This window comes from Pleurodeles waltl, chromosome 9 (genome assembly GCF_031143425.1).
Source record: "Pleurodeles waltl isolate 20211129_DDA chromosome 9, aPleWal1.hap1.20221129, whole genome shotgun sequence".
Classification (NCBI taxonomy): Eukaryota; Metazoa; Chordata; class Amphibia; order Caudata; family Salamandridae; genus Pleurodeles; species Pleurodeles waltl.
Genome location: NC_090448.1, coordinates 944,500,897 through 944,572,985, shown reverse-complemented (window position 1 = coordinate 944,572,985; position 72,089 = coordinate 944,500,897).

Sequence of the window (72,089 nt, the reverse complement as noted above, 5' to 3'; positions counted from 1 at the left end):
ACGCCCCGGGGTCTGTGCGTGGAATCCTGGGCTTATAGTCCAGCTGCGCGTCGTTCGGGTGGGCTGTGCGTGGAATCTTCTCCCTCACGGCAGGCGCTGCGTCGATTTCCTCTCTGGAAGTCAGGCGGCGTTGTCCAGGCGGGCTGTGCGTTGAAGTTCCGGTTGCACCGCAGGTGTCGCGTCGATCTTTTCCTTGCTGGGTCGAGCGGCGTCTTTCCGGGACGGCGTGCAGTGAATTTTTCACCGTGGAGCAAGCTGTGCGTCAAAGTTTTCGGCACACAAGGACTCCAGTTGAAAGATAGAAGTCTTTTTGGGCCTGAGACTTCAGGGAACAGGAGGCAAGCTCTCTCCAAGCCCTTGGAGAGCACTTCTGCAGCAGGGCAAGAGTTCAGTAAGGCAGCAGGGCAACAGCAAGGCAGCAGTCCTCTGTAGAAAGCAGTCAGGTGAGTCCTTTAGGCAGCCAGGCAGTTCTTCTTGTCAGGGTGCAGGTTCTGGTTCAGGTTTCTTCTCCAGCAAGTGTCTGAGGTGGTAGGCAGAGGCCCTGTTTTATACCCAAATGTGCCTTTGAAGTGGGGGAGACTTCAAAGAGTGGCTAAGAAGTGCCCCAGGTCCCCTTTCAGTTCAATCCTGTCTGCCAGGGTCCCAGTAGGGTGTGTGGCAGTCCTTTGTGTGAGAGCAGGCCCTCCACCCTCCCAGCCCAGGAAGACCCATTCAAAATGCAGATGTATGCAAGTGAGGCTGAGTACCCTGTGTTTGGGGTGTGTCTTAGTGAATGCACAAGGAGCTGTCAACTAAACCCAGCCAGACATGGATTGTAAGGCACAGGAAGATTTAAGTGCAAAGAAATGCTCACTTTCTAAAAGTGGCATTTCTAGAATAGTAATATTAAATCCAACTTCACCAGTCAGCAGGATTTTGTATTACCATTCTGGCCATACTAAACATGACCTTCCTACTCCTTTCAGATCAGCAGCTACTATTTCAATAATGTATGAGGGCAGCCCCAATGTCAGCCTATGAAGGGACCAGGCCTCACAGTAGTGTAAAAATGAATTTAGAAGTTTTACACTACCAGGACATGTAAACTGCACAGGTACATGTCCTGCCTTTCACCCACACAGCACCCTGCTCTAGGGGTTACCTAGGGCACACATTAGAGGTGACTTATATGTAGAGAAAGGGGAGGTTTAGGCTTGGCAAGTACTTTTAAATGCCAAGTCGAGGTGACAGTGAAACTGCACACACAGGCCTTGCAATGGCAGGCCTGAGACAAGGAAAAAGGGGCTACTTAAGTGGGTGGCAGAACCAGTGCTGCAGGCCCACTAGTAGCATTTAATCTACAGGCCCTAGGCACATATAGTACACATTACTAGGGACTTATAAGTAAATTAAATAGTCCAATTGGGTATGATCCAAGGTTACCATGTTTAAAGGGAGAGAGCATATGCACTTTAGCACTGGTTAGCAGTGTCCCCCCCAGCTGAAAGTGGGGAGAGCTACCCAACCTCCTGGGAGCTCTCATTGCTAAGGCGGACGTTTCTGGAGAGACCATCAGCATTGGCGTGGTCAACCCCTGGGCGATGCTCCACCGTAAAGTCCATCCCCTGTAGGGAAATGGACCACCTCAAGAGTTTTGGATTTTCACCCCTCATCTGCATGAGCCATCTGAGGGGCCAGTGGTCTGTCTGAACCCGAAAGTGAGACCCAAACAGATACGGTCTCAGCTTCTTCAGTGCCCAGAGCACAGCAAAAGCTTCTCTCTCAATAGCACTCCACCTCTGTTCCCATTATAATAGTCTTCTGCAAATAAAGACTACTGGTTTGTCTAGGCCCTCCTCATTTAGCTGTGCTAGGACCGCCCCTATGCCATACTCTGAAGCGTCTGTCTGCACAATAAATTCCTTGGAGTAGTCAGGGGCCTTGAGCACGGGGCCGTGCACATGGCTTCCTTCAGGGAGTCAAAGGGTTTCTGACAAGCCTCTGTCCAATTCACCAACCTAGGTTATTTCTTGGAAGTGAGTTCTGTCAAGGGTGACACAATGGTACCATAGCCCTTGACGAATCTGCGGTAGTATCCGGTGAGGCCTAAAAAGGCTCTCACCTCAGTCTGTGTTCTAGGTGGTTGCCTGGCCTTGATAGTTTCAATCTTGGCCTGGAGTGGCTGCACCTTGCCACCACCTACTAGGTGTCCCAAGTACACCAGGGAACCCTGCCCAATCTGGCAGTTACTAGCCTTGATGGTCAGGCCTGCCTGTCGCAGAGCCTGGAGCACCTCCTTGAGGTGGAGAAGGTGTTCCTCCCAGCTGGAACTGTAGACAGCTATGTCATCCAGGTAGGCTGCACAGTAGGCATCCTTGCCAGCTAGGACCCCATTAACCAACTGTTGGAAGGTAGCGGGGCATTTTTCAACCTAAATGGCATCACCCGGAACTGGTAATGGCCATCAGGTGTGGAAAATGCTGATCTCTCTTTAGCCCCCTCAGTCAGGGCGATCTGCCAGTACCCTGAAGTAAGATCAAACATACTCAGGAACTTGGCAGCGCCTAGTCTGTCAACTAGCTCATCAGCTCGGGGGATGGGGTGAGCATCAGTCCGTGTGACTGAGTTGAGACCCCGGTAGTCCACACAGAACCTGAGTTCTGGCTTCGCACCTGGGGCAGTAGCCTCAGGAACGAACACCACAGGGCTGGCCCAGGGACTACTGGATTTCTCAATAACCCCTAAAGCTAACATCTTGGAGACCTCCTCCTTGATGCTGGCCTTCACCTTATCCGATAACCTGTAAATTTTGTTCTTTACAGGGGGAATGTCACCTGTGTCAATGTCATGAAAACAGAGGTGGGTCAGTCCAGGAGTAAGGGAGAACAGGGTGGAGAACTGCTCCCACAGCTCATAGCAGCCTCCTCTCTGGTTTAGAGTCAGGGAGTCAGTGAGAATGACACACCTCACTGACCCATCACCTTCTTGGGCAGAGAGTAGGTCGGGGAGAGGTTCACTCTCCTCTTCCATGCCCTCATCTGTGACCAGAAGCATGTTGACTTCAGACCTCTCAAAATGAGGCTTTAGTCAGTTGACATGGAGCACCCTTAGGTGGTTCCTAGGGGATTGGAGGTCCACTAGGTAAGTGGCATCCGCTTTCCGCTCATTCACTTCAAATGGGCCAGACCAGCGGTCCTGGAGAGCTCTAAGCCCTACTGGCTCCATTACCCACACTTTGTCTCCAGGTTGAAACTCTACCAGGGTGGCCTTCTGGTCATACCAGCGTTTCATTACCTCTTCACTGGCCTCAAGGTTACTTTTGGCCTCTTTCCAAAAGTGGTTCATCTGGTTGCGGAGGGCCAGCATGTAGCAGACCACATCCTGAGGGGGTGTCTTTGGAGCTTTCTCCAATCCCTCCTTGACAATCCTTAAGGGCCCCCTGACAGGGTACACATAGAGGAGCTCAAAGGGACTGAACCCTACCCCCCTTCTGGGGTACCTCTCTGTAAGCAAAGAGAAGGCATGGTAAGAGGACGTCCCACTTACACCTCAGGGCCTCAAGGAGGCCAACGATCATGCCTTTCAAGGTCTTGTTGAATCTCTCCACAAGACCATTAGATTGGGGGTGATAGGGTGTGGTGAACTTGTAGGTTACACCACACGCATCCCACATAGACTTCATGTATGCAGACATGAAGTTAGTGCCTCTGTCAGACACTATCTCCTTTGGGAATCCCACATGGGTAAATATCCCCATCAGAGTTCTGGTCACCACTGGTACAGTTACGGTCCTCAGAGGGATTGCCTCTGGGTAACGGGTGGCATGGTCTGCCAAAACCAGGATGAACCTGTTGCCTAGGGTAGTTTTGGGGTCCAAGGGACCAACAATGTCGATGCCCACCCTTTCAAAGGGGGTGCCAACGACAGGAAATGGAATCAGCGGGGCCTTAACCCTTTTTCCTGTTTTACCACTGGCCTGGCAGGTAAGACAGGATCTACAGAACGTATCTGAGTTTGTCCTCATTCTGGGCCAATAGAAGTGGGTGACAAGCCTGGCAAAGGTCTTGTCTTGCCCCAAATGTCCTGCCAGGGGAATGTCGTGAGCCGTCCCAGTAAGAAGGTTCGGTAACACTGGGGGACCACCAGCGCACGCGCTGCCCCAATGGCTGGAACCTTAGGCTCACTGTAGAGGAGATCATTCTCCCAATATATGTGGTGATCGCCAGAGGCTTCACCTGCTGCCTGGGCTGAGGCTTTCTGCCTCATGCCCTCTAGAGTGGGACATTCTTTCTGCGTCTTGCAGAATTCCTCCCTGGTGGGCCCACCCTCAACTTGCCAGCCAGCAAGCTCAGGTAGGTCACCTAGGGCGGCAATGTCTTCCCCAGTTGGCTCGGGGGCCTCCTCCTCAGGAACCCCGTCAACCACTGCAGGAACTTCTGGGACTGGTTTCCTGCGCCCCTTGCCCCTCCTCTTGGCAGTTGTCTGGGCCCTCGTTCCAGGCTCCAGGCGCCCTTGACTTTCCTCTCGGTCATACATGGACCGTGTGGTCATGCAGACCCATTCAGGCGATCCTAACATCTCCAAGTGAGACCTTAGCTCTACCTCCTTCGAGGTAGTGTGCTTAAGGTCATTGACTAACAGACAATCTACAGGCATGGCAGGACTCACAGCTACTTTTAGAGTACCAGAGACCCCCCCACACTCAAAGGGAACCAGAGCTACCGGTAGGTGGCTCTCACGATTGTCGGCGACTATGACTTGGTGGAATGTATTTGGGATGACCTACTCTGCTGACACCAGATGACCCTTGACAGAAGTCATGCTGGCTCCTGTGTCACGCAGAGCCTCCACCCTTTGCCCATTGATGGTGACCCACTGTCTATACTTGGAAGTATTGGTAGGCATGTGGGCTTTTGGCACCATCTCTACATCCCCCAGGGACACTAGGATTACCTCTGTCTGCTCCCCAAAACTGACTGGGACCATCTCCTCCCCGAGTGCTACGCTAGCTAACCGAGGTGTCTGCCCTCCTTTGGGGGGCAGTGCCCTCTTGGGACACTTGGAGTCGCCCTCAGAGTGCCCATACTTATTGCACTCTGCACAGTGGGGTACATACCTCCCTGTCTTATGGTCAGTAAAACCTTTCTTCTAAAAATCCGACCAGGACTGGTTACCACTACTCCCTTGGGAACTATTTTGGGGGCCTTTTGAGAACTCCTTGTTTTTAAGTTTTTCTCCCCCCTCTTTCTTCTGATGGGAACCCTGACCACCTTTGTGGGTGTCCCCCCCAGATACCTTTTTGGACACTCTGGTACTAGTCCAGAGGTCCGCCTCCTCAGCAAGCTTCCTGGGATCAGTCAGCGTACTGTCTACTAGGTGGTGGCGCAACTCTGTAAAACAAATACTAAGTATATGCTCTCTCAGAATCAAATTATACAATCCTGTGTAATCATCTACTTTGCTGCCCCGCACCCATCCATTCAGTGCCTTACTGGAAAAGTCAAATAAATCTACCCATGTTTGTGTGGATAGTTTGGTGCTGTCCCTAAACCTCTGACGGTATTTCTCAGGGGTCAGTACAAACTTGGCAAGTAAAATGGCTTTCTGACATGGGTATGTGTTTTGATCTGGTTTGTCCAATGTGAGAAGTGTGTCCCTCCCCAAAGGTGGCACATAACTCCAGATAGCTGTATCCCATTGCCCTTCAGGAACCTTATGAGCCCTTAGTGCAACTTCATAAGCAGCTAACCATTTATCTATGTCATCTCCCACCACAAAACTGGGCACCACATTTTTGGGTATACAAACCTTCTTTTCTCCAGCAGGTCCTGTCTGTATGCTGCCACCATTACTGCTGGATTCAGACTGTCTTGCCTTAAGATCCAGCTCCTTGAGACTCAGTTCATGAGCCAACAAAAGTTTCTTTTCAGCCAAGGCTCTCTCAGCTTCAATCTGTTTGGCTGCTCTTTCAGCCTCAGCTTGCTTGGCTTCTCTCTCTACCCTTCTTTCCTCCTGTTGAGCCTCAATTTTCAGTCTTGCCATTTGCAATTGGAACTCCCTCTCTTCTCTCCTTTCCTCTGCGGTCATGCCTTGCTCAGAGACACTGCTCCCTGATCTAGAAGGGGGCACAATTGCAGTGGTAACATCACCCACTGGTGGCAAGAAATTCTCTGAAGGGCCATTTTCTGGCTCCTCTTCCTCATCATCCTCCTCTAAATGGGCTTCTGCCCAGGCCCTCAGCGCCACTTGAAAGTCCTCCTTTCTGGAGGCCCCTTGGATGGGTACACTCATCTCACTGCAGAACCTTTTTAGCTGTTTGACAGTATAAGTCTCCACCAGGGCTAGGTCAAACTCTCCTGCTTGAGACCCAGCCAAAGACATGTTGAGTGAGGATTTAGGTTTTGAAAATTGTCAGGAAAAACGAATTTGCAAAAAGAGATAAAAATCAAGTTGACCGTCAACTGTGGGTAGGTAGTGAAATACTTAGCTACTGTATGTCACTGCACAAATACAAGCCATATCCTCACCGCTGATCACCAGTGTTAGAAATGGGGTCTTTGGTTGGCAGTCAGGTTACCCCCTGTCCAAGCAAGGACCCTCACTCTAGTCAGGGTAAGTCACACACAATCCAAAATATCCTGTGCCCACCCTCTGGTAGCTTGGCACTGAGCAGTAAGGCTTAGCTTAGAAGGCAATGTGTAAAGTATTTGTGCAATAAATCATACACTAACACAATATAGCACCACAAAAATACACCACACTGTGTTTAGAAAAATATATATTATTTATCTGGATATTTGCAGGTCAAAATGATAAAAGATGCAATAAGAAATTGTAGAGATATCACTGAAAAGTGATATGAAGTGTCTTAAGTCTTTAAAAAGCAAACAAAGTCTCTTTCAAGCACAAAGTACCTGGTTTGGAGTGAAAAATCTCTGCAAAGGGCCACAGAGGAGAAGATGCGTGGAAAAATGGTGTGTGCGTCGGTTTCGCTCCTTCACACACGGACTTGCGTCATTATTTTCCACATGGGGAAGACGTTGCATCGATTTCCAGCACGCGGAGAGTCTCCTCTGTGGGTCGCGGGGTTTTCGGACGCCCCGGGGTCTGTGCGTGGAATCCTGGGCTTGTAGTACAGCTGCGCGTCGTTCCGGTGGGCTGTGCGTGGAATCTTCTCCCTCACGGCAGGCTCTGAGTCGATTTCCTCTCTGGAAGTCGGCCAGCGTTGTCCAGGCGGGCCGTGCGTTGAAGTTCCGGTCGCACCGCAGGCGTCGCGTCGATCTTTTCCTTGCGGGGTCGAGCGGCGTCTTTCCGGTTCGGCGCGCAGTGAATTTTTCAACGCGGAGCAAGCTGTGCGTCAAATTTTTCGGCGCACAAGGAGTCCAGTTGAAAGATTGAAGTCTTTTTGGTCCTGAGACTTCAGGGCACAGGAGGCAAGCTCTCTCCAAGCCCTTGGAGAGCACTTCTGCAGCAGGGCAAGAGTTCAGCAAGGCAGCAGGGCAACAGCAAGGCAGCAGTCCTCTGTAGAAAGCAGTCAGGTGAGTCCTTTAGGCAGCCAGGCAGTTCTTCTTGTCAGGGTGCAGGTTCTGGCTCAGGTTTCTTCTCCAGCAAGTGTCCGAGGTGGTAGGCAGAGGCCCTGTTTTATACCCAAATGTGCCTTTGAAGTGGGGGAGCCTTCAAAGAGTGGCTAAGAAGTGCACCAGGTCCCCTTTCAGTTCAATCCTGTCTGCCAGGGTCCCAGTAGGGGGTGTGGCAGTCCTTTGTGTGAGAGCAGGCCCTCCACCCTCCCAGCCCAGGAAGACCCATTCAAAATGCAGAGGTATGCAAGTGAGGCTGAGTACCCTGTGTTTGGGGTGTGTCTTAGTGAATGCACAAGGAGCTGTCAACTAAACCCAGCCAGACGTGGATTGTAAGGCACAGGAAGATTTAAGTGCAAAGAAATGCTCACTTTCTAAAAGTGGCATTTCTAGAATAGTAATATTAAATCCAGCTTCACCAGTCAGCAGGATTTTGTATTACCATTCTGGCCATACTAAATATGACCTTCCTAGTCCTTTCAGATCAGCAGCTACCACTTCAATAATGTATGAGGGCAGCCCCAATGTTAGCCTAAGAAGGGAGCAGGCCTCACAGTAGTGTAAAAACAAATTTAGGAGTTTTACACTACCAGGACATGTAAACTACACAGGTACATGTCCTGCCTTTCACCCACACAGTACCCTGCTCTGCGGGTTACCTAGGGCACACATTAGAGGTGACTTATATGTAGAGAAAGGGGAGGTTTAGGCTTGGCAAGTACTTTGAAATGCCAAGTCAAGGTCACAGTGAAACTGCACACACAGGCCTTGCAATGGCAGGCCTGAGACAAGGTAAAAGGGGCTACTTAAGTGGGTGGCAGAACCAGTGCTGCAGGCCCACTAGTAGCATTTAATCTACAGGCCCTAGGCACATATAGTGCACATTACTAGGGACTTATAAGTAAATTAAATAGTCCAATTGGGTATGATCCAAGGTTACCATGTTTAAAGGGAGAGAGCATAAGCACTTTAGCACTGGTTAGCAGTGGTAAAGTGCGCAGAGTCTAAAAGCCAGCAAAAACAGTGTCCAAAAAGTGGAGGGAGGCAGGCAAAAAGTTAGGGGTGACCACCCTTAGGCTGTCAGGTTTAACACTTCACCCTAACATAACTTTTTGATTTCATCCAGCCATGCTTAGCATGGAGGGGCGATACATCTTGTTGAGCATGGACAGCAAGGCCTATCTTTATACTCTGTCTGCGCTGGATTTGCATAACTTTTTTTACCTAAATCCAGCACAAACTTTATTCCATATTTATATTTTGACGCTATACACATCTAGCGTAAACAATCTGGAGTTTGCGTCATTTTAACGATGCGTGAAACCACCTTGTGTCAATGAGATGCAAGGTAGGTGTTCCCGTAAAAAAACTGACTCAAACTCCTTAGCGCCATATTTATCCAACAGGGCAAAAATGACGCACGTGTGGGAGGTGGACCTGAAAAATGATGCTAAGCCCGATTTGCATAAAATTTTAACGCCTGGGTCAAGGCAGGTGTTAAAATGAGGCAAACACACCACCACTTAAGGAAAACACACACAAGCAACATCATTGCTCAATAAGGACAACATGAAGGTGCTACTGATGCAGCATTATAGATGATGCAGAACACAAGACCAACAGCAGCAGCCACCACCCCCCTATCGTGGCCCCCAAAGGCAACGCAGAAGGCAGGAGAGGGTCTTCAGGACCAAGACAACCCTCCAGGGCCTTAGGTAACAGGACATCATCCCGAGGTATAGATTCAACTGGCAAGCCATCCACCAGCTGCTGCGCCAAATTTAGCCACATATAACAGCCAGCCTGCAGACACCACACAATATACCACCAGTGACCAACCTGCTAGCTGTCATGCACATGTTGGCAAGTGGCTCCTTCCAAACAACGGGTGCCCTGGTCGCTGGGGTATCACAGCTCTCATTCTCCGTCTTCCTTCCCAAGGTCCCCCACCACATCAACTTCCCCAAAACACATCAGAAGCAGCAGGAGATCAAAAAGGGGTTTTATCAAATACATGGCTTCCCGCATGTGCTTGGTGCAATTGACTTCACCCATGTCCGGATTGTACCACCTGCAGCAACAGAGCATCTATACCGGAACAGAAAGCACACCCATTCCATAAATGTGCAGGCCATAGTTGACCACCAGGGATTGTTTACCAAAATCTTGGCCAAGTATCCTGGAAGTGTACATGATTCCTTCATCTTTCGCCACAGCACCATCAATCAGCACTTCCAGGACGGACGATATGGCAATGGCCTTCTTGTCGGGAAGTCCATAAACCTAGCAATATACACACGGCACAGCAGTGCCTGTAGGACACACAATACATACACCACTACATTGACACGTGGGCAGGAAGACACTGAGGTGTGACACAGGTAGTTATGTTGTACACCCTGACACAATGGGATACACACCTATGGACAAATGATGGCTGCCAATAACATTAGCTGCCACTCTAGAGCTACAAGGGGCCAATGTCAAAGCACACAGTGACAATGACATGGCCTGCACTGGAAGTACAAATTCGAAGATGAATGATTTACTATTACATTAGGCCATATTCAATCCCACACCCTCCCAAGCAACATGCACTGTGGAAGGGGTGTGCAATGAGTGTTGCTGCTGGTCAAACACCATGAGACTCATAGCATGATGATGCAGACTCACCTGTAGGTGACACGGAAATACTGAGACAGTCCCAACATCATACATCACTCCTGTGGTGCCGTTGCCAGGTAGCAATAAGGAAGTGGACTGTGCTATGAATACATATTGATGTGCCACACATGCAAATTGCACATGGCTGCACACACTGAAAGAGCCAATTGTCCATCAAAATAACAAATGTACAGTGAGATGGCCCTTCCTGCACAGATACATCCACCTCCGCAAGGCAGTTAGCCAGGTTACCTGGAGCACGTTTGGTAGTGTAGGTGCATGGTTGCACATGAGCCACTGGCAGAGAGAACTACATAGGTTTGCATACTTCAAAGCAAAGTCTCTCTTTAATTTGAAATCCTGCCTTGCCCAGGCCAGGTCCCAGACACTAACCAGGGGGTTGGAGACTGCATTGTGTGAGGGCAAGCACAGCCCTTTCAGGTCTGCGTGACCACTCTTCCCCTCCCTCCTAGCACAGATGGCTCATCAGGAAATGCAGACTACACCCCAGCTCCCTTTGTGTCACTGTCTAATGAGACGTGCAACCAGCCCAACTGTCAAACTGACCCAGACAGGAAATACCCAAACAGGCAGAGTCACAGAAATGGTATAAGCAAGAAAATGCTCACTTTCTAAAAGTGGCATTTTCAAACACACAGGGGGTCATTCTGACCCTGGCGGTCATGGACCGCCAGGGCCAACGACCGCGGAAGCACCGCCAACAGGCTGGCGGTGCTTCTGTGGCCATTCTACCGCTGCGGTCAGAAAAGGGAAACCGCCGGTTTCCCGCCGGTTTCCCGCTGCCCCAGGCAATCCTCCATGGCGGCGCTGCAAGCAGCGCTGCCATGGGGATTCCGACCCCCTTCCCGCCATCCTGTTTCTGGCGGTTTTCACCGCCAGAAACAGGATGGTGGGAACGGGTGTCGTGGGGCCCCTGGGGGCCCCTGCAGTGCCCATGCCACTGGCATGGGCACTGCAGGGGCCCCTTAACAGGGCCCCATTAAGATTTTCAGTGTCTACTTGGCAGACACTGAAAATCGCGACAGGTGCAACTGCACCCGTCGCACACCAGCAACTCCGCCGGCTCCATTCGGAGCCGGTTTCCTCGTTGCTGGGGCTTTCCCGCTGGGCGGGCGGGCGGCCTTTTGGCGGTCGCCCGCCAGCCCAGCGGGAAAGTCAGAATGACCGCCGCGGTCTTTTGAACGCGGTACGGTCTTCTGGCAGTTCCCGCCAGGCGGGCGGCTTCCGCCGCCCGCGGGGGTCAGAATGACCCCCACAATCTTAAAATCAACATTACTAAAAGATGTATTTTTAAATTGTGAGCTCAGAGACCCCAAACTCCACATGTCGATCCGCTCCCAAAGGGAATCCACACTTTAATCAGATTTAAAGGTAGCCCTTATGTTAACCTATGAGAGGGACAGGCCTTGCAACAGTGAAAAACGAATTTAGCAATACTTCACTGTCAGGACATATAAAACACATTACTATATGTCCTACCTTAACCATACACTGCACCCTGCCCTACCCTACCCTACGATCAGAAACAAATGGCAACTCATTAGTTGAAATCAATGCACATTCTAATTATGTAAGAAGAAACTTATGGGTGCTCATACACTGAAATACATCGTTGCCCTGATGTGTAAAGAAGGGTTTATAGATAGACCCGTTCTAATACTACAAAAACAAACCAGTGGGGCACACCAAAACAAAACAATATCTCTACTTAAGAGATAATCAAATATCTTGAAAAGACCAAATAACGCATCACAATAAATTCCCCTAGAGTGCTTGTTTGGTCCTCTCTCTTCCTCGAATGAAATAAACTATCATAAATCTGACCAGAAAATACTGTACAAATATACAACTAACCAAAAGAAGAATATGTCTGTGCAAGTAGAAATTTTAATACAAAGAGAATAAATTTTCTTATATACATAAACATATACATATATATACAAAACATAAAGAAAACAAATGAATAGCCATCAGCCGACACGTGTTTCGTCCTGACTGGACTTCTTCAAGGCTGAGAAAATCACAACAAGCAACAATCAATACACGACAAACATATATATACAATTTTACACAAAAGTTAAAACATATATACATTTTATCCTATTATTTTCCAAGATAACCAAACAAAGGTATTCTTTTGGTCAGTTAGGTGTCCAAGATGTTATATACATATCATATTTATAATATTGATTTTAATCTAAACCAGAAACTATACAGGAAGAGAAAAGAACCACCACCACATAGTCTTAATGGCAAAGTGTTATTTAATGTCCAAAGATATAACATAGAATACTACCCATGTCTCCAAGAATTGGTATATCACAGCCATAGCCAAAGTTCAACATGCCACATGCACACCCAAGTGTGAAAAGACTTCTCTTTTGTTGGCATTATACCACTTCATGTCTAGAATTTATATTTTATTAATATTGGACCACTCTATGTCTAAAGTGACCCCTCCTTATATCATGGTGTAGAAAAATTATGTACCTTTGCTCACTTCTGTGTCCGTTATATTCATATCAAATCTATCACACTCTAGAACAAGAGGGGGGATAGAAAAACCAATCCATTAATCTCCTTTTGCTTTGTCCAAAATATTCCTCAAAAATGTGAGAGTTATTTATTATAATGCCATTACTGACCTGTTTCAAAACCACAGTTAATCACATCTTTTCCTTCTTCATAATCAATTTAAGTACTGGACATTGCCAGTTTCATCTATTGGTGAGTCAACTGAAACATAAACACATAAAATATCTCTAGTAACCTTTCTACAAAACCAAATAGCCTTTAGTTTCTATCACTGTCCATCCACCTTACAAAATTTATATCAGTGTCTCCATAGTTTCCAACAATGAAACAGACACATCAATATGGCTCCATTTTCCAATTACTTACACTAAATACCATTACCAAATTCGTGCTGTTAACTTACCTATCCAACCCTCTTTCTATTCTTTTATTTACTCTCCAATCCCGTTTGCTGATAAATCTCGGCAAAAAACGTCGTGGGAAGTCTGTGCCTCCTGTAAGTCTTTCGTGAGCCCGAAAATCAACGTGAGCCCTTCTCCGGCACTAATGCATGCCGTGTTTTTCTTAAGAACAAGATCATTTATAGCAATGGCGGAGAGAAGCGCGTAACCTCCGTCAGTCCTCCGGTTATTATGTCTTGCCTGCAGCCCCCACGCCGGCATTTAAAATGCCGCGTTTGTTTTCAAAGCCGGATAACAAACAGCAAAGACGGACTTCCGCCTGTCCAACAGGACTATGGCGGCCATCTTGAAGTGGTTCATTATTCAGAAAAGAATTACTAAACAGCAAGGACGGACTTGCCGTCTATTCATGTATATATATGGCGGCCATTTTGATGTGGCAATTCCAGTCTATGGACATATTAAGTCAAACGCATACAAATACGGCGGCCATTATTAAATGGCGATTATAATACATCATGTCATTCGACAAGTACACCAGCCAACTTGGCAGGAGCGATTTCGACGAACAGATCATATGTATCTCTAAAAAATCATCGTTGTAATTAAGCCGGCAATGTACTTAAAGTATATGGAAGAATGACAATTAGATCTATCTACCAACAAAAGAGATCAGTTTTCCCTTAGCTTTCAGCCATCAAGTTCCATGGTTGCAATATAATAAATGCCCCAGATGTATACAGAAATATCAACATAGAAGTTCATGCAGAGTGAGGAAGTAAAGAGTCCCCCCAGTATATAGGACAACTAGGGTGAGAGGAGGAGAGATCCCCCCAAAAAATATGGTATGCAATGTATAACACCAGAATAAATTGCTCATACATATGTATATTATTCTTCATCAATAGTATACCCAGTGAATACATTCAGAGGAAATGATACAATTCATCATCCAAATTCATGCCCATTTTGATCGTTCTTAATTTAATGATCCATTTTGCCTCATTTTTTCGCAAATCCAATGTTCTATTGCCACCCCTAACATTAGTCAGGATGTGATTTATACCCATGTATTTTACTAATGGGACCTCAGTTCCTGGATGTTTGTCATTGACATGCCGTACTAATGGTGATGCTGTATCATGATTTCTTAAAGCTCTGATATGTTCTTGGATTCGTTCCTTTAAGGGCCTGATTGTACTGCCCACGTATATCTGGCCACATATACATTGCAATATATATACCACAAATTTTGTATTGCAGTTAATAAAGGTGGATATTTTGTATTTGTCACTACCATTGTAACTGAATTCAGAAGTTTTATGCAGTGCCATGTTGCACATATTGCAAATCCCACACCTATAGAAACCCACAGTTTTTTTGGGAAGCCATGTTGCTTTGCTTTCCATAATAGGTAGTAGGAAACTTTTGCAGACTTCATTTCTAATAGTTTTGCCTCTTCTGTGGACCATTTTTGGTTTCTTAGGAAGTAGAGCAGCAAGTGTCTCATCTGTCTGTAGTACGTTCCAATGTTTACAGAGAATACGGTATATATTGTGACTATTCTGACTATACGCCGTACAAAAACGTATTGCTTTGTATGCCGAGTTGTCTTGCATTTTCATATTTTGACCCAAGAGGGTAGATTTACATGTTTGATCAATCTTTTTTCTTGATGTTTTAATGATATGCTTTGAATAGCCTCTCTGTATAAACCTATCTTCCAATTTATTTAATTCCATGTTACATACAATTGGATCACTACAATTTCTTTTTAATCTTGTCATTTCCCCAAAGGGAATGGCTGAAATTTGACTTTTGGGGTGCGCACTTTCTGCATGTAGTACAGAATTACAGGCTGTTGGTTTGCGATAGATTTTTGTATGGATCATATTGTCTGTGATGGATATCTCTAGATCCAAAAAGCAAACTTTATTTTTACTAAATTCATACGTCATTTAAATGTTAAAAATATTGCAGTTTATATATTCATAAAATTCCATTAATAGTTGTTCAGATCCAGTCCAAATCATTAAGACATCATCAATAAATCTTCCCCAGAAGAAAATGTTATCAGTGAATACAGGAAGGCCCTTCTTCCAAATATGTATTGCCTCAAAGAAACCCATATATATATTTGCATATGATGGAGAGAATCGTGAGCCCATAGCTACTCCTTGTGCTTGCTTAAACCATTGTCCCTCATGTAAAAATACATTATTTTCCAATGTAAATTCAATCATATACAGTATCATTTCAGTGTGTTCCATATGAGATGCCGATCTCCCAGACAAAAAGTGTCGCACTGCCTGTAAACCTTTGTCTTTGGGGATACATGTATATAAAGAAGATACATCTAGAGTGACCAACATCATGTCTGGAGTCCAATTCACATCTTCCAGTTTACGTAAAACATCCTTCGTATCCTGTAGATATGAAGGAATGTTTTTGACAATCGGCTGCAAATAGCTATCAATGAACTCAGAAAGTCTTTCCGTAGGTGATCCTATTCCTGATATTATAGGTCTGCCTGGCGGTGAAATGGCACTTTTATGCAATTTAGGTAAAATATATATACATGGTGATGTAGGATAAGGATTAAAAATATATTTGAGATCTAAATCGGAAATCAAACCCTGATTACACCATAAAGATAACAATTTCTCCAATTCGTCGACAATCTTTTTAATGGGATTACCTTGCAATTTCAAATATGCACTACTATCAGCCAATTGTCTGTCAATTTCTTGAACATAGTTCGCTCTATCTAAAATCACAATGTTTCCCCCCTTGTCTGCCTCTTTGATCACTATGGGGGTCATGCTGACTCCCGCCGGCCGCGGTAACCGCGGTGCCGGCGGGAGCCGCCAGAATACTGCTGCGCAGTCAGAAGACCGCCGCGGTTATTCTGTGTTTCCCGCTGGGCTGGCGGGCGACCGCCAGAAGGCCGCCCGCCTGCCCAGCGGGAAATGCCTTCCCACGAGGAAGCCGGCTCCGAATGGAGCCGGCGGAGTGGGAAGGGTGCGACGGGTGCTACTGCCATTGCCGCCATTGCTATAAATGATCTTGTTCTGAAGAAAAACGCGGCATGCATTAGTGCCGGCGAAGGGCTCACGTTGATTTTCGGGCTCACGAAAGACTTACAGGAGGCACAGACTTCCCACGACGTTTTTTGCCGAGATTTATCAGCAAACGGGATTGGAGAGTAAATAAAAGAATAGAAAGAGGGTTGGATAGGTAAGTTAACAGCACAAATTTGGTAATGGTATTTAGTGTAAGTAATGGGAAAATGGAGCCATATTGATGTGTCTGTTTCATTGTTGGAAACTATGGAGACACTGATATAAATTTTGTAAGGTGGATGGACAGTGATAGAAACTAAAGGCTATTTGGTTTTGTAGAAAGGTTACTAGAGATATTTTATGTGTTTATGTTTCAGTTGACTCACCAATAGATGAAACTGGCAATGTCCAGTACTTAAATTGATTATGAAGAAGGAAAAGATGTGATTAACTGTGGTTTTGAAACAGGTCAGTAATGGCATTATAATAAATAACTCTCACATTTTTGAGGAATATTTTGGACAAAGCAAAAGGAGATTAATGGATTGGTTTTTCTATCCCCCCTCTTGTTCTAGAGTGTGATAGATTTGATATGAATATAACGGACACAGAAGTGAGCAAAGGTACATAATTTTTCTACACCATGATATAAGGAGGGGTCACTTTAGACATAGAGTGGTCCAATATTAATAAAATATAAATTCTAGACATGAAGTGGTATAATGCCAACAAAAGAGAAGTCTTTTCACACTTGGGTGTGCATGTGGCATGTTGAACTTTGGCTATGGCTTTGATATACCAATTCTTGGAGACATGGGTAGTATTCTATGTTATATCTTTGGACATTAAATAACACTTTGCCATTAAGACTATGTGGTGGGGGTTCTTTTCTCTTCCTGTATAGTTTCTGGTTTAGATTCAAATCAATATTATAAATATGATATGTATATAACATCTTGGACACCTAACTGACCAAAAGAATACCTTTGTTTGGTTATCTTGGAAAATAATAGGATAAAATGTATATATGTTTTAACTTTTGTGTAAAATTGTATATATATGTTTGTCGTGTATTGATTGTTGCTTGTTGTGATTTTCTCAGCCTTGAAGAAGTCCAGTCAGGACGAAACACGTGTCGGCTGATGGCTATTCATTTGTTTTCTTTATGTTTTGTATATATATGTATATGTTTATGTATATAAGAAAATTTATTCTCTTTGTATTAAAATTTCTACTTGCACGGACATATTCTTCTTTTGGTTAGTTGTATATTTGTACAGTATTTTCTGGTCAGATTTATGATCGTTTATTTCATTCGAGGAAGAGAGAGGACCAAACAAGCACTCTAGGGGAATTTATTGTGATACGTTATTTGGTCTTTTCAAGATATTTGATTATCTCTTAAGTAGAGATATTGTTTTGTTTTGGTGTGCCCCACTGGTTTGTTTTTGTACTGCCCTACCCTACATTAGGGGTGCCTTCCATGTAAGAAAAGGGAAGGTTTTAGCCTTGCCAAGTTGAATTTACAGATAAAAACTGCCCACACACACACTGCAGTGGCAGGTCTGAGACATGATTACAGAGCTACTTATGTGGGTGGCACAACCAGTGCTGCGGGCCCACTAGTAGCATTTGATTTACAGGCCCTGGGCACCTCTAGTGCATTGTACTAGGGACTTACTAATAAATCAAATAAGCCAATCATGGATAAGTCAATTACATACACATTTTGTAAAGGAACACTTGCACTTTACCACTGGTTAGCAGTGGTATAGTGCCCAGAGCAACAAAAACAGCAAAATCAGAGTCCAGCACACATCAACAACCTGGGAAACACAGGCAAAAAGTTAAGGGAGACCACGCCAAGAATGAAAAGTCTAACACTGACCAGCAGTTTGGAAACAAAATCACAGATACCAGGTGAATGAGCCAAACACAAGTTGTCAAGTCAAACAACCCACTGCGGAAAAAACCTCGCAAAAGCCGAGGATCTCACACAATACCACGAACACATATGAGTCACAGTCGACAGAAGATATCAACTGCCACTCTACATGACATTCCTGGTGCAAGCATTAACAAAACCATACTCCTATTTTATTTTTTTAGCTGATCAGGGTTATGGAATCTAGCCATGGACCATGACCCCATTCCCTAACCAAAGCACAGCAGCACAGCGTGCCTATAATGAGGCACATCGGAGGACATACATAATTGTAGAAAGGACCTTTGGCATGCTGAAGTCCAGACTCAGGTGCCTGGACATCACAGGAGACAGCTTCCTTCATGCCCTAGAAATGGTCTGCAAGATCATATTGACTTGTGCCATCCTGCACAACATTTGTGTGAGGAGGAACATCCCCCTATATGAACCCTATCAAGAACTGCCTGAGAAGGAGGAGGAGGAGGATGGTGCCAGGGAAAATGAGGGGGAACATTCAAACACAGCTGCAGGAATACGCCGCAGATGACAGATTGTTAAACAAAAATCACCAATTGTCACTCTAAACACCTTGTTAGGATATGTAATTAAACACCTCACTTTATCACACAATCCTGCTCTTGTTACTTGTTTCTCCATCACATGTTCTTTAGGAATGTGCAACATCACATGTGATGCATATGATTGTACAGCAAACATCATACACATATAATAAAAAAATCATCTTTTGAATTTCACATATGAAGGACAAATTCATAGGACCACAGCATATGTAACACATCCATGTTGCCAGCCTGGTCTACTGTAGCACATGACACACAGCTATGATATCTCCAATTACAAGGAAAATAAGCGCAACCATACATGAGGCAGTGGATGTGAAATATCAGTGGTAACAGGAATTTATGAACAGACCCCTGACATTAGTAAGTGTGACATTTGATATCTCTGCTAGGAGCTTGTGTGACAAGAGGTGCATCATTTGTGAAAATTGATAGCTTGAGTGTCCCAGGTATGACAAGCAATGTTCGCAACACATGCCCTTAGCAGTCCATCCCTGGAGATAATTCCTGTTACTGTCATGTGTAAAGTCTCTGCCCTCCCATCTCTAGGGGGCACTGTAAATGGACTATCTGTACCCTGGGAATCATCATTAACACTCACCCAGACTCTCATTCTGACTCCAGTTTGCTTCCCTTTTCCATTTGGCATGCTATAGAAGAACTACATAAGCCTGCATGGACTTCAGGTCCCATAATGCACTGCATGGTAGTCAGTAAGACCTGTAATCTTCTGTCCATTGCGTCTTATGGGAAAAGTCTGGTTGCCTCCTTATACTAGATTCTCTCCTCCAGGACTTGTGACAGGCTAAAGCTGCATGCACCTGTGACCTCTCTTGTGCAGCCCAGCCATATGACTCTGCCCTGGCCTTGCTGCTGCCTTGAACTGCTTAAAAGCTGCCATTCCCTGAAGCTCCTCATCGTGTATTGGAGTACAATTCATTTGTGTTCCAGAGCACTTGTTGGATTGTGTTACAGTCCTGATTACGCCTGAACCTGCTCTTTGTTTACACAGTGCTGTTCCTGCTTGTTCCAGTCAGACTCTGTTCACTGTTTCTCAGCCTTGTTCATATTTGTTTCTGCCAGAGCCTGCTTTCTGTTACCCAGACCTGTTACAGCCTTTGCGTCAACCAGAGCCTGTTCCCTGTGCCTGGCTTTGCCTCCTAGTTGGTTCCCTTGTTTTCTGTTTTCTCTTGGGGTATCCTGTCTGGTAAGTGCACTATCAGTCCTCACCTGTCTAGAAGTGTTTAACTTTGTATTTGTTCTGGCACAAGGTTTCCAGAAGACTAATCCAGCCACCATCCTTTGTCTAGTGTTGCATTTAATCATTAGTGCCTAACAGTGACAGTGTGCTATGGCTGAATTCCAGGAATTGTTACTGTGTCTCCAGCCTGACAAACAAGGGCTAGTCTTGTGTATGTAAGGACAATCCTTGTTTGTGCCCTAAGGGTCCAGACACAGATTCACTTCTGCTGCCACTTCTCTATGGGGGTTGCGTGGTGTTTAGCTGTTAGCTGTGAGATTAATCTGCACAGAGGCACTGACGTTCCCTGTTGCTGTGGGAAGTTCTGAGCCCTACCCTGTTTACAATCTTATAGATAAGCCCTGCATGTTTGTCCGTTACTAACTCATTCCATATTTGTCCACACTAAGATTGCTCTGTATTCACTCTTCTGTATTATCTGCCTTACCATAGCTGCCCTATCCCCTTGTATGCCTTTAGCTGCTCCTCTGCTTTGGTACACTTCTTCCTTGCAAGATACTCTGTGAACTCAATGGTTGCCCCAACAGACTCCTGACTAGACCCGTACGAAACCGTAACACCATGGAGCCCAATACTGACACAGGGTACACATTCTCACACACTTGAACAGGACACTTCTGTGGAATGCACATTTGAAAATATATGAACACATTCAGCCATGGCAGCAGGTCCACCACAGCAACCCGAGTAACATAGGTCATTTTTATTAGTCAAACTGACGTGTACATAAGAATTTTATGAGTGATATTAAGGCACAAACACTGTACCTACCAAACATGTACAAATGGCCGACATATGGGTAGTTCACACACACGTCACTATGAAGTCTTAGCCAACAATTAGTGACATATGAGGGGTAACATATCCGACATAGCCCTCATCAGCCATCCTCAATCATCCCTGAGTTTTGTTTGTCGTGGGAAATGTAATGTCAACTACACAACTACACACATCAAATGAGTCAACACATATCACAAACACATATCATGACTTTTTTTACATCACTGATTGCCATCTGATGTAGATGCCCATTTGTTACACATTCATACATGAGCATTACTTCAAATGTATTGCAAGCCTTTCCATCAGAAGCACACATATTGTGGTTACAGTTCATTCACACACAAAACACACAGGCCATGCCTCGTTTGTAGTGCCACATTGCTGTCATTTATTGATGCAAAAGCAGCGCAAACTCACAAAATACAATTTGTATTTTGTAAGTTTCCACTGCTTTTGCATCAGAAAATGAAGCCAATGAGGCGCAAAGATAGTATAAATGTGGACCACAGTTGCATGGTCTACCACATGTGGCCAACCACTACACCACACACTGCAGGCCATACCATCCTATCTTCATCTTGATACAGGGTGCATGCATGTTAATTAATTAAACACAGTTTGAGTCAAAAATGTTGATGCAAATTCGTCGAAAAACAATGCAAACGCTAACTAAACATACATGGGCCCTTAGCGCTAATTCCCCCAGCGTACTCCATGCATGCGGATATCCATTAAAATAGACGTTTCCCGGTAATGCGTGGTATTTTGCTGCACATGTAGGTTATGTGTATAATATATTCACACAAACATCTTATGCGTAAAAAAAGATACACGCAAGACGGAAAACTGCCAGCAAAGGCGACAAGAAGTGATGTAATAGTAAATCCTGTTTACTGACATGGTACTTTGGGTGTACTTTCACTTTCACTTTACAGTCTGGGCTTTTTCTTGACTGTGTGACTGTGTCTTGGTGTTGCTTGTGTTTGGATTGCGTTTATTGTATCTTCTGGTGTCTCTCTTGTGTCTTTTTATGTATTATATTTGTATATTGTACCTGTTTAAGTGTTTTTGTGTAGTTTAGGGTTTTTTGAATTACATTTGTAGTGTCGGGTGTCTGTTTGGGGGTAAGGTTATTTGGGTTAGTTGAGGTTTGTATTTTGGGTTGTAAGTTTCTTTTTTTCAGATTTATTTTCCTTCCTTTTTCCCTTTTTCTGTTTAAATTGTTGTGTACTACCATGTCGGCAAGGGCGAGGCAGACCTGCATGGGTGAGGAGGAACTTGGGGCCTTTGTGTGGCTGGTGTGCCACTTTCTTCCAATGATGCTGGAGCTGAGTGGGCGTGTGATACAGGAGTATCACACAGAGGCAAGGCAGCTGTGTTGGGGCAAGGTGCTCTACCACCTCAAATGTTTCTTCAACACATCAAGGAACGAGCACCAGCTAAAGCATCACTGGGCTTACCTGGTGGCCCGAGAACAGGACCTGCTGGACCACCTGGGTGTGGTGATCGGTGGCCCTGTTTATGAGTATCACATTGACAAATGTGTACAGTAGCATGCTCCTGAGTGACAGTAGCAAATGTCTTCACGTGCTGCATGCAATGTTTGTGGCCATGTTAAATGCAAGTAGAACAAACTGTTAGTGTCCCAGTACTGAGTTATATCCCACATGTTTATACATGTTAATAATGCAGTCCTGAGCTTTGTTGAGTCATGTCCGATTATGACTTAGGGCCACATGTACCAAGCTATTTTTAATTCACACAGACGTCCTAGTTTTCAGATTTTTTGTGTTTACGTCAGGAAAAATATTCATTCAAATGCACATCCCCAATTTTGCCATTCTGCTATCACATTTTCCAATCACAAAACAGGGTTTGCTAGTGCATTTAGGAAGGGGCGTTCTGATTGATTATTTCTTGACCACAAATGCTGGGACTAAACAATTGCAGTTACCATCCATTTCAAGTTGGTGCTAACTCATTTGCAAAAGGGGAGGGGTCCCCATGGGATCCCTTCCCCTTTGTGAATGCATGTCCAAGTATTGTTTCTGAGCAGGAAGTTGTCCCATGGACCACTGACTGCTTCCAAACAATTATTTCAGTCATAATATTGGTTTTTGAAATGCTTTCTGTTTACCCCTGCTGAAATAAGGCTGCATTTAAATGAAAATGTACATCCCTATTTGAAAGCAGTCATAGACATGGTGGTCTGCTGAGCCCAGCAGGCCCGCCTCCCTGTAAGTGCTGCCATTCCCAAGGGGTTTGTAAAATGAGACCAACCTCATCAAAATTCATGAGGTAGGTCATTTGCTTCCCCATTTGTGAATTGCAAACAGTGCCATTGACACCTTAGATCATCCTACTTGCAAATTGCTATTTGCTAAGTCGCGCACTGTGTGACTCACAAAACCTGATCTTGGTAAATGTGGCCCTGAGTAACACATTTCAGGTGCAATGACAACACCTGTGCCCATGCATTCTGTCAATGATGATCAGCTAAGACACTGTCAGCATACCACATTTTACTGTTTTGGGAAAGCAAAGTAGGATTTACATGTTTAGCGCTACATTGTCATCATTACACACACATGATCCCTGCCATCATGTTGGCGTAGAGGTCATATACGGCTTTGGGGACACTGCCAATGGGGCATTTGTTACCTACATACAACTGTGCCACATCTGTTATGGATCACTTAATGCATGATCATTGCTGACTGAAAATTGACCCACATGTCCCTCACACAGTTACTCATTGTCCCTTGATGCACAAGGCACAATACCTGAGTCACTTGTATTGCAGTGCACCAGGGAAGTGCCATTGAAATTGCCACCTAATTACAAATCATGACATGGAGTACCATCTGAAATGGATTAGCCACAAATCTTTGTAGTCGGGTTTAGCACCACATGATTGTTAGGTCCTGTGCATGTGTGCATATGTGGGCCTATCACTCACTGGAGTGTCAGTTTCAATGGAAGTCTGCAGTGGTATGTCTGTTGGAGTGTCTACATGCAGGATCAGCAGCTCACTCATATAAAATGTTATACACTGTGATATTTTATCCACATGTTTGTACAGTGATCAGACATTGAGCATATATTTCCTTTTCATGTCTTACAGGTGGACCGGCCCCTATACCATCGCTGAAGTGGCTCGATTTGAGGACCCAGACGTATCCAGTAAGTATGAAAATATCTGTTCTGTGTAGTGATTGCAGCTGTTGTGTGAGTGACTCTTGTGTGTTGCACTCATTGCAATATATGATGAGCTGGCACGTGATCTGATAAATTACTTGACTGGAGGTTGATATAGTGTTCCATGCAAGGGTTAGACATTCACAGGCAGAGAGTCATATCTTAGGAATCTTGTGCTGTGCAATAGGCAGCAGCATGTGAACAAGGTGATTAGTAGCCACATGTAGTCCCACATTTGACTTGGAAGTGCTCCAGTGTCAGGATATTGTCACTGAGTAATACCAGTATTTACACAAGACAGTGATGCATCAGTTTTCCACACAAAATTGTGCATCCCAGTATTGTAATGTACATGTAGGACTGTATGGGTAACTGTTCCCCCAGCATCTAGCCCCATAAGTTGTTCTCCATTTACGTGACACTTATGTGGTATATAATAGGCGTGCATGCAGGTCAAGGCCAGACGTGTGCTGTCATCAATGTGGGTGATTTTGGAAATGTGTTGGCAGATCAGGTGTTGATGTTTGTCCACAAATGGAAACATGAATGTAGATGTGATTGACCAATAGATACTCCTTTGTAGGTGGCAGCCCTCCTCACATGTGTTCCACTCACTAAATCCATGCACAGGTGGACATGGCTTTGTAGTTGTCCTCAACAGTTGTGATGATGCATTGCATGCCCATCCCCCCTGAGGAACAGGGTAGGGGATCAACATATTTGAAGGTAGATGTGATAGTCACAGTGTAGATATAGTCATCTCATTCAAGCATGCATGTGTCCCAAACAACAATGACCTGTATGATTAGCAACTGCATACCATCCTGCCAATTACATCTAAAAGTCACTGGTCTTGTGTGCTTTGAAGTTGACTCAGATGATAAAGATTAGTCAGCCTGGCCCATGTGAAGTACTTGCTGCATTTGCATTGTGACACACTGCACTACATCAATGGACAGATCACTTTATTTCGTACACCTCTTGTTGTGCTTTGCTGTCCTGTTAAATACTTGATGGTTAGGGAGCATTGCCATTTCATTCCTCAGAGACAATATGTCATCTGTACTGTGATTTAGACTGCATGTTCAATTTGAGGGAGAGTTTTAGATTATCATCTGTACATGCATCACACAATGATGACACTGATGATTGCCTGTACCATTTTTGCAGCTGCCAACATGAATGCAGGGGAGATCAGTGATTTACAGAGGCGGGCGGTGAGGTACAGGCACATCTTGGATGTCGAGTCTGGGTTCCAGAGGGTGGCAAGACGCTATTGGAGAGAGAGAGCCACAGGAGAGTGGAGGGTATTCAGCCAAGGGGGACAGGCATCAGTCACAACAGGTGGAGCCACCACCACAACTGCAGCCAATAGCACAGCGGCCTCCATAACATCAGCCTCACCTGCTGCACCCTCAACCTCGGGACCAACACCCACCAAAACTGCTGCACCTTCCATTTCAGCCCTACCAACCACCACACCTGCAGCAGCAACTACGTCTGGAACACAGACCACCACATCTGCTGCTTTGGACATGGCTGCCATTTCCCCACTCCAGAGGGACATGCGTAAAGTCATGAAAAAGCTAGACACGCTCAGCGGGACGTAGACAGAAATAGCCAGAGGCTAAAACCTATTAAGAAAACTCTGAAAAGGGCAAACCTCTGAACTTCTGCCTTCCCTCACCCCTAATTCCGTCCCCTCCCTTATCCAGTTTATTAGTGGGTTTAGGGGGTTTAGCGATAGGTTAGAGTAGGTTAGCAGTTTAGATAGGATAACTAGGTGGGCGGGTTATTATTATGACACGTTAGTATGTGGGTGGGTGGGGGTTAATATTGGGGCTTTTGTGTATTTTAATAATATATATATATATATATATATATATATATATATATATATATATATATATATAAAACAAATTAAAAATAAAAATAAATAAATATTTGTTTAGTATTAGTTAGTACCTGTTTAGGTTAGTATATGTTGTCCTACATGTGTCTCGTCATATAAATGGGGTGGGGGGCTAATGTTTAGAGTGTGTTGTTAAATGTGGTAAGTAAGCTTAGCATAGGGTAGTTAGGGCCAGTTGTGGGTAATGTATAGTTAGGATAGATTAGGTTAGTATAGGTGTGTTAAAAAACAACTACTAGCACTCTTGTTCAATAGTGAGTAAACTGAAGATCAAAATATCAAATCAACAGTCCCAAGATTAGGTAGCCAGTACATTTCTTCTTTAATATCTTCTTAACAGATAAATCCAGTCAAATCCTGTTTCTTCACAGAAAGATTCAGCTAAGCCAACACGTGTTTCATCTGGGTTGAATCTCCCCCATTGACTTCATCAGGGCTTTACGCGGCTGCCAATAACATAAATATAAATAATAATAACCATATTCTTGTTATCTACATCCTCAATAATAACCAAACAATTCCAATAGTTAGCAACACATATAGTTCACCAAAAATACTTGTATATATTATCCTTATTAGCACAGTGGAAATCCCTAGAAAAACACCAGAAAATTATATTCTAAGAAATTATAAAAACAATAAAATATATATATATATTTTTTATATAAGTAATATCACCTACACCATACACCTCAGTGACATCTGGGCTGAAGGGGAAGGGAGGAATGGTCACTTACACCTGAATGGTCTGTGCCTTCCCTCACACAATGCAATTTCCAACTCCCTGGTGTGTTTCTTGGGCCGGGCCTGGGCAAGGCAGGATCTTACAAACCAAAGAGACTTTTCTTTGAAGTTTGCCTACTTCAAAGGTAGAAAGGGGTATAAGTAGTGGACCCAAAACCCCTGAAAAGAAGATCACTCCTGGAATCAAGAGTAACCGCTGCCAAGGAGAAGAGCTGAAGAGCTAAGGAGAAGTGCTGCCCCTGCCTGTGACTGTGCTTTGTTGGGCTATCCTGCAGTTGCTGCGTCTGCCTGTGAAAGGGTAAAAAGACTAGACTTTGTGGTACATCCGTGCTGGAGAAGAATCTCCATGGGCTTGAACTGAGTTTGCCTCCTGTTGTTAAAGTCTCAGGACCATCAAAGACTTCCTCTGCCAGTACCTGGACTCTCTGCTGAGACTCCTGCCCTGCCAACTGGTACCCTATCCAGTCCCTGTGCCCTTGAAAGGTGAAGTTGGCAGAACCAAAGCTGAACTCCACGCACAGAACGCCCTGCTGGAATATTTTCAACCTACATTCTGCAACGTGGCTGATAAATGATGCGCCGCCGGCTTCGCAGCTGAAATAAATGCTCCACCTGCATCGCGGCTGGGCGATCAACGCATCACGGCTGGAGAAATGACGCACAATACCCGCTTACTGAGGCTGGTAACAACGCAAACCCCACGCAGTGCAGTTTTCTAACACTGTGGGACCGGATTTTCCACGCAACATCCCTGGGTGTCAAATTTAACCTGACTCTGTGCAGATCTGAGGTGCCCGAAAGGAAATCAACGCAACACTCTCTTGAGAGGGAGAAAATGACACATCACCAACCCTACTGAAGAAGGAAACAACGCATGGCCTCACTTGCGAGTAAGGAATCGACTCATCGCTACCCTTTTCTGATGTACGCTCGCCCGCACAGCTTTATTTTTTACGCTAACCAAATACTTTGTGTAACAACAGCATTCTCACTGTTTTCTAAAGATTAAGGCCCTCATTACAACCCTGGCGGTCCAAGACCGCCAGGGCTGTTTTGACAGAAGCACCGCCAACAGGCTGGCGGTGCTTTCCTGGTCATTACGACTGCGACGGAAGCGCCGCGGTCGCACCGCCGGGGCCGGCGGTTTTCCGCCACAATGGCCCCGGCGGTTGTAATCCTCCAGGGCAGCGCTGCCCAGGGGATTACGAGTCCCCCTTCCGCCAGCCTTTTCCTGACGGTTTGAACCGCCAGGAAAAGGCTGGCAGAAAGGGGACTCGCGGGGCCCACCGGCATGGGCAGTGCAGGGGCCCCCTGACAGGGCCCCATGGAGCTTTTCACTATCTGCATAGCAGACCGTGAAAAGTGCGACGGGTGCAACTGCACCCGTCACACAGCCGCATCACCGCCGGCTCCATTTGGAGCCGGCTCCTGTGTTGCGGCTGAGATCCCCGCTGGGCCGGCGGGCGGAAACCAGGTTTCCGCCCACCGGCCCAGCGGGGATCTCCAAATGGCCGCGGCGGGAGTGCAGCCACATTGGCGGCGGCTGGCAGTCCGATCTTGGCGGGCGGCTGAAGCCACCCGCCAAGGTCGTAATGAGGGCCTAAGACTCTTATTCTTTTCCAAATTCATATCTTGACTTGTGTATGTTGGATTTTTGTCCTTTTGGTCTTGTTTGATTTAGATAAATATTATCTATTTTTCACTGTATTACTGTGTGTGTTGGTACAAATACTTTACACATTGCTTCTGAAGTTAAGCCTGCCTGCTTGTGCCAAGCTACCAAAGGGGTGAGTGGGGGTTAACTGAGGGAGATTCTCCATTACCCTGACTAGGGTGAGGGTCCTTGCTTGGACAGGGGGTAATCTGACTGCCAACTAAAGACCCCTTTCTAACAGTGAAGGCCTCACTATCAGCTTCAAATATAAGTGATATACGTAGGTATTCACATCATGTACTTTCCCACTTACGTGTGACAGTAACATAATGTACCTTTTCAGGGAATTGTTTATATAATTGCCGCCCCAAGCATGCCTTCCTATTTATTGTTTGGGAACATACCTGCATCAGGGGTCCTACAAGATCTGTATAGATACAGCTCACACAGACAGGGTTATCAGAGGGATTCCTTCCAGATGCCATCAACACTTTCCATGCTACATGTCTTCTTGATGCCTACCCAGCCTTCGTGTCCCCATGAAGTCTGATCTAGAGACCTCATTCCAAGGTAACGAGGGTTGGGGGTTCTTCTCATGGACATGGTATCAGGTTTATCACACCTAGCTCTTTTTAGGTAAGAGATTAGGTTCATCATACTAGGATACTAGGGTTTATTTCACACCTATTTCACATCTTACGTTGCAAGATGGTAGGGGTCTTTGTATTCATGACTCTTGTTTTTACAGTTCTGTTTCTTGCATTATTCATTATCCTAATCATTGCAGCCAATGCAATTTACAGTAAATTGCAGTCTTATCAATAAACCCTATTGAAATCTTTACTGCATCACCTTCATGGCCTGTGTGTGACTGATACTTGTTGCTCATGTGAGAAAAGGGTAGTCTCCATTTAACTATGACTCCTCTGAGATGTGGCAATCTTGAGTCCATGCGTAAAGGCTGCTACAAATCACCTTTTACTATTTTGGTTTTTGGTGAGGTACTGCTTGTGAGCCAGGAGGGTTGGGCCGACAGTTGCAACTTGTTGTAGGATTGACCTAGTCGCCTACAAACAAAAGTGCTGTCATCCCTTAACCAGCAGTCTTGACTAGAGCAAGAGTCCAATTACGACAACATCATTATCACAAGAGGAAAGATCACTTACAAAGTGGTCAATGCAATGCTATGCATTTACCACACTGCCATTGCCACCCATATGCGTCTAGCACGCATGCCTTTAGTATGCATGCCTTTACCATGCATATGCGTGGTGCCAGCAGAGAAGCGGTCTAGCTGTCCGGGCAGAACAGGAAGGAACAGAGAGCAGAAGAGAGAGAGGTAAGTGAGGCTCAGGGAGGGTTTGGTGGGGGAGATTGTGGTTGTTTTTAGGACAGGGTAGGGTCAGGGGTAGTTTTTAGGACAGGGCGGGGTAGGTGTTAAGGTTCAGGGAGGGCTAGGGGGTTGGGGTCGTTTTTAGTGCCGAGCTGGGAGGTTTTGGGATACAGGGCAGGGGTTGGGGGTTGGGGGTTGGGTAGTTTTTAGGACATGGTGTGGTAGGTTTTAGGGTTCAGGGCGTGGCAGGGGTTTGAAGTAGTTTTAAGGACAATGCTGGGTAGGTTTTAGTGTACAGTGTGGGTTGGCTGTGTAGTTTTTAGGACAGGGTAGGGTAGGTTCTAGGATTCAGGGTGGGGGTGAGGGTGAGGGTCAGGTATTTTTTAGGACAGGGTAGGGTAGGTTTTAGGGTTCAGGGTGAGAACGGCGGTCGGAATAGTTTTTATGATTGGGCAGGGTTACTTTTAGGGCTCAGGGCACGGGAGGGTTTAGGGCAGGGGTTGGAAGGGGTAGTTTTAAGGGCTTGGGCGGGGTGGAGTATGGTATCAGGTGTAAGGGCTAGAATTTACCACACATGTTCCTTTACCAAACATGCTTTTCCAATGAAAGGTAAAGGCATGCATCGTAAAGGCATGCGTGGTAAAGACGTGGTAATTGTTGAGACTGCGTTGTTAAGGCATGTGTGATATACGAATGCTTTGTTCCATTATGCATCCCATCACAACGAAATGCTACATAACAAATATGCACAAATGTTCCTGAAACACAAAGCATATTCAAAATACTGTTTTCATAAGAAAGTGGTAAAAGAGGTGCAGAGAATGCACTGCCTTGCATTACCACCAAAGGCATGAAATAGCGCTTGTCAAAAATGTTTTGTGATTTGAGTCTTAACTTAGAGCTCACAGGGACGTATCATGAAAACCTGTGCTGGCTCCGTGCTCCCCTGCAAACCTCTCTTTAGCGAAGTGACATCACATGCACTTTCACTCATTCATACTCATCCATACACACAGATTCACACTTACGCACACACTAATTTACATAAACACACTCTCACCTGCAAGCATGCACACAACATACATTTAAAAGCATTTTTACTTACCTTTATTGCCATGGAAGGGCATATTCCAGCTAATTGTACCCCATTTTTTTACACTAATAATAAATAAAATGTTATTATTCACTATTAGTGAAGGAGAAATTTACAGAAAAAAAAGGGAGTAAAGAGTCCTAGCTGAGGTCCAGGAACAGCCCCTGTGTCCCAGGCATTGATTTTGCCACCTTTGAGGCCAGGTGTCAAGACAGTGCCAGAGGTTGCAAAGGGCAAGCCAGGAGTCACAGCTGCGACCCATGACGACCCCTGAATGACATCCATGTGTATAAAGTTCAAAGGTACAGCTCTAAAATGCTACAAGGTAATGCATGGAATCTAAGCGACACAAGTTGCAACCAGTGAGCAAAGATTACCTCTGTCTTTTTTTGACTTGTTCTGTCTCAAGTGCATGCATTAAATCAGAGAAATTCGGAGTAATATGTTAAAACTTTAGTCACATCAGATGAAAAACACCTGGTGCTCGGCTCTGCACTGAGATAGTTCACCTCTTCATGCTACAACCCATAATGCTCCCTTTATCTGACACGGCCTTGTGTTTTAATTGAGCCCTCTTCAGTATTCACTTTATTGGATAAGGCTCTGAATCTGGAGGATCTCTATCATACAGTGTTGAGTTGACTCAGCAAAAAGCAGATGGTCTGTTTTTCTGCATTTGAGGTATTTAAAGGTATGAGATATCACTTTAAAATTTCTCCAAAGGAATGCATCAAGTTAACGTAGCACAAGTAGGAAAGGGTTAACATGCTACCTCTCTCCGTTTCCCACTTGTGCTGTCTCAGTACTTAGGCCCATATTTATACTTTTTGACGCAAAACTGCGCTAACGCAGTTTTGTGTCAAAAAAATTAGCGCCGGCTAACGCCATTCTGAAGCGCCATGCGGGCGCCGTATTTATTGAATGACGTTAGCCGGCGTTAGCCGCCGGCGCCGTCTGGTGTGCGTTAAAAAAAACGACGTACACCAGGCAGCGCCGGCGTAGGGGGATATGGGGCTTGGGCATCAAGAAATGGGGCAAGTCAGGTTGAGGCAATTTTTTCGCCTCAACCCGATTTGCGCCATTTTTTTTCACTCCCAACCCCCATAGAAATGACTCCTGTCTTAGCAAAGACAGGAGTCATGCCCCCTTGCCCAATGGCCATGCCCAGGGGACTTCTGTCCCCTGGGCATGGTCATTGGGCATAGTGGCATGTAGGGGGGCACAAATCAGGCCCCCCTATGCCACAAAAAAAATAAAAACTTACCTGAACTTACCTTAATGTCCCTGGGATGGGTCCCTCCAGCCTTGGGTGTCCTCCTGGGGTGGGCAAAGGTGACAGGGGGTGTCCCTGGGGGCATGGGAGGGCACCTCTGGGCTCCTCCAGAGCCCACAGGTCCCTTAACGCCTGCCTTTTGCAGGCGCTAAAAAGCGGCGCAAACGCGGCTGTACGTCATTTTTTTTGACCCGCCCCTCCCGGGCGTGAATTTTGCCCGGGAGTATAAATCCGACACACATGCCTCGGAGTCGATTTTTTAGACGGGAACGCCTACCTTGCATATAATTAACGCAAAGTAGGTGTCCACGCTCAAAAATGACGCTAACTCCATGGACTTTGGCGCTAGACGCGTCTAACGCCAAAGTATAAATATGGAGTTAGTTTTGCGTCGAAATTGCGTCAAAAAAAACGACGCAATTCCGTCGCAAACGGAGTATAAATATGCCCCTTAATTTGTAAGCAAATGGATACTGGTGCCCAAGGCTCAGCGCAGAAATCCGGGCTGGTGTTATTAAATGCCGATGCCCAGAATATGAATGCTTCGTAGTCTTGATCCCACCGTATGTCTCTTTAATCCAGTACTATACACCCCCAGTATTTTACAGTACTTGGACCTCCGTCATCTTATATCTCACTGTTGCAGGGCCTTGCCATCTCTCTTTGTGAAGGTTTTCCCCTCTTTTTCCTCCTCATTCCTTCCCATTTGTGTGTTTTCCCGTTCTTGCTCTCCATAAATGTCTGATGAGGAAAAAGTGCTAGTCCCCAAAAATGAGTGCCAGTGCGCCCCACCAGCAACCAGCTCAAATTAAGCACTGTGTTCTCATAGAGGTCATTCAGGGGTCGCAAGGGGTCGCAGCTACCCCTAGCTTGCCCCTTGTGACTCCTCACACTGCCTCCGCGACCCCTGGCCTCAGGGATGGCACAATCAGTGCAAGGACAACGGGGGCAGCACGTCCGCTGCTTGGGGGTCCACTTCCTTGTTTTCAGTTTTTTTATTTACATTAATAGTGAAGGATGTATTACTCACTATTAATGTAACACAAATGGAGTACAGTTAGCTGGAATATGACTTTCCTTGGTAACTGAGGTAAATAAAAAACACTTTTAAATGTACGTTGTGTGCATGCTTGCAGGTGAGAGTGTGCTTATGTAAGAGTGTGTGAGTGTGTGTGTGTGTGCGTGTGTATGGGTGAGTGAATGTGTGTTTGTGTAAGTGTGTGTGAGTGAAAGATGAAATGGCACGCGCTACCCGTGGTATTTTGGTGAAATCACGACCATGAGTGTTTTCTAAAGTGCAACTCATAGAATTTCCCAATTATTTGTATGAAGTTTAGACATACCAGAAGCAAAACCTTCGAGCTTGGCACTGCACTGCGCTAGTGCAGCTCTTCATGTTAAGGCCATGGTGTGTTTTACTCGTTCAGAAATGCGAAGCTCTACTTTCTACTGGCAAAGGCTCCTGGCCTAGTTTCATTTCACCGACTTGCATGTAATGTGCAATAATGCTTGATCTTTCACATTTTTAATGCATGCTGTATTCTTCAGGTTTGCATAGATATGTTTCTATTTGATGAAGCTGATCTAGAAAATTATCAGTTTTAACAAACGCTTATGTGTCTATTTTATTAAACAAAATTCCAGCTATGGTTTCAAAAGCTGAATGATGTCTCGTAATCAATGAACAGTATTTTGAAAAGGTACATGATCAATATGTTTATTCAGCCAAAGAAATTATTTCAAGACGTTCTGGATTTTAGCCCCTGTCACTCTAATTGATCTTTTCTCAAACATGTGGCAACATTGAAAATTATTTTTTAATGAATTTTAAATTACTTTTGGCTGTCTTCCATTATAAGGTACAGTTTCCCGTCAATGATGAGCCAGTTTAGCATACATTAACACAAACTGTACAGGTTACACAGTATGTTTATCTTTTGCAACTACGATTTGCCATTAGCGCTGTGTTTAATAAAGGTTTCAAGAGATGACAGCTTGCACGTGCTACACTGGATAGGTGGCCCATTGACTGGGTCTCACAGAAAGGTGAGGGTAGTTATTGGATATTCGCTCGATCATTGGCCACATGGTTCAGTGTAATCAGGTGGAACCAAGCAGTTCACTGAGGGTCGGTGGAGCTGCTCTTTTCACCTGGGCCACATAAACACTTTTAGAAAACTGACAGGCTCATAAGTGGGGCATAGGTATAATAGCACTAGGGCAAGATTCCTACGGCTAGCTACCCCTAAAACAGCAGTCTTTCATTACATGGATTTAACACAAGGGACAACTCGCTTACAGACTACTTTGCTGTCTGGTGAGAGTTCAGGTCGTCATACAACACATACAAACAACACCGGACAACACAGAACATACTCCTACACGTACATACATAGAGCTATCGAAAGGGTCCTTTGAACCGCATGTTTGGGCTACTGATATTCATCCCCCTTTAGTTATTGGCTGTCAGGGATGTCCTTTGCTGTATTTATCAGCCCTCTAGCTTTCACTGATGTGGCCACTAGTCTATATACACTGGAGTTACATCCTAACTTATTAATTTTATTTTGTTGGGAGGGTCCCCCACCCTTCAAGATCCCTTTATAAAATTCAAACCGCTATCTCATTACAACGTGCTTACTCATTTTAGTGCTCACCCTGCTCACGCCATGCTCCATGGCTTGTTTTATTTTTACTTTATAAGTTGAGAAAGCTCGGCAGCTGCCAGATTGTTCTCGGTCACTCATTTCACTTGCGCGCTTTATTTTTCATTTTTAGATTACCATGCCCACATGGCTCTCAGTCATGTTAGAATAGCAAAATTAAAAAAGAAAATACTTGGCCTCCGAATGTGTATGTGTGCATGCATTGTGACACATATATGTGCAGAAGTCTGTGTGCCCAAGGTAGCCATCTCCGGTAAGCAATATGGCTGCTGTGTGCGCACAGACATTCACGTGTCATGACGCATATGCACGCATGAATTACAACGCATGAGAATGCATACATTGAAATTTGCATTGTTCATTTCGCCTTTTTAACTTTCCCATTTCTTCATAGCAGACAGCCATGATGGAATCGTAAAAAAATAAGAAACAATGAAAGAAAGCATCAGCAAAGTTAGTAATTCGGTCCTCACCTTCTTAAGGCGAAACATATTAGCCGTTGTGGTTTGTATTACAGTGCTAGCTGGACTTTGAGCCATGAGGCCTTATTCACAATGCCTTCGTAATTCCGCAATTGTCTCTAGGTGATATCTGACAAAATTTGTGCAGAATAAAATGTGAGCTTTACAGCTTCTAATGAGAGAAAATGTGCAAAATGATTGTCCTGTTCTCTCATAATGAAGATACATAAGATAAATACTACACAGTGCCATATCTGTGGTTAAGGGGCACAGTATTACCTTCACAAACACGGAGCTCTATGAATATGCCGTTATTTATGGAGTAGTCATTGCTTTGCCCTAATTTTGAAAAAGGGCCTGGGTTGGGTAGCTTTGTTTTTGGTAAAACTGCTGGAATTTGTCCAGTTTTAGTGCAGAACAAAAAATCTGGCTAGATGACCATAATGTGTTTCTTCTTTTGTATGATCAAAGTGAAGTGTAGCTTTTGGATTGGTTTTATGTGTAATTCCTAACATTTAGATCAAATTACTGATGTTTCCAACCTGTGACACTGATTGAAATTGGAAATTTTTATATAAATTATATTTCCTCTCTCGGAATTTTCTGCACAACTTTCTCTCATATTATTTTGATGTTGATTTCATGCTAAACGTTATGAGCAATTCTGCACTAAAACGAAAACACTGCACCTTTGTAAAACTGTATTTTCATGTGTTGTTCTGAACTAGGCCCTAACTAGTCATAACTTCCCCATTGGATTTCAATGCAGCCATGATGTGTGCTTTCATTTCTCATTCAGGCACCAACTGCAGAGATATGTGCACTGATACTTTGTATTGACATGCTGTTCTCTAAGAATTACAGAGGACGTATTTTGATACTTTCAGGGCTATTCCTGTTTATGATACTGTAGGCCAGTTGTTCCCAACCTTTTGACTTCTGTGGACCCCCATTTTATCATGAGTGGAACCCGGGGACCCAAACTAAATCATTATTAGAATCCAGGGACCTCAGGTGAATCATTACTGGAAGTCGTTGATAACGGCCTAAACATTGTCTATGATTTGAACCCCAAAACAATACACAGAAGCATGTCATCAACTATATGCACAAATTAAAACACATTTTATTTAATTTGCAAACAAATTGAATCCAAATTTTAATAAGAAGGTTGAAGCTTTTCTAAATTCAACTGAAGCCACAATTTGTCCATACTATATTCTGTTAGATGCACCTGCACTGCCACTGCTCCTACAAATCAATCTGAGGATACTAATTTCATTTTTAGCCTCTACTTTCAAATTCCTTGACATTTACACTACATTTTCAATTGTACATTTAGCCACTTTATTTATATACACATTATTCATCTGTTAATATTAGTTAATTTTCTCAGCAGTCATTGCCCCCCCCCCCAAGGGTCCACGGCTCACAGGTTGAGAACCACTGCTGTGGGCTATTCATTCTGTGAAACTTCCATTGCTTTGTGTAACTAGATTTGTAGTCACCCTCCAATGACATTAGGTCAGAATACTGGAATTAGCATTCAGTTAGGGGATAATGCTAGGATGGTGGCATTATGTGATGTTGTATTGTGATTCATTTGCTCACCTTATGCTGACATCTAATTACATTGAATTATACTATAAATTGCACTATAAAATATGGTACTTTTGCTAGACTTCCGACTCCCTACCTTTAGAAGCTGAACCCCTGTGGGTTTCTTTCATGCTTTGAACTTGTAATATTTTTCCTTGATTTCATGTCATTCTCTTGCTGCATTTGATTGAGTCTTATGATAATTCCCTGTATGGACTTGCCAAGCATTCTGATTAAACTATTATGTTTGCCTTCTGTATAACACCTTGAATTATGTTAATACACTTTTATGGTTTGCAAATTGCTATCCACTCCAGGGGGCTTATTTATTTGAGATGCAAATAGTATAATGTGTGTGTAGGTGCCAATTAGGGACATAATGCCACATAAATGCTTTAGGGTTACCCCCATTTCAGATCCTGCATAGATGGATTCCTATGATTATTTGATAAGATAGTGTCGACAGACCTAGCCTGGATACTACATACCTTACATTCTAACCTACTGTATTTTGTTTATGCAGTAGTTGCATTCATTTGAAAAACGAATATAACGTGTTAAGTAAAATATTTTACTCCAGTGAACTTCCCCTCATTTCATTGCCATGCTTGGAGCTTTTAGAAAAACATATTAAACTTCTGTGGTATGATTGCAGTTCACACAAAGGCACTGTAAAGCAGTACATTTTGTGCCACCTAATGTTTGTATAAAGTGGATTATTTTGTGAATAGGTCTGTCAAGGGCTTTATTGTTAACACAGAATAAAGGACCTCTCTGACTTCTGAAAGAAAAGATTTTCTAAGCAAAGCCACATGGAATGTGCAGCAAAAGAAAGACCACAATTAAAGACTTGGAATACATTAAAAATTACATTTATAGCACCATTGCAGGACCATGTTTCAATTATAAAACTGATCCCTGCCACTGACATTTTGGCTTCTAATTAAAACCTTGACTTCCTTGGGCAAAATAATAAAACCTCACATGCGTACCGTGTGCTAAGTGTGTGGCTTGCTATTCTTTGCATAATTACTTGCCAAGAGTTTATCGGATGCCTGGCTTTTTAATTGTCTTTGAATAACGTCATATTATTTCCACAGCTGGCTTGCGACGGCTAACAACCTAACTCATTTTCTGCAGTTGTCTATGTTTTTAGAGACAATCTTTGGATTAACACAAAAGACATTCACTGAAAGGAAGCCGTCCAACGTAGATTTAAAAAACTCAACTGGGACCTCTGGAACGAATGTCGGCAGGCAACGTGACATTTTGTGTTAACGTTTCAACCCCCTTTTACTCTGACTCGAGCTCCGTTAAATTTCCTAAAGCTAAGGCGTTAGGGTGGGAATTATATATATGGTGCGTGGTATTGCTCTCTGAAGCATCCTGAAAGACTCAAAACGGATAGTAGCATTGTAGTTCTCCCGAAGGTGTTGTAAGGGCAGGCTTAGAATTGAAGGGGGAAGGAGGAAGGTATCAATGGCAAGTAAACTGATGTTGGTCTAATGCAATTTAAGTGTAAAATGTCTTCCTAAAAATATTAGTTTAGGCTTTGTGCTTCTAAAAACCCAAATCCTAATGTGCAAAGGTCAGATTATGCATCACAAATGTATTTGTCATATGCAATGTCAGTATTGAGAGTCTCAGGCTAAAGCGTGTAAAACAGTTAAGTCCGTGTTGCAACCCATAAACATGCATCAATGTTTTCAAGCCTTCATGTACTCAGAGCATTGAAAGGTTGCATACTGCCCTTGTTATCGGCAACACATTTTCAGACTATAGCCTTAGAACCCACCGTAGCGGCTCTACCGGTGGGAGAGGGCCTTTACTGGCCAGAAGAGCCCTCTACGGCGGGTTCTAAGGCTATTAGAACATCTGCCATTAGAGGGCAGAATGTTCTAATAAATAAAACAAAGGCTTCACGGAACCGGAGGGGATTAAAATCCCCTCAGGCTCCGTGAGGCTTTAAGAAGATTGGAATGTTGGCACACCGGGCTTTTATCGGCCGGTAAAAGCCCGGAGCACTCCATTGTTTTCAATGGAACTGCCAACATTCCAATGTTCTAATTAAAGCTTAAAACCTCAACTTTGCGAGTGACAGCTGCAGGTATCTGAGAAACCAGAGTGATCCTATAAACCTCTGCATGTTCTTCCTGTTGTCTCTTTTTCAAAGTGCCACATTTTTGGTATGGTAATCCCCTCTCTTTAAAGGAAAGATCCTGCTTTTATAGCACTCACCCTTTCTGCTCCTTGCCCCCGCTTCAGCGGTCCTATAAATGTCTGCATGTTCTCCCTGATATCTCTTTTTCAATGTGTCACATTGTTGGTATGGTAATCCCCTCTCTTTAAAGGGAAGATCCTGCTATTATAACACTCACCATTTCTGTTCCTTGCCCCCCTTCACATTCTCATTGACCTTGGGATTTAGGCAAACAACAACACTTTAGATCAATTAGATTGTGCTAAAATGGGGAAATCGTCGGTAATTCAGTAGATATTACTCTTTGCCACACTTGCAGTTCCCTGCCACATTAGAGGAAGAGTAATGGCCTTGTTTCCAACAGTGGAGTGTCAGTTAAATCCACTGTCAGAAACAACCTGCAGTACCGCATCTGTCACTGAGACCAGGATTACAAACATCTGACAGCCAAGCTCATTTAGCGCAGGCCTTCCCATGCTGATTTTCCCTGCCTAAGTCCACCACGTAGGGGACGATCATCTCGGGCAGGAAAAATCATAAATGATAGTCATGCAATGGGAAAAATACTTCTAGCATACTAGAGCCTGGTGGTATAAACATACATGAAGGCGAATCTAGCAATTAATTTTCACTGAAAGTCAACCTGTCATGTTTATGATAGTATGGTGTGGATCTTGCAGTATGACATAAGGGACTCTGCTGTGTCAGCAGACAGGATCTCGGCCTCCCTCTTTGTGACTATCCTACCTCTCTGTGACTTGCACCCAGTGGTGGCTGGTGGCATTTGAAAGTAGTGGGCGCAAATGTTGGGTATGACTTTTATGTAGCGAGTGAGGAGAGCAAGCCTAATGGACAAACGTTAAGTCCAGGGTGGGTCCTCCTCCTAAGAAAAAATTGAAAGAAGATGGACAAATGATGCATTTTAAAGCAGATGAATTTACTGAGAAATCAAGAATTATAAAGCAGCACAAATGTATAGCCTTGAAATATTAAACACATTAAAGACTGCCCCATATAGTACTGCAACAATAAGTTCAACAGTTATTTTAATGTGCGAATTGTACAGAGGGACAACTTTAGGCCCTTTAAAGTGTGTGCTTGCCCAGTATCTTGCACTGCATGCGGCATCAACTTTGGAAGAAAATATTCTAACTAGGCATCTGGAAGCACCCACAGCTGCTGGCTGCAATCAGTCACACAGATATATGTGCAGACAGGTCTTTAAGTGGGCTGAAAAAAGTGGGGGCTCTCAAAAGGGACATGTAAAATACATTTCTGTGATTTCCTTAGTCTGCCACCCAACTTGCATTTTGATTTCTCTCTGAGATGTTATTGCATCCTGTTAGAAATGGGGTCTTTGGTTGACAGTCGGGTTACCCCCTGTTCAAGCAAGGACCCTCACTCTAGTCAGGGTGAAAGAGAATCACCCTCAGCTAACCCCTGCTTACCCCCTTGGTAGCTTGGCAGAGCAGAAGGCTTAACCTCAGAGTGCTAGGTGTAAAGTATTTGTACCAACACACACAGTAACTTAATGAAAACACTACAAAATGACACAACACCGGTTTAGAAAAATAGGAAATATTTATCTAAACAAAACAAGACCAAAACGACAAAAATCCGACATACACAAGTCAAGTTATGAATTTTAAAAGATTAAACTCAAAAATAGCGCTTAGAAACAAAAATGCTTCGATGAGGAGTTAACACGATGTTGTGACGAAGTCGTTCCCAACAAGCCGACACCCGCGGCGCCAGACAAGGAGTCGCGTAGACCCCCAAGTACAGTACCTTTGGTGAAGAGTGAAAACAAGTCGATGCACGAAGTCGGGGATCGCGGCGTCTGTGCGAAGCATTGAATCCGTCCACTTCGAGCAGCGTTGGTCACGACGTGGTGCGGCGACTTCCACGGAGTCGCGGACTTCAGCGGGGCTGCAGTGGCGTCGGGCCTGCGAAGAGTGTCGCGTTCCAGCGAAGGTCACGGCGTCGGGTGCAGGCGGCATCCCCAGATTCAGCAGCAGCGTCGGTACGGAGTCGTCCAAAGTCGATTTCCTTGGATTTCCACCAGCTTTCCTTTCAAGGGCCCAGGGACTGGATAGGGCACCACTTGTCAGAGCAGGAGTCTCTCCAGAGACTCCAGGTGCTGGCAGAGAGAAGTCTTTGCTGTCCCTGAGACTTCAAAAATCAAGCCCTTGGAGATTTCTTCACAAGATGGAAGGCACACAAAGTCCAGTCTTTGCCCTCTTACTCTGGCAGAAGGAAGCAGCACTGCAGGAAAGCTCCACAAAGCACAGTCACAGGCAGGGCAGCACTTCTTCCTCAGCTATCAGCTCTTCTCCAGGAAGAGGTTCCTCTTGGTTCCAGTAGTGTTTCTAAAGTCTGTAGATTTGGGTGCCCTTCTTATACCCATTTTAGTCTTTGAAGTCACCTTTCTTCAAAGGGGACTCACACCTATTTGTGAAATCCTGCCTTGCCCAGGCAAGGCCTCAGACACAGACCAGGGGGTTAGAGTCTGCATTGTCAGAGGCAGGCACAGTCCTTTCAGATGAGAGTGACCACTCTACCCCTCCCTCCTAGCAGAGATGGCTAATCAGGAAATGCAGGTTACACCCCAGCTCCCTATGTGTCACTGTCTAGTGCGAGGTGAAAAACAACCCAACTGTCAAGCTGACCCAGACAGGGAATCCACAAACAAGGCAGAGTCACAGAATGGTTTAAGCAAGAAAATGCTAACTTTCTAAAAGTGTCATTTTCAAACATACAATCTCAAAACCAACTTTACTAAAAGATTTTTTTTTTAATTGTGAGTTCAGGGACCCCAAACTCCACATGTCCATCTACTCTCTAGGGGAATCTACACTTTAATCATATTTAAAGGTAGCCCCCATATTATCCTATGAGAGAGACAGGCCTTGCAACAGTGAAAAACGGAATTGGCAGTATTTCACTGTCAGGACATATAAACCACATTTCTAAATGTCCTACCTTATCCATACACTGCACCCTGCCCTTGGGGCTACCTAGGGCCTACCTTAGGGGTGCCTTACATGTAAGAAAAGGGAAGGTTTAGGCCTGGCAAGTGGGTGCACTTGCCAAGTCGAATTTACAGTGTAAAAATACACACACAGACACTGCAGTGGCAGGTCGGAGACATGATTACAGGGTTACTTGTGTGGGTGGCACAACCAGTGCTGCAGGCCCACTAGTAACATTTGTTTTACAGGCCCTGGGCACCCCTGGTCACTTTACTAGGGACGTAACAGTAAAACAAATATGCCAATCATGGAGAAGCAATTATATACACATTTTAAACAGGAGCACTTGCACTTTAGCACTGGTTAGCAGTGGTAAAGTGCCCAGAGTAATAAAAACAGCAAAATCAGAGTTCAGCACGTATCAATAACCTGGGGAACAGAGGCAAAAAGTTAAGGGAGACCACGCCAAGGATGAAAAGTCTAACACATCCTGAAATATAAAACAACAGACATACACCTAAAACTTGTCAGCCCAATTGGTTTTGTCAATGGTTGTTACCTGTTTAAGATGAATGAGTAACAACAATGATTTCTTATAAATAATTAACATTGGAAATGTTTCAATTCTGAAATTCTGAGACTATGAATTAAATATCATTGAGGCCTGTGGAAGGAGTATGACCTTCAGTTATGTGTGCTTTATGTTATATATGTATACCCTTTTTCTCTGCACATCTCATCCATCTGCAGATTTTCAGTCTCTTCTCTTTCCTCTTCAGCATCCTCTTTTCACCCTCACCCAAATGCACTTCCTCACATCTCCCTCATTTTACCATCTCAAACATACACTGCACTCATACACATTTAGGCACTTTATTTCTTTCCGCTTTTGCCTTCTAAATATTTTGACCTCTTTGCAGAACCTTCGCGCACATTTACACTGAATTTCAATTGTAACTGGAATACAAGACCATTATTCTGTGTGCTCTGCAGAGGCGCCAACAGACTGACAGCCACTGTACGTTGCTGGCTTCAACTTCAGTGCCAACATGCTCAATCAAAGCCTATCATAAACACCTGGCACAAGTCAAAGTATGTACTGTACAAAAGTAATAAGATGCACAAAATAAAATACAGAAGCACAGAATGATGTAACAGCTAAATCTTTTGGGGAATACAACATTAAGTAAAATGTGTAAAAAGAGAAGAGCAAAATCACTGACACACATTACCTTAACGTTCTTAACGTTCATTGTTTGCAAGTCAATTCATGTTTTTGATTTAATCTTAAGGGAATAAAGATAGGGCTAGTTTTAGTTCCATACAGCAGATAACTGCCTTTCCTGTAAGCGCATATTTCTCGCGATGAGCTTGACTCGGAAATGTGGATAAACTTTGCAAGGGAAATTAGAAGCCTGCTCGTCTTTTGGAACAATTTAGAGGAGGAACAAACATAGCAGCTCCACTTCTGAAGGGGCCAGCGATCTACAGCCAGGGCCTGGGATGTCAAAGGTGGGAAGAGTAAGGTGACAAGGGGTCTCAGAACAATATAAATAACCCAAGATTAGCATTATAACACTTACCAGTACCCAGAACAAGGCACTAAACCAGACATGTTTGCGTTCACTCCTACTGTGTGGCAAATGGGAAAGGGTGGTATCTATGCCTGTGGATGACGGATGCCTTCCCTTACACAGGGATGAAAACTCCAATGCCCGAAACCATGAGTTAAAAGCGTCACTGGCCTAAAGTGGACCACCATAGACCACAATGGGAAAGAAGGGCTTCAGAAACCTAAGCCTTGCAGTCATGCATCACAGTGCAGAAAAGTTGATTTACTGCCTTGCTTCGGTCTCCTACTTCAAAGTAAGGCATAAAAGGCAGCCTAGGAATGACAGCCCAGAGTTAAATACATAAAATTGTTTAGAGATACAAACATATCCCTAAACAAATTGATCTATTTAATATTTTTTGGTAGGTGTGCAGGAATTTCAGCGGGTTGCAGCCCTTTAGCCCTAAAGGAGAAACCGCCCCTGCTTGCAACTAACCCCTTTTCCAAGAGATAAATGATCCAATTTGGGCTACAAGTCTGAGAGTATTCTAAGCATTCAAATTGGTTAAGAAAATCTTAGCATTCTATAAACGATCTTAATTAAAATTCTGACCAGCTATGTTAGAAATGATCAAAGGTGATGAGCTTGTCTTTCACCTTTCTTCTTTTCTAGCATCTTATTGTTTATTCACTGTCTTTTTCATACAACATAGAGCAACAGTTGCTGTCATCTTCATTCCTTCCCACCTTGTATGATTTGGTGATTTAAAGAAGGCCTTTCATTGTTGGACCATTTATTAAGTGGTGTGCTTGCACAAACGTAATTTGACCTGAATTATGAAATGACTAGATGAAGTTTGGAATTGTTTTATAATTGTGTGCAATCTCTGCATAGGTACACAAGTAGTCACTTGAATCAAAATGCCTATGTTCACATTCAACTTCAACTACAGCTCTCTCTTCAATGACAGCATTTATTGTCACAATAGAAACATTTATTCATATTCTGACTTCACCAACAACTACATTCCACGATAGGCTTTATATGACCCCTCTTAATATGTGGTGCATAAATATCTTTCCCTTCTCACAATCAAATAATAATATTGACTTCTAAAAACAGCATGCAATCTCACAATCAAATAATAATATTGACTTCTAAAAACAACACACAGTGGTCAGCCCTAATTAATTTCATGATCTTTGACTACTAGTAAGAATCAAGTTTCAAACCTGAAGACCTCCATCAGTTTGTTTGCATCTTACATCTTGAACGAGCTGTTAGACATTTTGAAATGGGCAAATGTGGAGAATGCAACTAAATGCAACTAGCTACTTACACTTGATATTTCCCATTATTCGCTGCTGTCCTTTCCTTCATTGACTGTAGATTAACACCATCAACCATTCTGAATTTCACTTGTTTCACACTCCCCTGCCTTATGGCGAGATACATTATGGATTATTTCATTTTTGACATAAATACGTACAATCACAACTAAAGTATCTTTTGCGACAGAGATAGAGACTGATGTAAAAGTCAGTCACATCACAACATTCCCATTCATAGGAAGCCATAAATCACCTGCCTAATTAATATTTAGGCAGGAGTCCCTGTATGTATGTGTGCGGTTCTTCTTTAATGCAAACCCAAAAGGCAGCGGAGTGCTGTACATGATCAACATCCAGCATAAAGGTAAGGAGAGGTAGCTGGTATGTATTAATGCACTGTAATTTAGTGTTCTTCCAAGGGGTATTCCTTCAATTCTTTCCTAAATGGAAGCAGCATTGGGTCGGTCCTAATAGATACAGGAATGTTGTTCCCGATCCTGGGTGCATAGGTGGAAATGCCTTCTGCTTTCTTTTTAAAAATATTGCACTTCTTAGTGTGCATACGGGCATCATTAGAGATGGTGAGATTATCTACAACATAAGCAGTATGCTGGTTGTGATTGCTTTGGAAATGATACAGTTGGTTTTGAACATAGTGTGGCTTGACAAGGGCAGCCAATGACATTCCAGCAGAAGGGAGGTGAGGTGAATATATTTCTTTGGACTCTAGATGAGATGTACTGTGCCATGTAGGACGCCATTAATGAATGCCTATGTGAATTCTGAGAAGCCATGCAGTAGGAAGTTGCCACATCCACATGCAAGAATACAAGGGCTTGAAAAGCAGTTTTGTAGCCCTTGTTTGGAAAATGTAGTTTTCCTTTCTTTAGAAGAGAGAACTGGTACCAGGTCATCATTGTTTTTAGGCAGTGTGTTCATTGGGGGTAAGGTTGGTGTCCAGGACGAATTCAAGTGCCTTGGCACTAGTGAAAGTCGAGGTTTAAAAACATCAAGGGTCATGACATTGAGCCAGATTTGTATAGTTTCATGTTTGTTCATGGCAAATAACAGGAATTATGTCTTGGGTTGGTTGAGTTTCAAATAGATGCTGAACATCCAGGTCTGGATGATGTGCAGGTACTATTTGACACATTGGATGACTGAAGCAGAAGAGACTTTCACTTAAAGTTGTGCATCATCAGCAAATTGCTACATTTGAATGCTATTATCTGTGAGAAGATCACCAATAAGCTCAATATAAAGGTTAAAGATGACAAGGGACAGTATGAAATCCTGGGGGACTCCACGGGTGATAGGAATCATTTGGGACCTAGAGGACTCCATGTGAACAAACTGGCATCAGTTGGAAAGGTAGGAGGAGAACTAGTGAAGGCCGTTGGCAAAAAATCCCATTTTAATCTCCAGGGTGCATATGAGGCTGGGATGATTGATTCTGTCAAAAGGAGCTTAGAGATCCAGCAACATCAGGAAGCAAGGAGTTATTTTTATCTGTTTAAGGAGGGCATCATCTGCAATATGTAACGTAACAGTATTAGTACTTGATTTGAAGCCAGACTGGTAGTCGTGCAGGAGATGGTTAGCATTAGTGAGATCTTGAAGTTGAACACAGACTGCTTTTTCAATGATATTGCCAATGAAAGGTAGGTGAGTGATGGGCTAATAGATTGTGATACCATTAACGTCTAATGTAGATTTCTTTAGGAGTGGGACGATCTGGCTTTTCTTAAAACTTCTATGAATGTTCTATGAGTGTTGGAGACATTGACAATGTAGTAAATCCTATTTTGTTTTTATTTTGACTCAGGAGATTATTTTAGCCCTTTGGCTTGCAGGCCTGTGCCCCGTTACCTAGTGACTATTAACCTACTTAGCGTGCTCTGTTTTAGTACATTTATTTTATTGTTTCTTTTAAGAGCACTGCCATTGTTTATAGTTTTAAATGTTTTGATTTGCATTATCAGTGCCACTCTGTGAAGGAGTTACTATCAGTGTCAAACTCAAGTGTTGTTCGTAGGTATTCACATCATGTCCCTTTCTCACTTATGTGTGACAGAAACATAAGGTACACTTGTTGTGGAGTGTTTACATAAGTGCCACCACAAGTCTGCCTCCTTATCAATTGTTCGGAAACATACCTGTGTCAGGGGTCCTACATGATCTGTAGAAATACATCTCACACAGACAAGGTTCTCAGAGGGATTCCTTCCAGATGCCATCTATGTTGCACATCATCTTGCCGCAGGACTCAGCCTTTCGTTTCACCACCAAGTCTGACCTAGAGACCACATTCCAAGGAAACAAGGGTTGGGGGCATTCAAAGGTAACAAGGGTTGGGGGCACTTCTCATGAACATGATAGTGACAGATTAGGATTATCATGCCTTGCTCTCATTAGGTTAGGGATTAGGTTCTCTTTGCTAGGGATTTTACACTTCATGTTTTGAAAGATGGTTAGGGATTAGGTCCTCTTTGCTAGGGATTTTACACTTCATGTTTTGAAAGATGGTGGGTGTCTTTGTATTCAAGACTCTCATCTTCACAATTATGCTTCTTTTATTGTTCATTATCCTAGACTGCAGTCTTTTCAATAAACCTATTGAAAACTTTCCTGCATTTCTTTCATTGCCTGTGTGTGACTGAGACTTGTTGCTAACATGAGAAAAGGGTAACTTCTGTTCCTCCACGACTCCCCTGAGATGTCACACTCTAGAGTCCATGCATAAAGCTACCAGAAATCACCTTTTACATTTTGGGTACTGCTTGTGAACCAGGAGGGTTGGGCCGACAGCTGTGACTTGTTGTTGGAGTGATTCAGTCACCTACAAAGAAAAGTGCTGTCTCCCCTAAACCAGCAGTCTCACTTAGGAACAAGAGTCCAGCTATGGCATGGCACCACCAACAATGGTGTTTTGGCACTAATTTACCAATATCCTGAGTATCTCCATCTCGCACACGGCAGATACCCTAAGTACCATTAAATGGAGACGTCCATGGTCCTAGAGATAATCCTCCTCAGTTGAATAGGGAGCACCTAACTAGGCTGTAAATTGTTCAAGAATGAACTCTTAAAAGTACTTTTCACTTGGTGTTGCTTCTCTGTCCCCATTATCAATATGGCTAATGCCATAAACATTCCAGAAAATGTCAGACATGCAATAAAACAGCACTTATAAGCCCATGGATTCATAAATGAGGACAGTGATATAACATTTATTGTGGAAGCTCATGAAGCTTACCAAACAGAAACATTCTATTCCTGGGTCACTTTCCCTGAAGAAGAAAACAGAAGACATATACTTTATACATATAAAATGGCGAATGTACCGCAATGGTACCAAGTTTACTGACATCTAGAGATACCGCTTTCCTATCAAGAACATCAAAATTGGTTCAGTGGCACTCTACCATATATAATACAGCCTGTGAGATTAGGTCCCTTAATTAATGATGGACTAATGTGGCCTCTGTTTGCCACATAGAACCACATCCTGGCATACAAACAATGCAAATAGCTGACATACTCACACTTTGTAATGAGCTATTACAATTTGCTATAAACATTGCCCAAGCAAAGGCTGCACCAGCTGGTCACCAATTGGTCATTACTGGGATTAACGCACAAACGGTACATTCTATTATGGGCAAAGCATTCAGGGAACGTGAGAAGATTCAGTTCTGGATAGCACAAAAAACTAACCAGCTGGAAGCCCAAGATAAACATTGAAATCTCACAATGTGCCTGCCATTCGGAATAGTTCCCTCAGTGGACGACAACACCACTTGGGGACAGTCTTCACTGCAATTTACACTACCACACATAGTACTCAGACACTTGCCTATTTACTGGAAGTGTTAAAACAAATTCAAAATGGGCACTGTGATGCTCCGGCTCTAGAATTGGGGATGAAACTGATGCGCAACCTCAACACAGTCTCCTCAATAATACTAAGTAACATTAAAGGGGAAGCGGTAGCATTGGCCATACATCAGTGGCTCCGGAGATTCCACATTTGGAACAGGAGCGTCAACTACCAAAAATGATTTCCAACACCTATACTAGTGTAGGACGGGTTAGTGTGGGAGTCAAGCTGAATAATCCTGAAATACAGGGTACCACCCTAAGGACGGTACTAAACAAGCATGAAATGGTTCTAAAAAATACTGGGATAAACAAAAACAAAAAAAAGACAGACAGTCATAGAGCAGACTCTCCACATCTGGAGAGCTCCAAAAGCAGATGTAATTGCAGAAATAGAGAAACTTTAAAGTCTCCTGACAGATACACTCGTTCACACCCCTCTCAATCCTTTCAGGACACACCGGATAGACGTATTGATAGAGTGGGCCGGTTAGAGCAACGTCCTGACTACATGAAATAGAAGAAAGACTTACAGGGGTCTTCAGACCAGAAAGAAGACAAATCCCCACAACATAAAAGCCACAATTTAAAAAGAAAAATGTGGCAGCAAGTTCAATTAAACATGCCAGCAAACTTGAGAACATTGCAGGCAGTGACCCGGCTGGACAGCGCTGCAGAAGTCATGATATGTCACCAGAGTCTGAAAGATCATCTGGATGCAACAGCAACTAACGATTTTCTTGCAGTCGAGACTGCGGATGGGTGTGTTCTCCCACCCAACAGGGTTTATGATTTAAATATGCAGATTGAGGAAGACATAGAGTGCACCAGTAGTGTAATTTTTTTTGTATGAAATAATTGTGATATCCTATTGGCAGAGAGAGACTGGTCACCCGAACACGCCCATAAGCTTCCAAAGGGGGCAGATGTAATTTTGCCTTCTTTCTCAGATCCTGTTCTAGAATCCGTAAAAGAAGCCTGCGCTGTTGATTGGGCTATACCACAACCACGTAGGGTGGAATACAGATTCCCCCTACCACGTAATAAGGATTAGGTCTACAACCCAGCCTCAGCGCCAATAACCTGTTAAACACGAGGTTAAAGCTCCAGTGAGGGGGATCCTCACTCAGCTTGACTACCAGGGAGTAACAGAGCCCTGTGTCTCTGCAATGAATAACCCTTAATTCCCCTTTGCAAAACCAGACCATTCACATAGAATAATCTTAGATTACAGACACTCAAACAATTACACACGCACATTTGCAATACAAAATGCCCACAGTACCACACTAAATAATAACATAGTACGTAAGAGATACAAAACAACCTTGGATATTTCCAATGTTTTTTTCTGCCAAAACGTAGCATATGAAAGTCGGGACCTGAGTGCATTCTCATTTGGCTCACAAAAACACTTCTGTTGTTTGCCTCAGGGCTATAAAAACAGCCCATGGTTGCTCTCAGCCTGTGTAACCTCAATATTGCATGACATTGACACTGCAGCGTTGTGCTATGTGAATGACATCTATCTCACAGATGACGACCTTAACATTCATCTTGCCAGGATCGATCAGATCGTTCTAGGATTCGCAATCTTTGGCTACAAATTCAATTTTAGGAAAACTAAAATAGCCTTTCTCATTGTATTATTCCTGGGGTTTGAGGGCAATAGCCTGGCCCCACACTTTTTTGAAAAATGTGCTCAACATGAACCACCAAACACAATAAAGAAATTGCAGTCGTTACTTAAAAATTTTTTTGTTAACGTTGGCAGAACTTATATTCCAGATGATGCACAACGCATCAGGCTATCCTATGGTTTAATTCACCCAGATTTCTCAAGCAGACTTTGGAGAGTTGAACACATGCGCATCCTTAGAGGATTGCAGGAGGACATGCTAGGAGCAAAACACTTCAGCACACGTAACAACAACATAAATTGGGTCATCAGAATAACTGCTGGTGCCATTGTGTTCACCTATGTCACCTTTAATGAGGGTGCCCATAGCATATAAATCACATTTATATTCCTAAGCAGAACAATGCTTTGCACCCACAGAAAAATTCTGACTCTGTGCAGATGGCTGTCATTAAGGGAGAGGCCACTTGCCCAAGGGAAACACATTATTGTCACCAAAGCAAGCACTCCTAATGCTAAAGCATTACATCCACATTGGATTCAATGGACAACCTCCCTGACTGCCACTGGTGTTAATTGCATCTTTGACACAAAACTTCAAACACAAGAATTTCTCCAATATGACCAGGAGTACCCTGCACCTCTTAACATCTTTCCACTTGACAGATACCAAACTGTCATTTACACCGATGGTTCATCACAACCAGCTGCAGGTAAAAAACTTCAATACTCATCCGCTTGTGCTGCCATGAGCGGAGTGATGAAGTATGGCGTATTCCATCCTCAAAATACCTACACAGACCCTGAGGGCTGCACTTAAAGCTCTTAACTTCGCACTGGAGCATACGGATCCAGGACACCTCATAATGATTGTGTGTGATTCATACTACTGTGTCCAATCCTATAACTATTATCTCAATCATTGGTGTTTAAACAGGTTCGGAGACTCAAAGGGGAACACCATAAAACACAGAAATCTGTGGGTGAGGGTGTAGGAAAGTACCATGTTTCTTGGCATGTTACCCCAAATTTCTGCCTGTTTGTCAGTGTGTTTTTACTGTCTTACTGGGATCCTGCTAGGTAGGACCCAAGTGCTCATATTTTGTGGCCTATCTGTGTTGTCAGTATGCTTGCTGTGTCACTGGAGTTCTGCTAACCAGAACTCCAGTGCTTATGCTCTCTCTGTTTACCAAATTTGTCACTATAGTTTAGTGACTCCAAATTCCAATTCAGATTGGCACATTAGACCCCCCTTTTAAGTCCCTAGTATATGGTACCGAGGCTCACAGGGCACTGGGGTTCCCGGAGATCCTTATGGGCTGCAGCATTTACCACCCATAAGGAGCTCATTCAAACACTCCTTAAGGACTGCCACTGCAGCCTGAGTGAAAAAGTGCACACACTATTTCACAGTAATTTTCACTGCACCAGTCACCTATAGGTCTAACCTTCATTTACTGAAGGCTAGGTGCAAAGTTACTGCATATGAGGGTACCCTTACACTAGCAAAGGTGCCCCCACGTTGTCCAGGACCAATTTCCTGGACTTCGTGCGTGCGGGGACACCAATATGAGCGTGCACTATATATGTCACTACATATATGTGGCTTCCCAATGGTAAATCCGAATATGGCCATGTGCAGTGTCTAAGATTGTGAAATTGAACCCTCAATCCAAATCTGGTATTGGGTGGCCCATTCTATACACCATGGGCGCTCCAAAATAGGCCCCCAGTACTGCCAAACCAGCTCTCTCCCCAGCTGCTGCCACCTCACAGATGGGTTTCTGCCCTCCTGGGGATTGAGCAGCTCAATCCCAGGAAGGCAGAACAATGCATTTCATTTAGGAGAGGGGTGTTACACCCTCTCCCATTGGAAATAGGTGTTACAGGCATGGAAGGGGTATCCTTCCAGAGTCTCTGGAAATGCTTTGAAGGGCACAAACAGTGTCCTCCTTGCATAATCCAGTCTACACCGGTTCAGGGACCCACAGTCCCTGCTCTGGCATGAAACTGGACAAAGGAAAGGGGAGTGACCACTCCCCTGTCCATCACCACCTCAGGGGTGGTGCCCAGAGCTCCTCCAGAGTGTCCCTGGTGTTAGACATCTTGGATTCCAAGGTGTGGGGACCCTTTGGGAGCATCTGAGTGGTCAGTGCCAGAGGGTGACGTCAGAGACCCCTCCTGATAGGTGCATACCTGGCTACGTAGCCAATCCCCCTCTCAGGTCTATTTAGGGTCTCTCCTCTGGGTGTTTCCTCAAATTTGGTTTGCAAGACTCCACTAGGTCTCCTCTGCATCCTCTGCTTCAGCCTCTGATCATCAAATCAACCGCAGACTTCTCCAGGAACCGCTGTAACTGAAACAAAGTATCCAGAAAGGCTACTGTGACCCTGCAACTTCAGCTCCAGCCAGCAATTGCAACAATTTCCAGGTTGTGCACGCTCTGAGGACTGACTGTCTTCATTCTGCACCAGAAGGACCGAAGGAATCTCCAGTGGAGTGACGGAGTCACATCCCTGCCTCAGCAGGCACCTCTCTGCAACAGCAACCGGTACTCTGGGACTCCTCTCCTGTTGATAAGCATGATTCCTGGAACACAGGTGGTGGAGTGAAGTGATCCTGAATGTCCAAAGGTCCAGCTGTCCAAATTTGGTGGATGTAAGAGCTTACCTCCCCATGCCAGATAGTATCCCTGTGCTTTGCATCTTCTGCAGCTCCTTGGGCTTCTGTGTACTACTTCCAAAAGTTCTTTGAGCAGAGTGTATCTCAGGTCCACAGCACTCTATCCTGTGATGCACAGCTCCTTGAGTTGTTCTCCGGTGCCGTGGGATCCCTTTGTGTAATGCTGCGACGATTGCAATTTGCAACTCCTTTGTCCCCAAGTCCTGGGACACCTGTGGGTGATGCCTGGTCTTCTGAGGACTCTCTGAAGTGCTGAGAGTTCCCTCTGTCTCCTCAGTCCGAGTCGTGACCCCAGGTCCCTCCTGGGTCCGGGCAGCGTCTCTTTGACGCAAAACGCATTCTTGTGTGAACCAAGGCTTGTTGGCTGAATCCAGGGACGAAAACAGCCTGCATCCAACAACTCAACGTGGAACATCTCTTGCACCATGCAGGAACCTGCAGCTATCTTCTTTGATGTATTTCTGTACCTTTCTTCTAACTGGTAAATCCACTTTTGTACCTTCATCCAGGTTGGAAGGGGCTCCTGTTCTTCTTGGACTCTACATTGACTTCTTCGATCTCTCCACAGGTCTTCAGGTCCAGGAATCCATTGTTGGGTTCTTGCAGTCTTGCTTGGTTCTTACATAATCCTTTACCACGAGTTCTAGTGTGTTCTGAGGAAACTTGATGTACTTTACTCCTGTTTTCCTGGGCTCTGGGGTGGGGTATTTTCTTACTTTGGGTGTTTTCTTACACTCCCAGTACCCCTCTACACACCACACTTGCCAAGTGGGGAAACCGACATTCACATTCCACTATTTTAGTATATGGCTTGTAGGCCCATTGCAACCTATTGTTTTTTTCACTGTTTGCACTATTTTCTGACTGTGTACGTACCTGATTTTGGTTACTAGTGTATATATTGTTTGTAATACTTACCTTCAGTAGGAGTATTGCCTCTAAGATATTTTTGGCCTGGTGTCACTAAAATAAAGTACCTTTATTTTTGGTAACACTAATTACCCTCATTACAACATTGGCGGTAAAAGCCGCTTACCACCGTGCAGAAGACCGCCAACACATCGCCGCGGTCATGGAATTCCGCCACAGCTATTACGACCCACTGCTCGGAATCTGCCTAAATTGAGACACCCACGCAAGTCCACCACACCAAAGGTCAGTGATAAACTGGCGAAAACAAAACCTCCACCGTCACGCCAACAGAAATACTCCCACACTATCACGACCCATGAATCCACACGGCGGTCTTTCAACCGCTGTATTCCATTGGCGGTACACACCACCGCGCTCAAAATACACACACATTGACAAAACACTGCCACATTGGACAATTCGAAATACACACACCTGATACACATACACACACCACTCCCACACACCCACTACAATATAAAACACACACCCACATCACCCACAAACCCCTAAGACCAAAATACCGAAAGACGGCCAGAGAGACACACTACAAACTACTACCAGGCATCCACAGGCACACAATACCATCACTTACATAACTTCCTCGCACCTCACACAACACACCACTAAATATCACCCCACTTATCACTGCACACACCACCCCACACATCACCCACACCACCCCATGGCACGGCAAAGACACCCCAGGTTTTCTGAGGAGGAGCTCAGGGTCATGGTGGAGGAAATCGGCCGGGTAGAGCCACAGCAATTCGGATCACAGGTGCAGCACACCTCCATAGCTAGGAAGATGGAGCTATGGCGAAGAATAGTGAACAGGGTTAACGCAGTGGGACAGCACCCAAGAAATAGGGATGACATCAGGAAGAGGTGGAACGACCTACGGGGGAAGGTGCGTTCCGTGGTCTCAAGACACCACCTTGCGGTTCAGCGGACTAGCGGTGGACCGCCACCTCCTCCCCCACAACTAACAACATGGGAGGAGCAAGTCTTGGCAATTCTGCATCCTGAGGGCCTTGCAAGAGTAGATGGAGGAATGGACTCTGGTAAGGCAATGCGTTACTACTATATCCCCCACCCTACGTGCATGCCATCACATACCCCCACCCTCGCACTCATCCCCATCACTCCAACTCCTCACAAATGTCCCAATATCACAAACCACACATCCCAACACCAAGCCCTGCATGCAACAACAAAGCATTGACACCCATCACTAAAGCATGCCCACTGCACATACCCATACACCCCCCTAAACAATCATCACACAAGGTCCCACATAGGAATGCAAGCACTGGGGTACACGGTCACCCACCCATTGCACACCTTGACACACACAGATGCAATAATCATGCCTTTATACCCCTGCAGGACCCCTACCCAATGTCACCGGACAGGAGGGTCCACACATGTCCACACCACCAAAAGAAGAGGCCCACAGTGATGACAGCAGCTCTGTCCAACTGGATCTAGATGACCAGCCCGGCCCATCTGGGACCTCGGGACAGTCGGTTCCCCTCACACTGGCACAGGACACCACAGAGCTTCCCCCCTCTGTCCCAAGGACACGTCAATCAGCAGTGTGTCCACCACTACAGGGAACCCAGGCTAACCCATCACCCCAACAACAACAGGGACCCGGGGGCAGTGGCAGTGGGCACACGGTTCAGGGGACCGAGGCCCAGGAACACAGGGGAACTGGGAGGGCTGCTGTGCGACAGGGGGAGGACAGGCCCAGGGAACCCACTCTCCACGAGGCCCTCTCCAACATCATGGGAGCCTACCACCATTCCCAGGAGATGATGGCAACGGTACTGGCCAAGTTTCAGGAGACCCAGCGGCTGCAGGAGGAACAGTATTTGGGCTTCAGGGAGGGACTCAGATCCATCAATTCCACCCTGGGCACCATCGTAGGGGTGCTGAAGGAAGTCCTCAACACCAGGAGGGACACTGTGGCACAACAAGGGCCCCCTGACACTAGCCTGGACGATGAACTGCCCACCACCTCCGCCGGGGCTAGTGGACAGGAGGCACCGCCACAGGACCACCACACCAGCACCTCACCCCCTGCAGAGAGAGAACCACCCCGCAAACGGTCCCTGAGATCCAGGACAAAGACAGAAAACGATGTCAAGACCCCCGCCAAGAAATGAGACCACCCTGATTGTCATCCTTCTGTCCCACCTTGTCACCCTGTCCATCCTCAAACTGCCCCAGCTCCACTTCCTATGCCCATTTGGGCAATGCACCTGTGAGACTAATAGACTGGACTCTGCCATGGACATTCCTCCACCATCACCCCTCACCATTTTACAGCACCCTCCAATATTGAGCACTTAAATAAACACCCTTAAAGCACAAAACAATCTGGAGTCTGTCTGTGATTTCGAAATAGTGTTTTAGCAATTACAGTGTCAAAATGCTCTTTCAATTGTAATGTCAAAATACCTATGTCACACAGCTCTAGTCCATGAGGAAACAAAGCAGATGTCACTCAGTGGGACGCACATATGTGAAATCGTAAGGGAAAGTGACAACTCAGTGACCATACACTGGGTGAAAACGACAGACAGTAGAGAGGTAGTAGTGTTAAAGTACATGTAGTAGGCAGGTTTGTATTCTTACTTGTGTCTCATTGGAAGTATTGCAGGATCACTGAGTTCCTGTTGTCGATGTCCTCTTCTTCTGCTTCCTGGTCTTCACTGTCCAAAGGCTCCACAGCTGCCACAACACCTCCATCTGGACCATCCTCCTGCAGAAAAGGCACCTGTCGTCGCAAAGCTAAGTTGTGAAGCATACAGCAGGCCACGATGATCTGGCACACCTTCTTTGGTGAGTAGAATAGGGATCTACCTGTCATATGGAGGCATCTGAACCTGGCATGCAGGAGGCCGAAGGTCCGCTCTATAATCCTCCGAGTTCGCCCGTGGGCCTCATTGTAGCGTTCCTCTGCCCTTGTCCTGGGATTCATCACTGGGGTCAGTAGCCATGACAGGTTGGGGTAACCAGAGTCACCGGCAAATGGCAAAGGACAACTGTTAGACACACACTAATCTGTAGGGATATCCCCAGACCCAGTCAACCATTGCCACTGACTTGTTTCCAGGTGCTCACCTAATAGCCACACACAGTGCCTCTGGAGTTGCCCCATCACATAAGGGATGCTGCTATTCCCCAGGATGTAAGCGTCACTGAGCCAGGGAATTTGGCATTAACATGCGAGATGTACTGGTCGGCCAAACACACCATCTGCACATTCATCGAAGGATAACTCTTCCGGTTTCTGCACACCTGTTCACTCCTGCGGGGGGTACCAAAGCCACATGTGTCCCATCAATGGCACCTATGATGTTGGGGATATGTCCCAGGGCATAGAAATCACCTTTCACTGTAGGCAAATCCTCCACCTGAGGGAAAACGATGTAGCTCCGCATGTGTTTCAGCAGGGCACACAACACTCTGGACAACACGTTGGAAAACATAGGCTGGGACATCCCTGATGCTATGGCCACTGTTGTTTGAAATGACCCACTTGCAAGGAAATGGAGTACTGACAGCACCTGCACTACAGGGGGGATTCCTGTGGGATGGCGGATAGCTAACATCAGGTCTGGCTCCAACTGGGCACACAGTTCCAGGATTGTGGCACGATCAAGCCTGTAGGTGATGATCACATGTCTTTGCTCCATTGTCGACAGGTCCACCAGTGGTCTGCACACCGGAGGATGCCGCCATCTCCTCACATTTCCCAGCGGATGGTGCCTATGAATGAAAACAGCGAGCACAGAGTCAACCAACTCAGAGGTACGTACCCACAGCTTACACAGAACACGATTCATAATCCGAAATTTGCATGTATGAGTTTTGAGGCAAGGCCTAGGTATGTGTGACGCAGTTAAAACTTAAGCCATGTGGGCCCTGAAATGGCGGCTGCCTGACCTGTAAAGTGGGACAATGGGATGTGAGGTAACTGCGCTGGTGTTGTACACCGTCGTGGTAGGCGGTCGAAGACCGCAGCGCAATTCTGCTTTGGTTAACATTGGACACTATGGGTCCGAGGAGCCAATGACGATGTATGCCAACGGTGACGGTACGCACCGCCGTGGACGTGACCGCCATTTTCCATCTGTTCAATCACTCGATACCTGATCTTCGACAGGAGAGGACCTACACTGCAAGTACTGCTGAGACCTCAGTCTGGAAGAGACAATGGCTCGTGCGTCTGGGGAAAGGGCCCCTGCCTTCACATCGGAGGAGTTGGAGAAACTCGTGGATGGGGTCCTCCCCCAATACACGCTACTCTACGGTCCTCCAGACAAACAGGTAAGTACACTGGGAGCATGCTGTATGGGCTATGCCTGTGTGGAGTGGGGTGGATGAAAGATGGGGGGGAGATTGAGGCATGCTTGAAACGACGGTGAGTGTATGTGCCACATGGCAAGGGTAGGGATGGGGACAAATGACTGTGACAGTGCAGTTGGTAATAACTTTTATTTTTCCCCTGTACAGTTCCTGTAGGTCAGCGCCCACCAGAAGAAGGATGTTTGGCGTGCCATCGCCAAGGACATCTGGACCCTGGGGGTCTATCACAGACGGAGCACCCACTGCCGTCAGAGATGGGAGGACATTCGCCGCTGGAGCAAGAAGACGGCGGAGGCCCAGCTGGGGATGGCCTCCCAACGTGGGAGGGGTGTCAGTCGCACAATGACCCCCTGATGTTCCGGATCCTGGCGGTGGCGTACCCGGAGTTGGATGGGCGCTTGAGGGCATCACAGCAGCCACAAGGGGGTGAGTACACTCTCATTCAGCTGATTCAGCACGCAGTGGAGGTGTCTGGGTGGGGGAGGTGGGCTGTGGGTTTCCCTAGGGCAGGGCGAGTGTGCTAGTTAGGTCCCCTTCTTCTGGCAGACCCTGTGGCACCCCACCTGTGTACAGTGCCAACTACACCTAGTCAGGCTCCTGTGACATCCATGTGTGCAGATGTCGGCCATAGCCTTGTAGGCCATGTCCTAGGGATTGAACAGCGGAGCCCAAGTGCGCGGCGTAGTGCAGGGGGCTTCTGGTTCTGTCGTGTCCGCCAACGGTAGCGGTAATGCATGTACTCAATATGTCTTTCTTCTGTCGTTCCCCCCCCTTTTTGTGGTCTCCCTGTTCTTGTGTGCATTAGCATCATCAGGCGGAGGAGCAGTGGCACCGCAGCAGGAGGGAGCTGCATCCCACGTGGCCCTGGAGGGCGAGACTACGGACTTGGAATTCCCCAGTGGGACGGAGGGCGAGGGGAGCTCCACGGCGGGGACAGGAGCTGAGACCAGTGATACGGACTCGTCCTCTGATGGGAGCTCCCTTGTGGTGGCGGCCACATCTGTGCCCCCCGCATCTACAGGTACAGCCGCCACCCCCCCTACCAGCACCGCCCTCCCAGCAGCCCCTCAGCCTTTGCCCCGTGCCCGCTCATCCAGGAGGGTGGGCATCACTTTCGCCCCAGGCACCTCAGGCCCTGCCCCAGTCACCCCTGCTGCCCTCAGTGTGGAGGCCATTGACCTCCTCAGGTCCCTCACTGTTGGGCAGTCTACCATTTTGAATGCCATCCAGGGTGTAGAGAGGCAGTTGCAACAAACAAATGCATTCCTGGAGGGCATTCATTCTGGTCAGGCAGCCCTTCAGCGAGCTTTTCAGACTCTGGCCTCAGCACTGATGGCAGCAATTGTCCCTGTCTCTAGCCTCCCCCCTCCAACTTCCTCCACCCAGACCCACACCCCTGTACCTCAGCCTACCCCAAGCACACCATCAGACCAGCATGCACACACGTCAACACACAAGGGAAGCTCTGGCAAACATAAGCACCGCACATCCCACAGGCACTCACGCAAGCATCACACACATGCAGACATACCAACATCCACTGCCTCCACTGTGTCCCCCTCCTCCTCATCTCCCTCCTCCCTCCCAGTCTTATCTCCACTCACACCTGCATGCACTACATCTACAGTCACTACTTCCATCACCAGCACACACACAACCACACCCCGCTCACGTGCAGTCACTACCCCCACTACCATTCACACGTCCCCTGTGTCCTCTCCCAGTGTGTCTGTGACGCCACCTCCAAAGATACACAAACGCAGGCACACACCCACCCAACAGCCATCCACCTCACAACAGACTCCAGAGCATGCACCTTCACCCAAAGTCACCAAACAAACACTTCCTACAACCACAACCTCTTCCTCCACTCCCAAACCCCCTCCAGCTACCCATCCCAGTGTTCCCAAGAAACTTTTCCTGTCCACCCTTGACCTCTTTCCCTCACCTCCCCCACCCCGTCAGTCTCCTAGGGCCCGACTCTCCAGGTCCCAACCTAGCACCTCAGCCACAACATCTCCGGGACCAGTGGTGCCAGTAGTCACCAGATTCTGGAGTGCACCAGGCAGCAGGGCAGTCAGTGTGGCAAGGAGCCACAGCACGGACAGTCCCCCACCTGTCAAGCATCAAAAGTTGGCCAGTGCCCGGCGGGAGAGGGGGAAGACTCCAGCCACCAAAGCCGCTCCCAGGGGTACAGGTGGGAGTGTGGAGTCAGCTGCGACACCTTCCAAGGTGGGGAAGGGGCAAAAGAAACTCAGCAAGTCTGGGAAGAGCAGCACGGCGGACAAGACCGCCATCAGCCCCGCTGCCCAGGAGGCAAACGCCATCAGCCCCGCTGCCTAGGAGGCCACCGCCATCATCCCCTCTGCCCAGGAGGCCACCGCCATCAGCCCCGCTGCCCAGGAGGCCACCGCCAATATCCCCACTGCCCAGGAGGCCACCGTCATCAGCCCCGTTGGGCCAGAAAGGACCGACAGCACCAGCCCCGCTGGGTCAGAAAGGACCACCAGCACCAGCCCCGCTGGGCCAGACAGGACCGCCAGCACCAGCCCGCTGGGCCAGAAAGGACCGCCAGCACCAGCCACACTGGGCCAGAAAGGACTGCCAGCATCGTCCCACTGGGCCAGAAAGGACCGCCAGCACCAGCCCCACTGGGCCTGACAGGACCACCAGCCCCACTTTGCCAGAAAGGACCGCCTGCACCAGCCCCACTGAGCCAGACAGGACCACCAGCAGCTGAGTCGCTGCCAAGGACCCCGCCACAACAAGCACCGCTGAACAGGACACCGCCCCCACAAGCACCGCTGAACAAGACACTGCCACCACAAGCACCGCTGCCAAGGACACCGTCGCCACAAGCACCGCTGGCCCATGAGCACCAAGGGCACTGACGCTACTGTGTCAGCACGAGCAGGATGAAGCACTCTGGGCACACAGCCCCCTCCAGAACCAGTGGAGCAAGGCATCCACTACCTCTGTCCTTGGCAGGATGAAGCACTCTGGGCACAAAGCCCCCTCCAGAACCAGTGGAGAAAGGCATCTACTACCTCTCTCCTTGCCAGGATGAAGCACTCTGGGCACAAAGCCCCCTCCACAACCAGTGGGGATTTACATCCACTACCTCAGTCCTTGGCGGGATGAAGCACTCTGGGCACAAAGCCCCCTCTAGAACCAGTGGAGATTTACATCCACTACCTCAGTCCTTGGCGGGATGAAGCACTCTGGGCACAAAGCCCCCTCCAGATCCAGTGGAGAAAGGCATCCACTACCTCAGTCCTTGGTGGGATCAAGCACTCTGGGCACAAAGCCCCGTCCAGAACCAGTGGAGAAAGGCATCCACTACCTCAGTCCTTGGCAGGATGAAGCACTCTGGGCACAAAGCCCCCTCCAGAACCAGTGGAGACTGTTATCCACTTGAGAGACTGTGGCTTTGCACTCCCCAGGATTGAACAGTGGTCAAACCACCCGCTGCAGAGACTTGAGACACTGTGGCTCCGCACTCCCCAGGATTGAACAGTGGGCAATCCACCCACTGTAGAGACTTGAGAGACTGTGGCTTTGCACTCCCCAGGATTGAACAGTGGGCAAACCACCCACTGTAGAGACTTGAGAGACTGTGGCTTTGCACTCCACAGGATTGAACAGTGGGCAACCCACCCACTGTAGAGACTTGAGAGACTGTGCCTTTGCACTCCCCAGGATTGAACAGTGGGCAAACCACCCACTGTAGAACAGTGGGCATGGGGCCCCCTCGTGGATTTGGTGTCGTGCACTCAACCGGCTGAGGTGCCCCCCTTTCCCTTCCCCCTGAGGTGCCTGTTTTATTGCTATCTGATGCCCCTGCAGTGTTCTCTCCGTCATGTTCAGGTATTGAGTGTGGGCCTCGCCCATGCTGTGTGGGCCCAGTGTTCCACGGACTTCAATGGAGCAATATCTGGACTACTATTCTTGGTGTATACATTTGTTAATAGTGTATATATATATTTTTGCGTACTGGATTTTAATTTATTACAGTGGTTACACTCATTTCCTTTTGTCTTTGCATTCTTCCGGGGGGCTTGGGGGTTGTAACTGTGATGTATCGTGCTGTATTTGTGTGTGTGTGTTGTAGTGGGTGAGGTTGGGGGTTTGGGTGTTGCGTGTTGCGTGTCCCTGTTTTTTCCCTCCCCTGTGTCGTAGGTGCAGTACTCACCGTGGTCTTCGCCGCCGGCGTTCGTGCTCCTGGTAGAGGAGCAAGAAGATAAGGGCAGGCAAAATGTGAAGCTCTGGTTCCATGGCGTCCTGGTTCCTCGTGGGGTGTGTAGAGGTGAGTGTTTTCCCTTCGAAATCCTGTTTCCGCCGTGTTTTTGTTCGCTGTGAATCCGCCCCAGAAAAGGTGGCGGATTGGTAGGTTGTGATACTGTGGGCGGTACGTTGTCCTCCGCCTGTCTGTTGGCGGTGACCGCCATGCTGTTTGTTTGTACCGCCGTGGCGGTCGGAGTGTTAAAGTGGCTGTCTTTGTTGGTGGTTTCCACGACGGTCGTAATTCCATTTTTTTTTCCACCGCCACTTTAACACCGTCCGCCAGGGTTGTAATGACCACCCAAGTATTGTCTTTTATTGTGCATAAGTACTGTGTGACTATAGTGGCATTGCAAGAGATTTGCATGTCTCCAAGTTCAGCCTTGGCTGCTCTACTACAGCTACCTCTAGACATCCTCAGCTGCTAGACACTGCCTACATTTCAGTAAGGTGGATCACTGGAACTAGCATAAGGTGTAAGTACCTCTGGTACACACTACAAACCAGGCCAGCTTCTCACAGAGGGTGGCTGATCTTAAGGATAAGCTACTAGATGCTCATGTAGTCCATACACTGGACCACCAATGTCTAGGAGTATACGTTATTGGAAACACTTTGGCTAGTGAAGCTGCCAAATTAGCAGTAGCTATGGCTTCTGTTGCTGCAAAAACTCATTCTTACACGAGATTGGATAATAACGTTCGGGCTGCTGTGAAAGTTTTGGCTGAGGGCAAGCTTCTACCAAAAGCATACCCTACAAAATATTCTTACCATATCAGTGAAAAGAATGTTGTCTTCGCAACCGTTCCTAGGGTTGGAGATCGAGTGATTCCCAATAAGGACTAGAGATTAGATCTCCTCAAAGCAGCGCACAATGGTGTCGCTTGTGGTCATGCTGGTGTTGCAGCCACAATATCAATCTCAACAAAATACTTCCTTTTGGCCGGGTCTATACAAACAGACCAAGCAATATGTGCTTTCCTGTGACATTTTCCAGCAAATAAAGGGCTCAAACATCAAATGCCCCCCACAGACATCCCTGTTAATGTTCAATAGGCCCCTACAATGTGTGTAACTGGAATGTTGTCAAATACATCTTAGTCGCTGTTGATTCTTTTTCTAGATTCCCGTGGGTATAGCCACAGCATTCGACTCATGCTCAAACTATTATAAAAGACTTGCTAGTCTTTATCCGTACATATGCGGTTGCAGCATTCCACTCGGACCAGGGCCCTGCTTTTGCCTTTAGGGAATTCAGGAACACCATGAGGGCAATGGGTGTTGAACTCCATTACACTTTTCCATATCATCCTAAGGGTAATTGTGCCATGGAAAGGAGGCATTGTGACCTAAAGCAGTCCTCAACAGCTACAGTATTAGGCTCTGGCCACAGTTGGCTTCATCACCTAAATGGGGACCAGAGAGCACTGAATAATCTGCCAAGACGGTGCTTGAGAGGAAGCATTCCTTATGAGGTCCTCTTTGGGATACCTATGCTTGTCCCAGATCTAGCTGGCCTTGGCATGGTGGCAGCAGACACACCTTTTGACATAAATGAACATCCCACTGTCTTACAGGAACTTCAACAATTTCCTGATGATAATTAATCTGCTAGTGCTGCTACTTTAGGAATAAGGCATTTGTCAACAACTTCTGCAGACTGGAATCCTAAAGTAGGGGATCTGGTTCCTGGGAAGATTGCTGTGAAGAAGTAATTTGGCCCATCTTACAGAGCACCGGTTCCAGTCCTGGGAAGACAAGGTACCAGAACTGTCATTTTACCACCACTGCCAGGTTCCAAAGAGAACAGATTTGTCTCCATCAACAACATCAAATTGTATCATGTGGCCGATCCTGCACAGCAGACCCAGAGATCCATTGAGTAGTCCCCGGTCCCCTCTCACTACTCAACAGGATATACCTCTTCAAAGCGGAAACAGCAACACTTCTGAATATATCAGCATGTACAATGATGCTACAAATGCCTCCTTCAGCATGGGAGTTTGGAGAATGAGCTTCTGCTTATTCCTGTTACCACTTAATCGACAAGAACTGTCCAAGATGTGGCTGTTTTCTACTCCAATGCAACACAAACTGACGACATTGTCTACTATGAACTGCCACACAAAGTGGATCTACCCACCAGTAATGCACCGGCTCCTGTGTCCCCGCAACTGTTAATGGTTATTTCATCGACCTTGATGGCTTTTCTACAACTTCATCTACATCTCCAACTGAAACTGTTTCAAAGACACATAAACTGTACATATGGCTCAAATATAACTATTTGGTTTATCTATGGAATTATCTGTGGATACTACTGACATTGCTTGCCTTTCTGTTATGTATTGGTTTTGTGACTCTTTTCTTTTTTTTGATTAATGGTCATTATCTTCTTGAATACTTCTCGGTCGAGCAAGTGGAAGAAGTTTTAACACCATATCTTTCCTCCGAAAGAGACTTGTCCCTTGTGAACATTTCAGCAGTACAAATTCCAGATGGGATTGTTTGGAATAAAGTTCCTTTCGATATTTACTGGCCTACTAAGGTTATCCAAATCCCATATGTATTCAAAATATCAATGAATAATATAATTACACTTGGTATTGTTTCTGATGACTGGGATGTTAAAACAGTTGAGTCTACACTTGCTGAGCCGCAGGATTACACAGTATTTGAAAGTGATGATGTGTACATGAGCACAGTGAATTATGAGGAAATGTTCTGTTATAATCATTGGGGACATTACTTTCTGCACCAAGCAACGAGACATTGATCATTATTTAACTAAACACTGTAGGAACATTGTAGACAAATCAATTCAGATTACTTAGTTTCTTGACTTGCTGTTGAAGGTTATGAATGCTGGAAGAGCACTATAGATGTGAAAAGTGAATGGGAAACATAAAATTGGCAAATTAAGGGTGGAGAAGCTTTGTTTAGAGCAAGCCTTATTTCTATCCAAATTATATTCTTAAATGACACGGTTCAACAAACATGCTCCCAATATCCCCACACCAGCCAAATTCACCGATTGGCAAACATTCCTGAATGTCACTGAGGAAGAATTAAATGCTTGGGTTCATGATAGCACCTATAATTCCACGCTTTCGAGTCCTGGTCGGTGGTTATTACGGGCAATTGACATGAATGGTGTCAGGCACATTTTATTAAATCCTCAGGGGGGTTTCAAGTTTATCCGGCCGTTCCCTCACTTTGTCTCGGGTCAACACTCGGGTATAGTTATCACATACAGTGTGGGTCAACTGTGCCAACAATGGTTATACACCAACACCTTAGGAGCAGTTAAGGAACATCTTAGTCTCCTATCAGAGGAGATCGACTTGTAGGATTTCTTGATAGGGCCTTGCAAACAATGCTCTAAAAGATTCCTGTATGCCATATACAATGAAATAAGGACGCTTTCTCAAATGAAAGCAGCTTCACATTTAAGGCAGATAGAGAAGGAAAATATGGAAAAGGCTTTAGCTGTTGCCGATAATGGCATAAATACTCTGTCCAACAGAATATACACACTTAACAATATTGTGTCATCTGAGATTGATATAATTCAGAATGATATGTCCCTTTTACAACATGGGCAAAGTCAGCTGCGTTCCATCATGCAGTTGGGTTGGACATTGCAGATTCTGAAAAGTGGCTGCGTCCCATGAAAATACATCAATAGTAGTGACTTCTTTGCTGCTTTTGATTTGTCCAGGGAGCAACAGATAATGTATAAAAAGGAAGCTAGTTGCACCATGCTCAATATTGAGAAGTTAGAAAAGCTGCATTTCACAGTAGCGGAAAGTCCATTAACAGTATGGCTCGTACATGGCATTATAAATCTGCCAATTTCCACCTTTTGTTTCACAAAATGCTTGAGACTTTTTGCTGTGGGCAGGTACGAGTGGCTAGGACATGGCAATATAAAAGAAAAGTAGGAGTTCCCTTTCGAGTTCAAATGTCTGAACGACGTAACAGAGGTCATTCTAAGCAGAAGCAAATGTGAGACTACTGTTAGTCATTCAGTGATCTGCGAAAAGGTGTCACTTAATGGTTTCTGCATTGCAGGGGTCACAAACTTGGCATTCTTTCTGAAGAACACTCCCATCCCTTTGATTCGTCCAGCATTTCATACACTTTCAAATGGAAGTTATGTGGTCCTGAGCAATCAGAGCTGCTGTCGAATGAGACCAGGAATTGCCTATGCAATTTCTGTTTCTCAAATTGTAATTTGTTGTGGACATGTTCCATTCCCCTCTACACAAGATATAAGAGTAGCAGAAATGTGGCCTCTCATTGATACTACTAATGTAAATTATGATGAGCTGAGCAGACTAAAGGTGCTACTGTTCCAAAAACAAGAGACTTTGACATCGGCCAGAGAGAAGTATGCTCTCCAGAAAGCAAGATCATCAGTTGAGATACAATACCTATTAAATACCAACTTAATCAAGCAGATTGGACAGCTGGCCTTTAGAATTGTGAATGGCTTCAGCACTGCAGGGATTGTACATTTCTACAAGGCTGTCGGGGTTGGATTCATTTCTATCTTCTAGACTGTCTTCGGAATCATTCCATCAGCCATCCATTCACTCTTTTCGAGTGTGTTTGGTGGATTTCCTGTGACTTTGGCACTGATTGGTGGGATGTTGCTGCTGCTATTCTTAATACGCTGTGGTTGTGCCTTCTCAGGTAAGAGGAGTGATGGAGCTACTACCACTAGCCAAGCTGTGCCATCATTGCATGGTACAGTTCTTTGGTGCTCCGTTGCTGGAAGAATTGGAGCATGATTAGTCATTGTCATTTAGACTAGTCCTGTGGTGCATGTCACCTGTCTTTCATTGCACCTGGTGCCTCTTCGAGTGTCTACCATCGGTGTGTCTTGCTATTCAGCCAGTGCCTTGTGTGGACAAGGCACTGCTGATGTTCCCAATGAGGGTTTATTAACAGTTGTGCCCCACAAGACTCAGGTTGATTTGCGAGGCCACTTATGAGCCAACAGTGGTTAACTATTTGGCTCCATTGATGGTGCTGCCTTCACAGGTGATCCTGTGTTTGAGGCCTCTATGCACCTCTGCTCTGTGGATCTGTCTGCCAATCCTGTCACCGATGCAGGATGTGGAGTTATTCCTAGATGCAATGCCATTCGATGATTTTGGAGACATTCTTCAAGATCACGATTATTGTTGAATGATTTGACCGATGGCCTTATTCCAAAGTTGAAAAAGTTCAATGCCAAATTGCCTTAATGTTTCCATTTGCATTTGGCCTGCTGTGCTTGTCATGGTCGACATGTTATCTCTTTGTATGTTTTTAGCATAGTTTTTTTAAATGAGATGGTAGCCTGTTTTTAGCTCAGAGCATTTGAGTTGGACTCATGCACCCTCAATAGCATGTTAGCATCCTTGTTCCGGCAATGGGGAGGGTGTAGTGAATCCTATTTCATTTTTATTGGGATTTTGGAGATTTGCTTAGCCCTTTGGCCTGCAGGCCTGTGCCTCGTCACCTAGGGACTTTTAACCTAATTAGCGTGCACTGTTTTAGTCCATTTATTTTATTATTTCTTTGAAGATGGCTGCCATTGTTTATAGTTATAAAAATGTTTTGATTTGAATTATCATTGCCACTCTGTGAAGGCATCACTATCAGCGTCATAATCAAGTGATGTACGTAGGTATCCGCATCATGTTCCTTTCTCAGGATTGTTTATATGATTACCTCCACAAGCCTGCCACCTTATCAGTTGTTGGGAACATACCTCCGTCAGGGGTCCTACATGACCTCTATAAATACATCTCACACAGACAAGGTTATCAGAGTGATTCCTTCCAGATGCCATCTATGCTGCATGTCACCTCGCTGCAGAACTCAGCCTTCATGTCACCACAGAGTCTGATCTACAGCCCTCATTCCAAGGTAACGATGGTTGGGAGGGTGCTTCTCATGGACATGGTACTGGCAGATTAGGTTTATCATACCTAGCTCTCATTAGGTTAGGAAGTAGGTTCTCTTTACTTGGGATTTTACACTTCATGTTTTGTAAGATGGTGAGAGTCTTTGTACTCACAACTCTCATCTTCACAATTATGCTTCTTTTTTTGTCCTAATCATTGCAGCTCATGCATTTTACCATGGATTGCAGTCTTTTCAATAACCCTGTTGAACACTTTCCTGCATCTCTTTCGTTGTCTGTGTGTGACTGAGACTTGTTGCTAACATGAGAAAAGGATAACTTCTGTTCCACCACGACTCCCCTGAAATGTTGCACTATAGAGTCCATACAAAAGGATGCCAGAAATCACCTTTTCCTGTTTGGGTTTTTGGTGAGGTACTGCTTGTGTGCTGGGAGGTTTAGGCTGACAGTTGTGACTTTATGTAGGAGTGACTCAGTTTCCTACAAACAAAAGTGCTGTCTCCTCTAAACAGCAGTCTCACCTAGGAGTGAGAGTACAACTACAACAACAATGGTGAGTAGAGGTGAGATAACGTTCCCAGATCAAGGAAAGACATCATCTTCATTAAAGGTGGCTTTGAGGGAGTGGACTATGCAGGTAAGCTCTGTGAGAGATAGGGGTTTCAATGGTGATCACTTCAGGATTCTATGTGAAGCGGTGGGTGTAAGAGTTGGAGCATGCTTGGTGTTGTCGATGTTCTTTTGGACTCTGTAGTTTTTTATTGAAGAGGTCGATGGCATTTCACTTGTCTGTGGAGTGCGAATAGGTGAATCTGCAGAGGCTAATGAATTATTGCTTTGAAAAGAGTTTGTTTCTGACAGTGGCCTCAGTGATGGTGTTCATATAGTTTTTGGCTTTAGCTAAGGTGATGAGCTGTCTATATGCTGTCCAGAGGGAATTAAGTAGTATGAATTCCTCAGGTGTGAGAAAACAGGGCTGATTGCAGAGGCCCCCTAACTTTTTGCCCCAATTTTTCACTTTTTGCTGGTGTTTTCCTGACTCTGATGGTGCCCTGGGTACTGCTAACCAGTCCCAGGGCCTGTGCTCTGTGTAAAATGGATATGCAAATTAGGCTAATTATAATTGGCTAAGTTAACCTACCTATAAGTCCCTAGTATATGGTAGGGCATGTAGGTTTAGGGACCCCAGCATAGGTAGTGCCCCCATAGGTGCACTGCTGAGGTGCCCAGTGTCATTTTAAAGGCAGGCCTGCCTTGCTGGCTGCTTTTAAATTAAAGTTATATGCAAATTCGACTTTGGAATTAAAAGTAGTTCCAAAGTCTTAAACTACCTTATTTTTACATATAAGTCACCCCTAAGGTGTGCCCTATGTGCCTCTAGGGCTGGGTGCCATGTAACTATAAGCAGGGACTTTATACAAATAGTTTTATAAGCCCTGGTGAGGTAAAAACAGCCAAATTCGTTTTCCCCTCATTGTAGTATATGGCCTTCATAGGCCAGAATGGGGAGACTTTATTTAAATTTTTAAAGTCTCCTTAAATGTTGCATACCAAGAGTTTGGTATCAAATTAATTGTTGTGATAAATCCCACAACTTCCAGTTGTGGGATTTAATATAACTTGTTCAGGTAAAGAGTTTTAAACTTTACCTGAAAAGTTGCCAATTTCACCCCTGCATTGTTTTTGCTGCTGTGCTCTGATTGGCCAGCCTCTAGCAGCCTCAGCCAGATGTAACCTCCAAAAATCAGATTCAGCCATGATGGATTTTTGGAGAATGTTGCCTCCTGGGATTGATTTTTGCCACACTTCCCAGGAAGTGGTCATCACAGGGGGAAGGACCCTGCACCTGATTGGAGAACCAGGACCCCCTGCTTTTCACCCAGGAGCAAGGTTAAAACTGGCAGACCTGCACCCATACCTCAGTTCCCTACCACATCCAACAAGGAAGAACTACAGAAGAAGAAGGACTGCCCTGCTGGACCCTTGGCCTGCACCTGGAATCTGCACTCAGAAGGACTGCACCAGCTGCACACCTGGGCTTCACCACAAGAAGGACTTTGCCTGGCTTCAACTGGTTCAAGGAGGGACTCCCTGTTTGCTACAGGTGAAAAATTGCTAACCAGAGTCCCCTGCACCAACTCCTGAAGAAAGCGACCAGCTGACCACTGTCCAGTGGCCATAAAGGAGTTTGCGCCAGGTGCATTCTGGGAGTTGAAGTCCGCACCCCCCAAGGACCATCTCAGAACTTCTGGACCCTTGGGGTGAGCTGTGGACTTCAAACGAACCTTAAAAGGACATCTGGGAGAAGTCCCAGAAGTTTTGAGAACTTTTGTAAAAAAGCTCCATAGAGGGACTGACCCGCCGCGGCAACTCTAGCCGGCTTGCCTCAACCGCGACCCGGCCTGATTTGCTGGTTCGTCCCGGTAAAGAAAATCTCAGAAAAACCGCCAGGGCCAACGACCGCGGGAGCACCGCCAACAGGCTGGCGGTGCTCCCATGGGCATTCTGACAGCGGCGGTACAGCCGCGGTCAGAAACGGAAAACCGGCGGTGTCCCGCTGCCCTGGGGAATCCTCCATGGCGGCGCTGCAGGCAGCGCCGCCATGGGGATTCCGACCCCCTTACTGCCAGCCTGGCTCTGGCGGTTTTGACCGCCAGAACCTGGCTGGCGGTAACGGGTGTCGCGGGGCAGTGCCCATGCCACTGTCATGGGCACTGCAGGGGCCCCCTAACAGGGCCCCACCAAGATTTTCAGTGTCTGCCAAGCAGACACTGAAAATCGCGACGGGTGCAACTGCACCCATCGCACCCCTTCCACTCCGCCGGCTCCATTCGGAGCCGGCATCCTCATGGAAGGGGGTTTCCCGCTGGGCCGGCGGGCGGCCTTCTGGCCCAGCCCAGCGGGAAACTCAGAATTACCGCGGCGGTCTTCTGACCGCGCATCGGTATTCTGACGGCGGGACTTTGGCGGGCGGCCTCCGCCGCCCGCCAAAGTCAGAATGACCACCTAAGTCCGAAGGTAAAAAGTTGACCTGGACCTCCCAGCCAGCGTATCCAAGGAGGGCTCCATGGACGTCGGATCAAGATCCAGGTTTACCCCGGTCGAAGGATTTTCACCTCGAAAAAACGACTAAGTCCGAAGGTAAAAATCTCCACCGAGGATTCCCGCGATGCGTATCCGGAGAAGGGCTCCAGGAGGTCGGATTGGACTGGCAGGTTCGTCCCGCTGAAGAAAATCTTCTAAAAAGAGACTAAGGGGGTCATTCACCGCCGCCCGCCAAACTTCCCCCGTCGAAAGACCACTCCGCGGTCAAAAGATCGCGGGGACCATTTCGACTTTCCCGCTGGGCCGGCGGGCGACCGCCAAAAGAGCACCCGCCGGCCTAGCGGGAAAGGCCCTGCAACATTGAAGCCGGCTCCGAATGGAGCCGGCGGTGTTGCAGGGGTGCGACAGGTGCAGTTGCACCCGTCGCGATTTTCACTGTCTGCAAAGCAGACAGTGAAAATCCTGCTGGGGCCCCCAGGGGCCCCACGACACCCGTTCCCGCCATCCTGTTTCTGGCGGTGAAAACCGCCAGAAACAGGCTGGCGGGAAGGGGGTCGGAATCCCCATGGCGGTG